Here is a 60,339-nt window from a genome sequence, read left to right as displayed (position 1 = left end):
GTTTAGAGTGTGTTTCCTATTTATGCTTTTATGCTTATTTCATGGACTAACCTGGATCTAATTAAGTTTTTGTTTGTGTTTGTGTCTTGTGGCTTTGCAATTGGTTCTCTGTTGTGTGACTGTTCTTGTGCAGATGTCTTGCCATTCCTCTCATGGAAAAGAACCAGTGATTGATGGTCCATCATCCCCTGTTTCAAAACGGACCAGTCATTCGTCCCATGATTCAAACAGTGAGAGATTCAAGACTCCCCTCGATTCTCAGACTTTTTCCAGCATTTTTGAAAAAGCTCCTACTGTGGTGGAACGGATTGTGAGATTTGATACCCTAGGAACAACCTTTATTCCTAGGATCTTTGAATAAAAAGATTGGGTTGATCTATTCGGGAACTTCAAGGATCTAATTGATGAACTAGTTAAGGAGTTCTACTTTAATGCTAGATTCACTAGAGTTGAACTAAAGTGTTGGGTACGAGGAAAGGAATTCATCATTACTCCAGATTACATTGCAAAGGTTCTTCGAATCACTCAACCAACAAATGCAGATCTCACTCCATATGATGATAGACTTCCTCCAGTGCCAGATATTCTTCAAATTCTTGGGCCAGATCATGACATTTCTTTTGAAGGCACATCTATTGGAACTGCAAAGTTTGCACCTGAATTGAAAACTCTTACTTTGATCATGTTCTTCAACCTTTATCCACTGTCCAACACTAGATTCATCAACCTTGGAAGAGCCTAGTTCTTATGTGATCTCATCATTGGAGTTCCAATTGATATTTGTGCTCACATCTTCCAAACAATAGGGAAAACAGCAGCACGAACATGTCTTCCTTTTTGTTGTCTTCTCATGAAGATCATGGTACTTGAAGATGTTTGCCCACCAAAAGATGGAAAAATACTGGTTCGTCTTTGCCCAATATCCATGGTGTCTCTTCAAGCGAGCAAAAGTCACTCTTCCAAAGGATCTAAAAGTGAATCTTTCCCTCATTCCACTCCATGCCACTCACACTAAAAGTCACTTTGATTGAGGGTTTGCATCAGTGTATTTCCAGATTTGAAACTGCTCTCTACTCCACCAACAATCAAGTTCAAATGCATCTCACGGCTATTGAGACACAGTTAGATGCTATTCAAAGCAAACTAGAGGAGAGCCTTTAGCTATTCGTGACAAAAAAGAGGAGAGCAACTCAATGTATAGATTGGATGATAGCATATAGTAAGGGGGAGAGCAACACAAGAAGGAAAATGTGCATATTGAAAGGGGGAGTTGTGTGAGCTCAAAAGGAGGAAGCTGATTCATACACACACACATACTTTTGGATAGTTTAACCATTGATTGGCTAGTCTAGTTTACAACTTATTTGTTTATAGTTCCTTTTATCTCTTGGATGGTTACATTGCTTCTGTTTAAAGCTTTTGGTACATTGGTTTAAATATTTCAATTAATATTTAGTACTTTTTTTTGTCCCTATGCTTTGTAGCTTAGTACTTTTAGTTAATGGTATGCATTTTCTTTAGTACATCACTCTTGTACCCTTGTTGGATTTTATATCCTTGATGCAATTACTTTCTGTTTTTGTATTGGTTGAGTGTTGGACATGCAAATGATACTTTGCATTGAGCTTATTAGCTTGCATGTTCGAATGTTCATTCCTTGTGTGAATGATCATTGTGATCACTATTTATAGTGATTGTTCTTGTTTGGTCAAGCCATGCTTTATTGCTTTAATCTTTACTACTTGATTGCATTGTGCTTGCTCCATATGCATTTCAAGATTTCTGCTTACAATGATCGTCATGTGTTGTTGTTGTTAGGAAATACTTGTTTGTATGGTTCAAGAGCTTCACAGTTTCTAGAATAAGGATGTGAGAGAGTTTTGGCAACTATTCCCAACTCACATGTTAAGTCTAGAGTCTGTTTTAGGGTTTTGTCACAGAATAGCCAAAGGGGGAGATTGTAAGGTTGAATTAATTCAATCATGTGTTGGCTTTATTCCGTGCCAAATTTGCTTGTAATTTAGCAATTAGATACCCTGTGTTTAGGTGGAAATTATGTAACGGTAGTGTGTGAGAGAGTGTGAAGAAATCTCAAGAAGTGTGCAATTCAAAGGAGTCTCGTGACTGGATCTCATGACTAGCTCGCGACTGGCAAGTCGCCAAAATGGCACACGTGTGAAGCATGCAGGGGGAGCTGAAGGGTCACGCTAGCTATAGCATTATAAGACAAAACTTCTAATCTGGCCAGGCAGTTAGCTCGCGACTCAAACTCGCAACTCGTTCCAGTCGCAAGGTCGAGTCACCGAAATGCCCTGTTTGATTGTAATTGACTCTTCACATTCCTCATACACCCTATTATAAATACCCTTATACCCACGAAATGTAGAGAGGTTCTAGAGAGAATTTTGAGAGAGAAACCCTAGAGAACAACAAGATTGACTCATCCACAATTTTCATCTTTTGATTCTCCAAATTTCTCTACTCTCACCCTCTCCATTGACATATCCTTGAGAGGTACATTAGTCAAATCCTTATCTCACCATACCCATATCAATGAAGGGGTATTTTGGTGCTTAGGAAGCAGTTCAGAAGGGACCAATTCATTTTGGTTGATGCAATGGACTATTGCAGGATCTGGTAAGTTAGAGAAGACAAGATTCAGTGTAACCCTATTGGAGCAAGAAGTTAGGAGGGCTTAGGTGCACTGGGTAGATTAGGCTTGGAGGGTCTTCTGCTGTTCATGTATCACAACTTCATTCTCTAGTGGATTATTGACCGTTTGGAGGGCGGCGGAGAGGTTTTTTGCCAAATACTTTGGTTTCCTCTTCGATAACATATTACCGTGTTATCTTTGTGTTTGCATCTTTCTTCTCTTTCTCTTTACCTTTTAATTACTATTGTGATTGTGATTAATTATGGTTTAGAGTGTGTTACCTATTTGGTTATAGCTTATATTTTATATTCCACACATATATTGTTTGATTATAAGCTTGTGTTGATAGTTTTATATTTGGGGGTCTAAACGTTCATAGGTATTTTACACTCTATTTGAACTTTCATAAACGAATGATCACAAATATATTTTAGGGCAACCTTGGCAATCATTGAAAGATTGAGTTTGATTCTAAAATAAATCTCCAATGACTTCCAATTTTCTTGCTTCCAATTGGCAACAACTTGACAATTGACAAAGAAAGAAATTTATGTCTCCATATCTTGTAAATTACAGGTTCACAACATTTAATATTTTCTGGAAGAGGAAAAGTTAGGTACAATACTTAGGTGTTATTCCTTAGATTATTCTCTTAAAAATTCTGCTATGTGGCTTTTTTTCTCATAGGATGAAAGTGTATTTTTAGTTAAATACAACTATATGGTTGAATCTTAAGAGAGAAACTTAAAAAACAATGCTTAAGTATCGTACGGTTGTACTTAAGTTTTGTCCTTTCTCGAAAATGCATGTTTAGAAGTATAAATGACGACTTGCATTATGCTATTAGCTATCCAATGATCCATTATTTATTTATTAGTGTATTATTTGTGTATATGCATGGTACAATTAAAAACAATTACAATTACACACATATATGAATTCAAATTATACTTGGTATAAGCATTAGCGGCTACAAGAATTTTTTCTAGGTAGTCAATATGAAAATACATCTTGGGTAAGAAATGAATCTTACTGTCTATATGGTTTCATGGTTTCCTTCATACAATGTAAACTATGAATTTTTAATTAGTCTATTTCAAATTTGTTAAGATCTGAATGACCCTTTTTTAGATTTATGATGAAAATATTTTACTTTTGTTGTTGAACTTACAATTTCCCTAGATTTTTTTATAAAATTGGCTTGTTGTTGGGGTTTTTTTTGTGTGTGATTAAAAAGACCAAAATATTGTTAAGAAAATCATATTTAAGCTTATTTCAAGTGGGTTAAAAAAATTTTAGGGTCAAGGTGTTCAAAAATTTATTTTAGGAGAGTCAAATAAAAAAATAAAAAAAGTATATATATAAAAATAAAATTGCCACCTCAGGGGGTTGAGTTTCTCTCTCTCTCTCTCTCTCTCTCTCTCTCTCTCTCTCTCTCTCTCTATTTTTTTATTTTAGTTTTATATATATATATATATATATATATACACACATGAGTTTACTCTTCTTCCTTTTTTTTGTTTATTGGGTTTTTTTTTTTTATATAGTTTATTTATATTAGACTTTTTGTCTTTTACACAGTATTAAGTATTAACTTACCTAGATCAAAAATTAAAAAAACTTAGATAGGACGTGGCTCAAAATAAGATAACAATTGGAATTCAATTTAAAATTTAATTGGATTTTCTCTCAGTTTTGACTTTAACCATATATATATATTTTTTTTATTATTATTATTTAAAAGGGAGTTGTTTTCCAGACCTAATGGATAAAATAATTCATCAATCTCTATTTGTGGAAAAGTCAGATTTAAGAAGCCAAATGCATATCATGGCTCGAAACTAATTTGTATTCTTTAAACACTGAAATCAACTATAAGTTATTCCCTTACAGGAATCTTTTACACGCTGGGAGAGGGGGGAGAGCTTACTAAAAGTATGTAATGCATTTATATAGTTTAACAAACAAACATACACAGATGGAATAAAATAACTTTTAAGGGATGATGAAACAAGTTGTACTATGCAATCCATTATCTTAAGCAATGTAGGACGATTACTATTTTTTTATGTTGAGAAACAAACAAACACACAAAGAGGAAAAATGGTTTTCTTACACAAATTAAGACACATCACAAACTCTACTCTAAAATTATGGTAACTTTTAAAGAAAAGTGGGTAAATTATTTTTTGGATTTAATTTTTTTATATATACATTTGGCTTGGCCCGAAATTTTTTTTTTCTTTCGTGGCTCTGCCTATCTTCATGAAATGCTAAATATTTAAATGCACTTATCTATATGAATTATAACGAGTCATTAGTTACTAATAACTATCCCAATGAAAAGGACAGTTTGCTTAACAACAAAGATTTTTATGTGCTGTCTTTAAATTATGTTCTAATGGCTAGATAAATGTAATAGCTAGATAATATAAGTTTCTGCAAACACAACACATTGCCAACTCAAATGCCTAGAAAAAAATCCATTGGATGATCGTGTATTTTAATAATAGACACACAGAACGCATGGAGATTGCTCACTCTCAAGAAATCCATGTTGTCTAATATAAATAGGAACTTCATATTCTTTCCCTCTTCATCCCTCTGTAGTCTTTTCTCTAATGATGATGGGTCGCTTTCAATTTTTGCTAGCATGCGCTTTAGCTCTACTAGCTTCTTCAATAACCTCCGCAGAAACAGTGGAGCATTTTTTCCTTGTAACTAGCTTATCCATTTGAATGTTTTTCCATTTATTGCTGTATTTTTCCTAGTAGTAAATGAGTGCAATGGGGTGGGGGAAAATGGTCTTTAGCTCCATTAGCATTACAATAAATTTAGGAACATATTATTTTCCACAACTAATTGTTGTAATTACTGCATGCTGAAAATGATGTCAATTTTGTATTGAAGTTGAAGTGATGTTTCTATAATCACAACAAATTATGTGGGAAGTTGACTATTAATTATCTCATGTGCCTATATTTGAGATGTAATTAACAGTACAGAATTTGAAGTACATCAAATTTTTGTTATTATAACAATTCTTAATTATTATTGTTGTTACAGGTGCAAAACCTAACTGTCCAACGGTTGTGCCATGAGCAAGTGATAACCACAGTAAATGGAACCCTGCCTGGTCCTGTAATAAGCGTTCGAGAGGGTGATAACCTTGTGATCCACGTAGTCAATCAGTCTCCCTATAACATTACCATCCACTGGTAAATCCTTATTATGCTATAAATCCTTATTATGCTATACAACTAAAAGTCTGCTTAGCCATCGTCATTCTTTTTTTTTTCTTTCTTTTTTTTTTTGGTATTTAATTATAAGGTAAAAAGAGGCTTCCATGCTTTCCTTGGAAAACAATAAGAAATTAAAGTTATTTATTCTTATAAAAATAATAATAATAAGTTATTTTTGCATGTGTACAACTTGTTAATAAAAAGAATGAAATTAATCTGTTGAGAATGCCCCAAAATTTAAGGCTAGGTCATGTAGTTGTTGTTGATACGTGTATACTACTTTTTAAAAGAAAGAACCAGCCGTTGACATATTAGTATATAATAAAATAAAGGGTTATTTCGGAAATAGCATAAGTTTATGAATGCATGAAGATATATTTTGTGAAACAATATAGGTAAATTATTATTGTGTCGCCATGGAAATTTTGATGCAGGCATGGAGTGTTTCAACTATTGAGTGGATGGGCAGACGGACCTTCATATGTAACTCAATGTCCCATACGTCCTTGCCAAACTTATGCTTACAGATTCAACATCACTAGACAAGAGGGGACTCTTTGGTGGCATGCTCATGCCTCGTGGCTCCGTGCAACTGTGTATGGAGCACTTATTATCAAACCAAGATTAGGAAAATCTTATCCATTTCTATCTCCTTACAAAGAATTTCCGATCTTATTGGGTATCAACTCCTAACACTCTTAGTTGTTTGAACATATAAATAATGGAAGAATAGAAATTTCTAACAAAGTAACAATGAAGTTTATCACCAAGACTATGGTAATGTTGAGGCAATGCATAGAAACACATACAACACTAGCTTAATTCCTAATGTAAATAAATAGCTAATGGTCCTTTAAATGTGATTGCAGGGGAGTATTGGGATGCTAATGTCGTTGATGTCGAGAACCAGGGTCTAGCAACAGGTGCCGCACCTAACATTTCTGATGCTTTCACAATCAATGGACAACCTGGTGATCTCTACCCTTGTTCTCAAACTGGTATGTAATAATCAATCACTGTGAATCTCTCTCTCACAAATCTCTTTTCTCTGTCCAACTATTGGTATCTCCGACTTTAAGAGTAAATAATAAGTGTTTGTAAATTGTAAGTGTATCTCATTTTTTATATTATAAATTTATATATTATTTGTGTGTGTGTGATACGGATTGTGTACATTATTTATTTATTTATTGTTATAATGTTATTTGTGTGAATGTGTGCGTGTATAGTATAAATATAATATCACTTTATATAATTTAATAATTAGGAAATATAATGGATTTGTGACATGTGTGTGTGTATTATTATCATGTTATAATAACATTTTGTTATAAAGTTAGTGATTAAAAAAAAATAGTAAAGTTAGCAATTTTTCAAACATTTGATTGGTTAAATAGACACATAATGTATTATTTATATATGTATGGATGGATGTGGCTCTTTGATTCTATAATTAGTAGAATGCACATGGATTGAGTTTTGTCATTCAGTTTAAAATATTTTTATAAAAACAATAAAAAATAGATAATGAAAATTGCATAAAAATACAAAATGTTATACAACTTTACAAAATAAAAAGGTTACACCTACCCACATTGACAATAAATAATGAAAACTCATAATGATGTCAAAATATGAAAACTTGTAGAAGGAAATAATAAAATGTCATGTATTTGTGTGATTTTTTTTTTTTTTTTGGTCGGTAACTTGATACATTCAAGTTCTTTTTTTATTAAATTTTGTTTAATTTAAGTTTTTTAATGACCTACCTGAAAAGAAATCCTGGATCCGCCTCTCACACACATTGAAGTTTAGCAAAAAAAAAAAAAAAAACAATTACACAAATCATCTTAATTTAAGTTTTATCCTTCCCCCATGACTTGTTGGTTAAATTTTCTTTAAGAAAGAGCAACTACACTTTTTGTCACAACTTGTTAAAACAGTTGAGTATATAAGACTTAAGAGTGGTGAACGGGAGCAATCATTTGGACATAAACATATCAATTTTTTTTCCTCCATTCATAGTCAACTACTTCAGTATTGATAATAGTTTATGGAACAAAAAATTGTGTTCACTTTCTCTTATTTTTAAGATGGTTCTTTTACAATTTTTTTCAGGCACATATAAGCTTGAGGTGATCCAAGGAAAAACCTATATGTTACGCATCATTAACGCTGCACTCAATAACCAACTGTTTTTCAAAATAGCCAATCATAAAATGAAAGTTGTAGCAATTGATGCTGCTTACACCGCACCTTATGTCACTGATGTTATTGTCCTTTCTCCCGGCCAAACCACTGATGTTCTTTTCACCGCTGATCAACCTTTGGGTTCTTACTACATGGCCGCAAGACCCTACATTTCTGCCCCTGCCCCTGCCCCTTCCCAACGCATACCGTTCGATGACACAACCACAAGTGGCATCATTGTCTATCAGGGTGCCAAGTCATCAGCAACTCCCATAATGCCAGCCCTACCAGCTTTCAATGACACACCCACAGCTTACAAGTTTTACTCCAATCTCACTGGCTCTCCACTTGGGCCCCATTGGGTCCCAGTGCCACGTCAGGTGGACGAGCACATGTTTATCACATTTGGGATAAATCTTGCACCATGTGGAGGAGGGAGTGCCAAGTGTGGAGGTATATTTGGGCAGCGATTTTCTGCGAGCATGAACAATGAATCATTTCAGCTCCCTAGTAAATTGTCAATGTTACAAGCATTCTATAGCAATAACAAGAAGGGGGTTTATACCACTGATTTTCCTGATAACCCACCATTGGTGTTTGATTACACTAACCTGAGCAACGCTCGCAATCAGTCCATAATATTTGCACCAAAGTCTACCAAAGTAAAGACACTGAAGTACGGTTCAACAGTGGAGATTGTTCTTCAGAACACAGCCTTACTAGGAACAGAGTCTCATCCTATCCACTTTCATGGTTTCAACTTCCATGTTTTAGCACAGGGTTTTGGAAATTACGACTCCGAAAATGATCCCCGAAAGTTCAATTTGGTCAATCCACAAATACGTAATACTATAGCCGTGCCAACTGGGGGTTGGGCTGTTATAAGATTCACAGCAAATAATCCAGGTTATATTTCTATCTTGCCTCTTATTTTTTTCTCTTATATTATTATTATTATTATTATTATGTTACACAAATTCAATGAATCTTTTTTTTTTTTTGAGAATCAAATTCAATGAATCTTAAATCTATAATTTCATCTTTAATAATATTATTAGATATGGAGAAGAAACTGTTATTCAAATTAGAAGTAACTGATATTTTTCTATAAACACTTCTTGCCGTGTAAGTTTGTAACTATCTGACTTTTCTATGTAGTACAAAAGTTCACATGAACTTAAGGTACATAAAGAATCTTAGATGAGAAGGAGTTTCATGATGCATATAAATATAGTATGCAATTTAACAACCTCATTAATTATTTTTATTAAGGAGAAATAGAGTTAACACCCATGATGTTTGGGTTAATGCTAACCAGTTTCAAAACATTTTAAAATTGACAAACTTAGTCTATAATCACCATGAGAAAAAGGGGAAATTATTGTGTACTCTCGGAGTACCATAAGTGCGTACTCTCTCCTCTCACATGAATGGTAAGTCCCACTAATTAAATTCATGGTGGGACCCACCATTCATGTGAGAGGAGGGAGTACGCATTTATGGTACTCCGGGAGTACCTAATAATTTTCCGAGAAAAAAAGGAGGAAAATGAGTAATGGTTTAGAGTTAAAGTTGAGCTTACTTTTTTTTTTTTTTTTGAGAGAGAAAATTGGGCTTACCGGTAAGTGACCAAGTTAGTTAGTTTTGAAAAGTTTTAGTCTTGAATCTACCTGGCATTAACTCAAACCTCAATTTAGCTGTATTTTATTCTATTTATTATGGCAGAAAAAGAAAAATTAAAGAACCCTGAAAATTGGAAAAACTACCACTAATGTTAACCGGAAAAAAAAATAAAAAAAATACACTTGGATTAGAAAATTAAGTCCATTCTTTGAAAACAAAAAAATAGTTATTCTATTTTTTTTTTTTTTTTTAAGCTCGGCAATATAATATCTAGTCATTTTGGTTAACAGTTTTGGTTCATTTTTTCACACGTTAATCATCGAGTTCTATAAGCGATTCTTTCAAATAAATACTCAAGAAAGTTGCAAATCTCATTTTCTGATAATAGATCTTTTATACAGTTTAGTATTATTACAATGTCATTTACTTATGATAATGTAGACTGGCGGATTATATTATCTAAATTGGTATGTCACTCATATTATTAAAAAAAATCCAAGTTTAAGATTGAAGAAACATGTGGATCAAACTTAAAAAATTAGCTGCAACAAGAAAAACTTAAAAATTTATAAAAATAAGATTTTTTTTTTTTGTAATTGCATAATTAAATTAAAACTTTTGGTGTATCCGTAAGTTAGTTTTTTTTTACCGAGATTTAAACCAATCTTCTTAATTAGTTTGTCACTTATGTTTGATGAAAAAATGAAACACGCAGGTGTTTGGATGGTACATTGCCATCTGGACGTGCACTTGTCATTGGGTTTGGGCATGGCTTTTGAAGTTGAGAATGGACCCTATTCTACGCTGCCTCCACCGCCAATTGATCTACCCAAATGTTAATATTTCTTTCACGGTGTCACCGTTGTTAATGTTTTCTTATATTCTTTCATTCTCTATTTGTAATTTGGTTTTTCAAATTTCTCATGATTGGTTTGCAACAAATTTGTCATAAATTTTCTTTTTGGTTGATACCTTAAATTAGGGGAAGGGGATCAAACCCGACCTCGCCGTTAAGGAGAATAAAAGGTGCCAACAATGACATTGGCATTTGTGATGAAGTTAATCATTAATCATTTCTTGTTCTATCCATTTATTTATTTATTAATTGCATTAAATAATTATAGTCATTTTCGATTTCCTTGTCTGCAATTTTTTTTTTTTTTAAAATTCGCCTTTTTATTTGTCTCCTCTCACTCAAATCTTGTGTTATAAAAGTCAAAGATCAAAATTCCCCTAAATCATATATATGGTAGTGCTTTTTCTCAAAAATATATATATGGTGGTGCTATGTGCACTACAATTTCACAACAAACTGTTAAGGTGACAAACTGCTATTAATTTTTATCTAGACATTACTTTTTTACTTATCATTAATAACTTGCCACATAGATTTTGTTGTAAAAATATTATTCTCGTAGTTTTATTCAATATATATTATATTAAAGTAGAAGCCCAAGCAAAATTCAAATTGAATTCAAATTAATTCTTAATTAATTGTTCTCTAATTTTGCGACATATATTTTATTTATTTTTCTTAATTTTGGTGCCAAGTAACACCATAATACACAATACGAAAGCCGAAATGAACACCTCACCCACCTTGGTAAAATCACCTTATCATCACTAATGTTGAAGCTTTCATGCTTAAAACGCAGCCTCCAACCTAGTATTACATTTAATTTTGAATCTTAATTGGGGTGGATCATGCAATTGTTAATTTATGGGGTGAGACTAGTTGGTAGTATTTTATAAATTGTCCACTAAATAACTTGGTATATTTGTTATGGGATCAATTCAAAATCTGTTGGAATTTGTTTCAATTCTTTTTAAGCTATTGGTTGGTATAGCTTCGTTTTTGCTAAAAAAAAAAGATTAAAAAAAAAAAAAAAACTGCCTACTTCAAATTCTTGAGGATCATATTGTGCATGGGGTAATATTGAGCAAATGGTTATTAAATTTGATGCCTATAATTTTGGTTTTGTTATTGCAGAACTACTGAATAATAGAATGAAGTTTTATTTGGGACGTGGCATTTCAGATAGTGTTTTTGCTTGTATGTTTTAAAAGTAGTTTTGTTTTTCCTATAGGGCAAAACAATTTTCTCCCAACGTATTATTATATATAGTATTAGGTTAGATTAGTTTATTATTTGTTTTTATTCTTTTTCTCTCATACCTTATTTGTAATTTGATTTTCAAACTTTAACATCACTGGTTTGCAACACATTTGTGAGAAGTTTTTTATTTTTTGGTTGCTACATTAAATTTTTGGGGGGGGGGGGGGGCGGAATCAATATAACCGACCTCCACTTTTGAGACTAGAAGTTACCAACTAATTCATTATCATTCAATGGGTTCTGGTTAGCTTAATTTGTAAAGTTTTTAATGGTTGAATAAGAGATTTGGTGTTCAATCCCCATTTACACCAAAAACCAATTAGTGTCTTGGTTTAATGATAATGAGCACAATCCTCAAAATCAAATGTCATAGGTTGAAACTCTAGAATAATAATTAAAACACCATTGGCATTTGTGATGAAGTTGATCATTAATCAACTCTTGTTTTGTCCATTTTATTAATTACATTCTTTGGATAAGATAATTAAAAATTTTAAAATTTTCTTGTCTTCAAAAAATATGTTTTCCTTAATTCACCTTATTTTTTCCCTCCTTTCTTTAAAAATCATGTGCTATATTGTATCTTACTAAATTAAGTCCAAGATCAAAATTCTCTAAAACCATATAATATTATAAGCTAAAATATAAAACTGACCCTTTAAGTTTTAGCTTTTGTCATTTCAATCCTCTATGTTTCAGTTTTGTCATTTTAGTCCTTGAAGTTTCAAATTTTGTCAATTTAGTCCTCTGTTACCCTTCAATTAAGTGCTGCCGTTAATTAAACCAAAACGAGGTTGGTTTTTTTTTTTTTTTATTTCTTAATTTTACTAAAATACTTTAATTACCAAAAAAAAAATCTAAAGAGAACGATGACGTTCTCCTACCTCTAAAAATCAAAAACATCACTGATACCCTATTCGACTATCCCTAACAATTCAACAAGCTAAGAAATTTAGGGGGGGGGGGGTGGGGGAGGGGGGGAGAAAAAGAGGGAGAGAGAGAGACTGCGAGATCTAGACCGAGAGAGAAGAGCGTGGGGATGGACGATTCAGCGAAAGAGATGAAGTTGCTCGATACAGAGGTGTTAAAAATCGGGGCTAGGGAGGACAATGCGGCGGGTTCTACTAGTGTTGTCCTTTTCAATCTCTGGACGAAGTCTACGGGGGATGTGGAAGCTCTGCGAATGGCAGAGGCAAAGGACGCCATGGTTTTGGTTTAATATCGGTGATTATGCAGTTTTGGTTTTGGTTGTTGGGATATCATTCAATGATTACTCTCCATGTGAGAATGTATCGGTGATATAAGTTCATGAGCCACTTCATTAGCTACCCAGGAGAAACTTCACAAATTAAGAAACTTAGCTAACTTTAACGAGACTCATACAATGGCAGAGATTTTCCTGCACATGTTGTTGGCCATTTAAAAGGATTGCATCCACATATTCTTTTGATCAACCTCCTTCATTTATCACCTTTATTATTATTAGTCAGTTTATGCATCAAAACCAAAATTAGAGTCTCCCCAATGCTTTCGCTTCGGCAATCTTGGGATCTACAAAGCTGTACTATGTCACCGCTGTGAGCTACAAAGAACCCCAATGGTCTCTTGCGACAGGTGCTAGGAAGTAGGACTTATGAATCGGTGATGCTTTTGGTTTTCAAAGGCAGGGGAACGACGTCGTTCCCATTAGATTCGTTTTTCTTTTTTTTTAATTAAAGTATTTAGTAAAATTAATAAGTTAAAAAAAATTTTAAAATTTAAAAAAAAAAAAAACACCAAAACAACGTCGTTTTGGTTTAGTTAACGGCAGCACTTAACTGAAGGGTAATAACGGATGACTGAATTGACAAAATTTGAAACTTAGAAGACTGAAATGACAAAACTGAAACTTAGAGGACTGAAATGACAAAAGCTGAAACTTAGAGGGTCAGTTTTGCAGTTTAGCCAATATTATATTAAAGAAGTTTAAGTACAATCAGAATCCAAATTGAATTTAGATTAGCTCTTTATTTATTGATGTCTAATTTTGTGCCATGTGTCTAATTTAATTTAATTAAATTTGGTATCAAGTGACCTATTTATAATATTTGAAGCCAAAACTGAAATAGAAACCCCACTCACTTTGATAATACCACTTGATCATCACCATTGTTAAGTGAGTTCCAAACTAGTATTACATTTAACTTTGAATCCATGGGTGGATCATGCAATTGTTAATTTGTGGGGGTAAGACTAGTTGTGATTATTTTTCTAATTAGAGGCCACTAAATAAAAAAAGGCGTTTTGATTATTGGATCAATTCTAAATCCTTTGAGATTTGTTTCATTCTTCTTGAGCTATTGGCCGGTTTCTTTTTTTCCGTTATATATAAAAGACAATTTCCCTACTTCAAATTATTTAGATCACAATCAATAAGGGTTATATGGAGCAACTATGGTTCTAGCCAAGGTTTTCAGATCCGGACCCGTTTATTGAACCGTAAAAGGGAGAGGTTCAAGATTTTTGAAGTCGAACCGAGGTCGAACCATGATAACGTCATAATTAATTTAATAATTAACTAAAGCCTAAATATAGATATTAAATTTATAGAACTAGAAAAATTGACAATATATCTATATATGTGAGGGAAATTTAATGATTTTCAAGCATATATTTAATAATTAAATAAGAAAGTTAATAAAATAAAATAATAACTATGAAAACATTAAAATTTATGAAGTAAAGTTGAATATTTTTGAAAGATTTTAATTATAATTTTTTTTAATTCCTTGTAAGAGATGGATAATTTAATTAAGTAAAATAAAATTGTGTTAAGTTGTTTTTATAAAATTAAAAAAAAAAAAAAAAAAATGCTAAGGGGTTCACGGTTCTTGCCAGAGGGTTCGTGCGGTCCAACCCCGATTTTAGGGGTTCACGGAATTAACAAAAACTCCAGTTCTTTATGCTTAAAAAACCGGTTTTCATCCCAATTCCTGGTTTTTACAGTCCGACCTCCCGGTTTGGTCCGGGTTTGAAAACCTTGGTTCTAGCCCCCATGTTTGTCTTGATCTTATTGGCTAAGATCAATTTCAAAATCCCAACACTTAATGACATTACCCAAAAAAGATAAAATACCCAAAAGCAAATCACACCATTTTTGGCCAAATCCTAGGTTAGATACTCTGAATTTCAACTCCCACTGATATTACCCAAAAGAGACAAACACTTATAAAGGAGCTCATACCATTTTCGGCCAAATTTTTTGATGGATACTCTCAAAATTCTCTTGCTAATCAGACTCAATGTTTTTCATCCTTTGATAATTGCTCCCTATGCTACACTATAAAAGGAAAGCATCATCTACTCATCAAAGGGAGACAAATTCCTCTAAAAATCTCCATTAATATTGCTATTTTCAGCCCTTAATTTAGAAATAGTTCCTTTTTAGTTCATAGATCAACTCACTTGGTCCATAAACAAGGACGAAGCTATTCTTGGACAAGAGGGAGACTCCCCCCCCCCCCCCCCCCCCCCCCCAACCCCCAGATTTTTGAAAAATGTAAAATTTATATGTATTTTCATAATATTTCAAAGTTTGGGCCAAAGAAAATTATCCCCCCCCCCCCAAAAAAAACATAATCCCTGGCCCTTAACATAGTCTAAATAACAACAAAATTTAGTCCAAATATCCATAAAAAATTAATATTAAAATTAACCACTGATACAATTTCCATCCCTTCAATGGGAGATCCCTAGAGTGGTTCTTGGATCGGTGGATTACAAACTCACTCTGTTACCCATCATAACACTTTTAAAATAGCTTGTTGTGAATACCATCCATTCTGCCAAGCTCTACTCGTGTGATCTGAGCATACCATTTTTTGTCCCCAGATGGTGTTCTCTTTTTTCTCCCGTGTTTCTCTCTCTTTCTTTAGTTTCCAACCCTTTTTTTTCTTAGCCTTCTCTCCTTATTTATACCCTTCTTTAAGTGGGCTCATGATGAGGGAATCTCCTACATGTCAATGGGTACCTCCACTTACGAGATGCAAGTGGCACCTTCAATCTGGGCCACTGTTCCCTGTATCAAATTTCATGTCAAAGGAATGACCCACCTTCTGTAGTTAAGGTGACCTTCTAGTAACTTGCGTCTAACGGCGGATTCTCCCAGTGCACTATCTCAACTCCCCCACGTATATGCACCTACAAATACGTAAGCCGAGGTGTTCTTTTCCCTAGGTCTCCCTTAACACTCGGCTAACATGAGTTGTTATTGGGTGGAGATCATCATGGGTAGGGGCCTATATTACTCGATAAATGGGCCCGCAATTCTCGACCCCTACAACCACCTACTATTTGTTTTAATGTTTCAATATGCTTTTCTTTATTAGAAGTAAAGTTAAATAGTTGAATTGATAATGGGACATGTGGTCAGCAATGTCAATGGGATATTAGAAAAAAAATGAATGAATTTTATGTATTCAAGCCTCAAAACCACTTACATCAGTCAAATTAAAAATTTGTAAAGTTGCTACAATAATTGTGTAAATTTACACTAATACTATTCACTTTGCATATAGTTTTTTATTCTTTCATTACATATTCCAATGATGAAGGAAGAGACAAGCCAAAAATGTGTAAATTTGCAAAATTACTACAATAACTATGTAAATTTACACTAAACAATTTACTTTGCATTGCAATATATTAAGAAACAACTCTTTTATGTATTTTCAGTTTTGTTGTTGTTCTTGCTAAGATGCAACCTATATCTCGAGCTAAGGATGAACCCATGCCATCATATGATACCAAAAGCCTTTTGACCATATCTTAAAGCCCAACATTGGGTCTCAGTTTTGGCCTCCCTAAGTATTTTATTAAGGGAACAATAATAATAGAGGAAATACATTATTTTTACTATGCAATACATTTATTAATTTTCCAGACATCTATCGTTGAACAGGATATTTACCACTAGACTATTATTAAAACACTTATTATGGTGGGCCTTCCTTTGTACTACCTTATCTTTGCAAGAGATATTTTTGGGGTCATTTTATAATCTTTGTTGGGTGCAATCTGGACCTTGAGCAAAAATGGATCTTTCTCACTACACCACACTACAAAAAACGCCGCCTATAGCCACGTTTTTTTTAACTGCATTTACAAAAAACACGACTATAGCCGCATTCGTAACAAATGCAACTACACCCATATACCTATAGTTGCGTTTTTGAAAATGCAACTATAGCCCATTTCTGTAGCCGCGTTGATAAAGTTTGCAGCCGCGTTTTATTGGGTAGGGCCTATGGTCGCATTTAAACAACGCGGCTATATGTCCAATCAATTTTTTTTTTTTTTTTAAGATGTCCTATAGCTGCGTTTAAGAAATGGATCTTTGAGGGTATGAGTATTGTGAGTTAATAATTTTATAGACATTTGATTGAGCTTAATGATTCACATATCCTCTTCGAGGGGGAGAGCTTGATATTGCTACTGCTTGGTTGTGGTTAATTGTGTATTCATTCTATGGTCTATCATTAAGATATACTCATTTTTAGGTACAATAAAAGGGGGTTGTTTCAGTTGGGTAGGTCTATGTTTTTATAATGCTCTGAAGCTTGGCCTCCAACTCTAAAATTTCCAATGCTTCAAGTTGTGCTGGTCTGTGTTTCATTTCTTTGTTTATTTGTGGTTCCCTTTAATTATTTGTGGTATTTCCTTTAATTATTTTGTGCTCGTTCTCAATTGGTGCTTTTCTTTGTTGGCTATCATATTTTGTGGGTGTAGTTGGTTGCCCATGGAGTCATAGGACCAAGATGAGAAGGTACTATTTCAGCATTAACATATTCTGCAACATTGACTTGTAGTAATTGTAACAACTTTCATGGGAGATAGAAAGTTAAAAAGAGACTGTGAAAAATTGGGTAATAGATCTGGACATTTTGAAGGATTTTATTTTGGTTTTCTACCTATGTTTATTTTGGCTTGCTACTTGCTACTTGTGTTTCAGGAGAGCAAACTCTTGAAGTTTTTGAAGTTAGTTGGGAAATGCTATTGCTGCTTGCTAGCTGTGGCTGTATTTCTTCATGCAATTAGAATGTAAAAAATCCTTATTCTATATTTTTTGTGATGTAAAAAATCTTTTGGCAATTTTTTGTTGGGAACTTGTTTGGTTTTGGCAATGAACTTCAGAAATTGAAGTACTTGTTTATGTAAATTATCTGTTTTGTATTTGATTTGAGTGCTTGCAGTATGGTTCAATTTAGGTAGAAATTTGTGATTTAAAGAAAAAAAAAAAACCCTATTGCCGCGTTTTTAAAACGCAGCTATAGACAAAGCCAATGTAGGAGGCTTTAGCCACGTTTCTAAATGCAACCCAAAGATAGTTTATAGCTGCGTTTTGAAAATTAAAAATTAAAAAAACTTACGTAGGACATGTGGCTCAAAATAAGATAATAATTGGAATTCAATTTAGAATTTAATTGGATTCTCTCTCAGTTTTGACTTTAACTCTCTCTTTCTCTATATATATATATATATATATATATTTAAAAGGGAGGTGTTTTCCAGACCTAATGGATAAAATAATTCGTCAATCTCTATTTGTGAAAAAGTCAGATTTAAGAAGCCAAATGCATATCATGGCTCGAAACTAATTTGTATTCTTTAAACACTGAAATCAACTATAAGTTATTCACTTACAGGAATCTTTTACTCGCTGGGAGAGGGGGAGAGCTTACTAAAAGTAGGTACGTAATGCATTTATATAGTTTAAGAAACAAACATACACAGATGGAATAAAATAACTTTTAAGGGATGAGGAAACAAGTTGTACTACACAATCTATTATCTTAAGCAAACAATTACTATTTTTTATATTGAGAAACAAACAAATCCACATAGAGGAAAAATAGTTTTCTTACACAAAGGCATATACAAACTCCACTCTAAAATTATGGTAACTTTTAAGGAAAAGTGGGCAAATTATTTTTTGGATTTAATTTTTATATATATACATTTGGCTTGGCCTGAAAATTTTTTTTTTTTCCTTTTGTGCCTCCGCCTATATTCATGAAATGCTAAATATTTAAATGCACTTATCTATATGAATTATAACGAGACATTAATTACTAATAACTATCCCAATGAAATGGACAGTTTGCTTAACAACGAAGATTTTTATGTGCTGTCTTTAAATTATGTTCTAATGGCTAGATAAATGTACTAGCTAGATAATATAAGTTTCTGCAAACACAACACATTGCGAACTCAAATGCCTAGAAAAAAATCCATTGGGTGATCGTGTATTTTAATAATAGACACACAGAACGCATGGAGATTGCTCACGCTCAAGAAATCCATGTTGTCTAATATAAATAGGAATTTCATATTCTTTCCCTCTTCATCCCTCTGTAGTCTTTTCTCTAATGATGATGGGTCGCTTTCAATTTTTGCTAGCATGCGCTTTAGCTCTTCTAGCTTCTTCAATAACCTCTGCAGAAACAGTGGAACATTTTTTCCATGTAACTAGCTTATCCATTTGAATGTTTTTCCATTTCTTGCTGTATTTTTCCTAGTAGTAAATGAGTGCAATGGGGTGGGGGAAAAAGGTCTTTAGCTCCATTAGCAATCAGTCTCCCAATAACATTACTATCCACTGGTAAATCCTTATTATGCTATACAACTAAAAGTCTGCTTAGCCATTGTCATTCTTTTTTCTTTTTTTTTTGGGGTATTTAATTATAAGGTAAAAAGAGGCTTCCATGCTTTCATTGGAAAACAATAAGATATCAAAGTTATTATTCTTACAAAAATAATAATACAAAGTTATTTATGCATGTGTACATCTTGTTAATAAAAAGAATGAAATTAATCTGTTGAGAATGCCCCAAAATTTAAGGCTAAGACATGTAGTTGTTGTTGTTGACACTTGTATACTACTTTTTAAAAGAAAGAACGTACCAACCGTTGACATATTAGTATATAATTAAATAAAGGGTATTTTTGGAAATAGCATAAGTTTATGAATGCATGAAGATATATTTTGTGAAACAATGTAGGTAAATTATTATTGTGTCGCCATGGAAATTTTGATGCAGGCACAGAGTGTTTCAACTATTGAGTGGATAGGCAGACGGACTTTCATATGTAACTCAATGTCCCATACGTCTTGACCAAACTTATGCTTACAGATTCAATATCACTGGACAAGAGGGGACTCTTTTTTGGCATGCTCATGTCTCGTGGCTCTGTGCAACTGTGTATGGAGCACTTATTATCAAACCAAGATTTGGAAACCGTTATCCACTTCCAGGGACGGAACTTGGACTTTGAGTTAAATGGGGCAACTCTAACCTCTAGTTCGGCGACTTCTTAGCCGCGGAGGTTTTTTTTTTTGAATTTTTGATGTGTGCGATTGCTGGGCAAAGACAAAATTATTTTGTTTAAAACTTTTTAAAGGGCTAGTTGTTTGTTTGAGTAAAATTGGTTAATTGGACTTAATTTTTTTTAGCTTTGCTATTGGTGATTTTTGTTGTTGCACAAATGTTTTTGGGCTAGTATATGTTGCTTTAGATTTTAGATCTATAGATTTTTTTAATGGCATTTAAAATGATGAAAGTGCTAGAAGTATATTGCTAATATAATGAGTGATTATTGATAAGTAAAAAAATGATGTAAGTAATAGACCCAAATGCGAACCAATATGAATTTGTACCTCAACAATTTATAAAAATATTGTAGATAAGTTTGTAATTATAACATTACTGTAAAAAGAATCAATGAAATTGTTAAGGGGGTAAAATATAATTTTATAGAACAAAATTACTAAAATTAATGCATATATATAATAATATATTTAAAAAAAAAAAAAAATAGATGGCGCCATTGCCTCCCCCGGGGGTCAATTAATGCCTCCATCTCTGTCCATTTCCATCTCCATACGAAGAATTTCCGATCTTATTAGGTATCAACTCCTAACATTCTTAAGTGTTAGATCATATGAATATTGGAAGAAAAGAAATTTTTAACAAAGAAACAATGAAGTTTATCTCCAAGATTATGCTGTTGTTGGGGCAATGCATAAAAACACATGCAACACTGGCCTAATTCGCTAATGGTCCTTTAGATGTGATTGCAGGGGAGTATTGGGATGCTAATGTCGTTGATATCGAGAACCAGGGTCTAGCAACAGGTGCCGCACCTACAATTTCCGACGCTTTCACAATCAACGGACAGCCCGTTGATCTCTACCCATGTTCTCAAACTGGTATGTAATAATCAGTCACACACAAATCCCCCTAATTTAAGTTTTATATTTTCCCTATGACTTGTTGACTAAATTTTCCTTAAGAAAGAGCAGCTGCACTTTTTGTCACAATCTGTTAAGGCGGTCGAGTATATATGAGTGGTGAATTTGAGCAATCATTTTCACATAAACTTATCAGATTTTCTTCTCCAATCATAGTCAACCACTTCAGAGCTGATAATAGTTATGGAACAAAAATTATGTACTCACTTTCTCTTATTATAAAGATGGTTCTTTTACAATTTTTTTCAGACACATATAAGCTTGAGGTGATCCAAGGAAAGAACTATATGTTACGCATCATTAACGCTGCACTCAATAATCAACTTTTCTTCAAAATTGCCAATCATAAAATGAAAGTTGTAGCAATTGATGCTGCTTACACTGAAACTTATATCACTGATGTTATTATCCTTTCTCCCGGCCAAACCACTGATGTTCTTTTCACTGCTGATCAACCTTTGGGTTCCTACTACATGGCCGCAAGACCCTACTTTAGTGCCCAAGGCTTACCGTTCGATAACACAAGTGGCATCATTGTCTATCAGGGTGCCAAATCAGCAACTCCCATAATGCCAGCCCTACCTGCTTTCAATGACACACCCACAGCTTACAAGTTCTACACCAATCTCACTGGGTTTCCAGGTGGGCCCCATTGGGTCCCAGTGCCACTTCAGGTGGACGAGCACATGTTTATCACATTTGGGAATAGTCTCGCACCATGTGGAGGAGGGAGTGCCAACTGTAGAGGTATATTTGGGCAGCGATTTTCTGCGAGCATGAACAATGAATCATTTCAGCTCCCTAGTAAATTGTCAATGTTACAAGCATTCTATAGCAATAACAAGATGGGGGTTTATACCACTGATTTTCCTGATAACCCTCCATTGGTGTTTGATTACACCAACCCGAGCAACGCTCTCAATCAGTCATAATATTTGCACCAAAGTCTACTAAAGTAAAGACACTGAAGTACAGTTCAACAGTGGAGATTGTTCTTCAGAACACAGCCTTAATAGCAACAGAGTCTCATCCTATCCACTTTCATGGTTTCAGCTTCCATGTGTTAGCACAGGGTTTTACATTGCTAAATATTTTTTTTCTTTGATTCAAATTTTGAAAACTCAACCATTAGAGTGGATTTTCTTCTTATAATCTACATGCTTATAAAATTTCAAGATGATCTGAGATCAATAAATATGTCATCAATTAAATATTTATATTTCAAGTTATTTATTTAAAATTGGGCATAAAAAATGGGTTTCTAGCTCAAATATAAATAGCACCTAAATAGCAAGAAACTTGATTTGCGTATTAAGAACGTAGAGAACATATAATCTAATGATGAAATTTTTGAAATATCAATTAAAGAAATAATTATTAGATGATGTAACATAGTTTAGAGTTACACATATCAATTAAAGAACCCTCATTTCCTCCACGACAGAGAAAAAAAATTAAAGAACCCTGAATATTCGCAAAACTCTGTACAACTATTTTTTAACTAAGAAAAATAATTTACAGTAAAAACAAGATACACTTGGATTAGAAAAATCTGTGGTCCAAAAAAACGATTGGTTATTTAATTTTATAGTAATTGCTTAATTAATTTAAAACTTTTGGTGTATCAGAAAGTTTGATTCCTTGACAGTGATTTAAACCAATTTTTTGTTAGTTTGTCATCATTAAATTTTACTTATGCTCGATTATAATACAGGTATCTGGTATGTACATTGCCACATAGAATTGCACTTGTCATGGGGTTTGGCCATGGCTTTTGAAGTTGAGAATGGACGTACATCCTCTTCTACGCTGCCTCCACCGCCAGTTGATCTACCCAAATGTTAAATATTTGTTCCAAGCTGTTTTCTGATATGCTTTCATTAATATTTATATTTATAATTTGATTTTCAAATTTCACATTACTGGTTTGCAAGGTGCCAACTGTGTCATTGGCATTTGTAATGAATTTTTTTTTTTTTTTACAATATAAAAATTATATTTTAGTTTATTCTAAGTATATATATGTGTGAAACTTCTAGAGACTTGAACTCCAGCCTTTACCCCCCACACCCCATAAATACTTATACTTATAGAGTGACTATTGCATCAAGGGTACACAATAATAGCATTTGTAATGAAGTTAATCTTAATCAGTTCTTATTCTATTCATTTTAGTATTTGCATTCTTTGAATGAAATAATTATATTCCTTTTCAATCTTGTCCGAAAAAAAGATCTTTTCCTTAATTCACCTTTTTTTCTTATCTCCTTTCATTCAAAATCATGTGCTACATTTTGTAGTGATCAAACGCCGTACATATTAGGGGCTTGGAAGTCCAAAGTTTTAGGAACTATAAACTTGTGCTTACAAGATTAGTTTGTCAATCAACCACTTGCACTTTTTGACTTACTCAACTTACTTTAACTAACACTTTTAGGAAAGAAGTGCTTTTAGTTCCTAATTGCTGTTTTAATTTTGTACCATGTTTCATAATTTTGGTGTCAATATCCATTCATAATACTCCATGATAAAATTGAGATGATCTCCTCACTCAACTTGGTAAGCAGGAGTGGAGCTAAAGTGGTGTGAGGGGTGGGGGAATTGCTCCCCTTACTCCTCCTAAAAAGTCTTAAGTAACTAAAGGTCTTTGGCCCCCTTTAACACAAGGAGAAAAGAGAGAGGAGAAAATCAAAGAATTCCCAAATCCCTAAAATAGAGAAAATGTGTAAATGCACTTTTAGCCCCTACATTTTGAGATCATTTCCATTTTGGTCATTACATTTTTATTTTACCACTTTTAATCCATAAAATGAAAAACGTATTCCGTTTTGGTCTTTATCATCACACATTTAATGGAAATATTTTATGTGGAAAACGGAGTGCACTATTAGCACAATAAATGCTGATGTGTCCATTAAAATAATATTTTAAATGCCACATCAACCTCTAATTTTTTTTAAAAAAAAATTATCAATTTTAAAAATTATAAAAAAAAGAAAAAAATAATTAAAAACAAAAAAAAAATAGTGGAATTTAGATTTGTGTATGTTTTTGTTTGTACTTGTTTTTTTTTCTTCTATCTTTTTCTTTTTCTTTTTCTTCCCCAGATCTCTCTCTTAGTTTCTCCGCCTCCATCAATCTCTAGTTCAAGATTTGGATCTTTGCAGCAACCTGGGATTGCATGTTAGGAACTTGATGTTGATGGCATGTGGTACTCTAACACCTACAACTCTTTTGGTTGCTGAGGTAATACCGTTTCGTTAATGAGCACCTCTAGAAAAACCTTAATGCTAAAATGATAATACTAGTTTCACCTTCTTTTTCTTCTTTCTCCCTCTATCTTGGTGCTTAGCCGATCAGTGGGTTTGTGTTGGTATGGTTGAGGGATTGAGCTGAGTTTGTTCAATTTTGTGGATATTTTGTTAATGATTGAATTGATTTAATTTTCGGATTTAAATCTATTTTTTCTTTTGGATAATTTGGTTTGTGTATATATATGAATTGATTTTGTTTTGTACAATATTCTTTTATGATTTTTCTGTGTTTGATTTCTGGTTTGTATGATTTATTTAGGTTTGTGCTCTTGTGTGTTCTTGATGAGTTTGTATGATTTTCTGGATTTGACATGGCATTTATTTTTAGAGTAAATAGTTTATGTTTGTTATTGTGTTCTTTGTGTTTGTGATCTTGTGTTAATGTTTAAATTTGAGTTTGTGTTTGGTTCTGGGTTTGTGCTCTTATATTCTTGTGTTGGTGTTTAAATATGTGATTGTGTTCCTGTTCAAAATGAATTAGATCTAAATTTATGTATTTTATTGTTTTTAATTCTGTTTTTTTCCTTTTTTATTATCTTAAAATTGATTAATAAATTTTTTTTATATTTAGAAGCGTTGACATGGCATTTTTTAAATGCCCATTTAAATTTTTTATTATTTTTTTAATGGCCACATCACCGGTTAATGTGCCAACAGTGCACTCAGTTTGCCACATAAGCAATTTCCATTAGTGGGCTAACGGCAAGGACCAAAATGGAACGCGTTTTTCATTTTAGGGACTAAAAATAGAAATGACCCCAAAATGTAGGAACTAAAAATGTATTTATGCCTAGAGAAAAAACAATATATTCCCCTTTGTTATTTAAAAAAAAAAAAAAAGAGGCATATCCCACTTTAAAGCAACTAACCTAACAATGAAATTGAGGCAAAAAAATACTACTTTAAAACAATAAACATTCCAAAAGTTTAAAGATATACTCTTGCACACACTTTACTACAATACACATTTCAAGTGATGATTGAACTAATTTTAACAAGTACTAATAGTAGTCCTCATGTTTGAGTGATGTAATATAATCACACAGTGATAAATGTGTAAGTTGTCTCAAAATGTGTCTATAGAAGAACTCAAAAATATCTTTCGTTTTGAAATTGAATGACCTACTACTAGCCTGACAACGGAAAAAAGCAACAAACTTTTTTTTTTATAACCAAATCAACAAATTTGCTGCATGTTTTCACCTTTATTCACAACACTTTTTTCCCTTATCCCAATGTTTTTCCTTTCTCATGGCAACTAATGCCGTAAATGAACCAAGCTGATCATGAATAACTCTGACTCAACTCGAAAAAAAGCTCGTTTATGTTTATTTTTTTATAAATAAACCAAGCTTGAGCCTTAGTTTTAGCTTGTTTAATAAACAAGCTGAGCCCAAGAAAAAAAAAAAATTGTTCACAAACAAGCTCATGAGCTATTAAGCTTGATACGAAACAATTCAAGTATAGACTCATTTATAAGTTTTATGTATTAGCTAAATATACTCATTACACATATCTTAATAATGACATGGCTAACATGGGACCACTACCCATTATCTTAATTTTTTCCTTCCCTCTAAACTGATCAAGGACCACTTTAAACTATAATTACATTTAAAAATAAATTAATTAAATAAGTATAGGTCTTATATAATCCTTTCCTATCAATTATCTAAAGTAAAGTTATGAAACATGTTAGTATTTTCTCATTCATAATAGTTACAAACAAATATTTTTCTAGTTCTTTACCATCTAACGTGAATGTAAAAATTGTATTTTGAGCAATTGTTGAAACTATGGACAAGAAATGATAAATGAATGAATTTAACTATGTAAATTTTCAATTTGAATAATAGCTAATCATAAATAGGACTAAATGCATGATTAAATGAGTATTCTATTTTCCTTTTTCTTAATTTTAGAGATTTAAGAATCTAATAATGTAATTTTTTTTAGATCTCAAGCTCAAAAGCTTGACCTGAATTCGAGTTTGAGCTTGATATTAAGTTTGAGCTTAGCTTGACTAATTAATCAAGCCAAGCCAAGTCAAGCTTAAGTTTTTTGGCTTTCTCATCAGCCCAAGCTCAAACGCTATTTTTAGACTTGTCACGAGCTCGAGCTAAGCTTGAGCTTTTGAATTATCCTAATGAGCCAAGTTTGAACATGTACTACTCGACAAAGCTCAACTTGTTTACAGCCCTAATGGCAACTCAATGGATCCTTTATTTTACACACAAAAAGGCAAAAATATAAATTATATAATTTGTTATTTGTATTTTTATCTTTCCATTTCTCATAATCTGTGACATCAAATTTTAATCATCTTTTCTTATTTGTATTAGTATATAACCTCTACATATGCAAAGGTGCAAAATGTATATATATAACATTTCTACCAAATAAGTAATAATTGACACACATTTATAGTATTATAAGTTAAAAATTACCCCAAGTACAATTTTCTGAAATCACAGCATGTATGATGATTTTGTGAAGAAATCATATACCTCTATGGTTTGATGATGAGCCCTCCATGGGAATCTTGAAAAAAGAACCCTTGATTTGTCAAGTGGCCGTGGCTGCAAGTCGAGAAGGGCATGCGTTTGTCTAGGATGAGAAAGAAACTACCCTCTACCTTAGAACAGCCAATGAAGACAGAGAGCATAACAATCAAATAATCTAATTGATATTTATTAAGGGTGAGGGTAGGAGCTTCCCCTTGCGTTCAAAATATTGGTTCATAAATTTATGGGCCCAAAAAAAGAAGATACATAATAAAGACTTAAATTCACATATGTAATGATTATGTAGGTCCACATAAAAATAGAGTTTTTTTTTTTTTTTTTTTTTTAGAGAGAAAGTTTCAATCTATGACGTCCGCTCTTAATAATAGTTTTTTATTATCAAATCAAAACACCAATTGGTTTTTAGTGTAGACAGAGACTTGAACTCCAAATCTCTTATTCAATCATTAACAACTTCACCAATTGAGTTAACTGAAACTCACACATAAAAATAAAAAGTAAATATATAAAAGCATAATAAATTTGAATTGAGTTTTTTTATAATATATATTCCAAAAACCCACTTTATCATTTTAACACATCATTTTACAACATACCATTTATTAGATGTTCTATACTTCAATTTTATACATTAAAATAATATTCACTACACATTAAAATAATATATTACCTCCTCCCTATCCCTATCACCATCATCATCATCATCACCAACGGCCACCACCGGCAACAACACCAACAGCCACCACCGGCACAAACTCACATCCACCAACGCCACCTCAAAAAAATAAATAAATAAACACAAGCAGAGAGATCGGCACAAACCCACATCCACCAAACCAAACAAACCCACATCCCAAACCCACCACTGGCACAAACCCACATCCATCACCGGCACAAACCCACACCACCACCGGACATCCACCACCGGCACAAACCCACATCCACCATCGACACAAACCCACATCCACCAAATCAAACAAACCCACATCCCAAATCCACCAAATCAATTATAAAATTCAACAAACCGCATCCCATCCACCAAATCAAACAAACCCACATCCCAAATCGCCTCCGTCGCCATCGCTGATGGAAGTTTTCACTTCCGGCCACCATGTCCTTCACACTGGAGTTCCTTTGCGTCGCAAAGCGGGTCAGTGATCAGTGGCGAGCCTAGGCGGTCTTTGTCTCTCGGAGTGGCAAGATTGGCATGGCAAGATCGGCGATGGCAAGATTGGCGTGGCGAGAAGGCATGGCGAGAATGCCAGACAGAGAGAGCGAGAGATGTAGACGGAGAGAGACATCTGATAGGAGGAGAGAGAAAAAACGAATTAAATAAGCCAAACAGTGTTTGGCATTGATGTTCGTACTATCTCATATTTGAGACGATACTGTAGCCATGTCTCAAATTTTTTGAGATTTGGAAGAATTGATGATGGATGGTTTTTGGTGTTTGGTATGCCAAATGCCAAATATTTGGCATTTGGCACACCTGATGAGAGTGCTCTAATTAAAATATAATTGGAAGAGCACTTAGCATGAAATTGGAATGTATTTAAAATATAGAGACATTTGGCATCATATTATAGCACCATTAGAGCATTCACGTCAAAGATCTTAAAATTTTTAGCATTTAACAACTCAAAACATTACTTTACTTATTTTAACAACTCACTTTACCGCTCATCCAACATCAAATGTTCTATTTTTTTTAACACTTCATTTAAATACTATTTTTTTATTCTCTCTATGTTTTTTCTCTCTCTTCCTATCTGGGTCTCTCTCCTCTGAAGTAGTCTAAACAATTCACATTCTTCTTAACCCTCAACAAAGCAAACCCTTAACCACACCCACCAGCCACCACCACCTAAAACAAAATAAAAAATAAAAAATAAAAAATAAAAAAAGCCACCAAAGCAAGGCAAACCCACACCAATCATGCAAACCCACACCGATCAACCAACCAAGCAAACCCGCACCCAAAAATATCCCACAAACGGAACAAACCCACACCGACCAAAGCGAAACCACACTAAAAATAAAAATAAAAATAAAAACCCACAAACGTAACAAACCCACACCGATCAGAACGCAACAAACCCACACAGAAAAAACAAAACCCACAAACCGGAATCACCAAGACCCACAAACCGAAACCACCATAACCCAGAGCACAACTGAGAGAATGAAAGAAGATTGAGAGAATAGAGAAAATATGAGAGTGAGAGTAGAGAGAAAATCTGAGAGTGAGAGATGGATTAGGTGCTTCATAGAGGCTTGGTTCGGTGGTTCAAGACAGGGGCAAGACGGCTAGGGTGAGAGGGCTGGCGGCGTGGGTGATCGGCGTGGGCGATAGAAGGGGAGAAGAAACAAAAGAGAAACAGAGGATACACGTGTGAAAAGAAAGAGAGAAAAACGGAGAGGAATGCACATGAGAGGGATTAAAAAATAGTATTTTGCTTATAACATTCAGCTACAGTGAGCTGGTAGTTGCTAGCTGCTGCCTGCTATCTCTAGTAGCTCACTATAGCTGAGTGTCAAATTTTTTTGCATTTAAGAGCTTTGATGTAGAGGATTATTTTGGGGTTTTAGTGCTAAAATAACAATATAGCACTTTTCACACTTTTGGTGTAAATGCTCTTAGAGCATCCGTATCAACTCTCTTAAATGTGTTAAATGCTATAATATTTGGCATTTGGCACACCAAACACAAAAAATGGAGCTTTATCAGATGTGTTAAATGTGTCAAACTTTTGCAACATGCTACAATACCGTCTCAAATATGAGACGGTACGGACAACAATTGCAAAATATATATTGCTATTTTATTCCCGTTTTCTCTCTCCTCATCATAGATATCTCTCTCTGTGTCTTCTCATCTTTGTCTTCTCTATTCATCTTCCACAACACGTTGATCACCAAAGGCCACCACTCGACGCCGTTGATCTCACTAAAAACCACCACTCGACGCCACCGACCATCTATCTTCTTTATTGTACTTCGGGTTCTTTTTTTTTTCCTTTTTTCTTTTTTCCATTCATGTTTTTTGGCTGTGGTTTGATGGGTGGGTTGGGCAATGGGTGGGTTCAAATGGGCAAATCTGTGGTGGGTGGGTTTGGGTTGTAGGTTATGGCGGTGGGTGGGTTGAGATGGTGATGGACGGATCAGTGGTGGTGGGTGGGTCGGCTGGTAATGGGCAAATCGGTGATGGCGAATCAATGGTGGTGCCGATCTCTGTTCTGATTTATTTTTGTTTTTGTCTTTCTGTTTTGGTGGTTGTGATTTGATGGTGGATTCAATGGCAGTTGTGGGTTGATTTTGGTGGTTATGTGTGTGTGTGTGTGTGTGTGTGTGTGTGTGTGTGTGTGTGTGTGTGTGTTTTTTTTTTTTTTCCTCTTCTGGTGATTGTGGCTGCAACAATTTTTCTGGTTGTTGTTGTAGTTGTTGTTGTTGATGATGATGATAGGGGAGGAATTTAATATATTATTTTAATATGTTGTAAATATTATTTTAATGTATAGAATTAAAGAATAAAACATCTAATAAATGGAATATTGTAAAATGATGTGGTAAAATAATAAAGTAGGTTTTTGGTGTGTCAAAATGGCATTTTTTATAAGATAGCTGCTACGGATGCTCTTAGAATGTAAAATGCAATTAAAATTAAATTTTGATTCTTATTTAAACTTTTTCTCAACTTGTACTTTAATATGTTTTTCCAAAAACAAAAAAATGCAACTTGTACTTTAATATAATATGTTTGATATGATTAGAGAATGTCTTTCTCTTTTTATATTGCTTTTCGAATTTTTTTTTTCCCCCTTTCTTTTGCTCTTCTTCTATTTTTAAGGCTACATTTATTTCAGCGTAAACTTTTTCTTTTTGAAAATACTTTTAACTAAAATATATTGAAACTAATTATTTTCAATGTTTAGTTGTATTCTTGAAAATAAATCATTTTCTTTTTCCTTTGTCAAGAGTTTAGCCCACAAACTATTCGTAAAATAAGCCCAACAACAAATAGTTTTTACAATTAGTTCCTTTGGGTCCCAGCCCACTTAATAAATCTCTTTCCATATGATGTCGGGCTTATATACGAGATGGGTGACTTATATGAGCCTGGTTGGAAGCTCATATTTGGATCAATATTTTGTGGAAGTTAGACTTCTTCTCATGTGATTTCGTGATGCATTTGAGTCAGATGTTTAGATTAATTTTCCTAGATTATTCATTTTGTAAATTCGTAATCTCTCTCTCTGTTCTGAAGTAAGGTACAAGAGGAAGAGAGGTAACCTTGGATATAGTATCTTTGTTGTATAATTGTATCCTATTCAATTCTAGCCTTTAATTACGAGACATTCATTCACTTATAATGAAGACACTGACGAAATCAATTTTGGGGAGGCTAACTTCCTTCTGTGAAAATTAACCATCGTGACTGCAGAATACCAAAAATCAACACAAATTTTGCCTTGTTGTAGGCTTTCTTTTTATTTTCAGCACTTTTACAATGCTTGAGCAATTTGTTTTAAATCGAATTTTCCTTACCATTTATGAAGATGTTGTACTCATTGCTTTCTTGATCTTCTATCCAATTTTTTTGATGTTTTGGCGCACTGAATTAGAGTTATTTGTTTACCCTATTTGCAAATTGCAATAACATACCATTGGGTTGAATACCATTAAGTCTCACAACCTGGGTGTTGACTAGAGCCAATTTATCTTACTCCCTAAAAAAGGAAAAAAAAAAATACTCCAATATAAATTTTTTCTCACGATATATTTGTATCTTTGATAAATAATTAAAAATCAATAAATGCTATAAAAGTTATGTATAACAGACAAACACAAATTTTCCCTAAATAAAGAGATCGCCAGAAGTCAACACGCATAAAATTCAAGAAGTAAAAAAATAATAGTGGAAATAATTTATGACAGTGATGGAATTGCGTGAAATTTGATGACATGAAGGGAAATAGCGCTGGGAGCCTGTGCCTTTTGGCCACAATTGAAGCCGCTTTTTGGGTGAATTCCATCATTTAGCCCCTAAAATCTATGGGTTTTTTTTTTTTTTTCATTTTTAGTATTATTGGTTTCCTTATAACTTTTAGTTTAAAACCCAGAATAAGGTTATATCTATTTTGAAACATTAGAGACAATAGTTTTAATTTCCGCAACTATCTCAATTTTGCTATTTTTAGTCAAATTTACCTTTTTGCCTCCTAGTTTCATGATTAGGCAAATTAGGGTTTTCTAAATGTTTTCCTAATCATACTAGGTTTTCTTTTACCATTAAATGCATTATAACATTCATGGCAATTCAATTATCAGATTAATAAAAATTCAGACTTTTGTCTATTGTTTTTCTCTAATGAATTTCAAGAACCTATCACCCTATAAATTTAAAGAAATCCTAATAGATTCAAGATTTTCATTCAAAAAATAAAGTGTTTAGTTTATTTTCATTCAAAAGGCAACATATTTGTTTTCTTGTAGCTTCGGCAATATCAAAAAAGTTTCCTCATTCTGAATCTCCTTACCCTGATCATATAGTTTGGATTAAAGACAACAAATGCACATTCTAAATGCAATCTACATATGGATTGAGACAGTCTAATGGGTTAAATCTGAGTAACAAAATATTGTGGAGCAAATAGACGTTAAAGATCCATGACAGATTTAAGATGCTACTTTGCAAAGTAGAGATAGAAATTTTTTCCAACAACGTCTAGGATAATGGAATTTTGGGAGCTTGAAGAAACGAATCTTCATCTCTTCAAAGATCGTATATTAGCAGGGTTGCCTGGTTTGAATGCCACGAATAGAGGTAGTTAATGCTAATAACATTTTTGAGTTCATTGAATTTGCAGTGGATCCGCCATCGAAACTTGATGAATTTTGGTGTACTTAAAAGGAGTGCTTGATAGCTATGCAATTAGATGCCAAGGTAGTTAAAAGGGTAGGATATATAGGCCACCAATTTGTGTGTTTTCAAGTTGACTTGTGATGCTTCTTTAAGGACCAAAGGCATATACTGTAATAATTCTTTGTGACTGGGATTGGAATTTGGTGAAAGGTTCAACAAAGAAAATCATAGTGTTACGAAATGGCTGCTAAAACTAAGCCCATTCTTTGGGTTGTCCAATTGGCAAAAGGTGTTGAACCTATTGAAGTTAGTCACTATGAGTAACTCAGAGCATCTCCAACAAATTAGGCAAATTTCTATACTATTTAGAGAATGAACAGTGACTTTTACCTTTTAACTATCCACTTTTTCAAATACACTTTTCAATAGATTCTCTATCCCATTCTCTATCTCATTTAAATATTATTTTTTCATTCATTATTTATTCTTTTTTTAACTACACATCTTCCAATATTTTTTTATTCAATACCTGATTATTATAATAGAAAAAAAAATATTTGAAGAATGAACAGTAACCCATTAGACTTGATGAGCTACTACTATTCATGAGCCAAAAAAAATTCGGGTATGGAGAGTCTATTGGAGACCTATTTTGTGGGTTTACTCTCTATAATAGAGAGGATTTTGTGTTTAGCTCTCCTGTTGGAGATGCTCAGTGTTACATTGAAGTTATGTAAAAGACCATAAACAGAATGTCGTGGGAGATTCCAATTTGTTGAATGAATCAAAGTCTATTTTGATATCCCTTTCCTTTCCCTTTCTCTTTCCCTTACCTTCCACTTTTCCTTGCTAAGCCCACCCCCAGCTACAACCAAACATAATGTTTGTTTTGATTTTGGAAAAAAAAAAAATTATCTTTCTTCATTAAAAAAAAAAAAAAAAAAAAAAAAATCTTACCCATTTAATACATTTAGTTGCAAAGAAAGACAAACTGAGAAGGAAGCTATGATTTCTTGCAACAAGGTAACCTCAAGCCTCAAAAATTAGAATCCATAACGCTGAAAGCTTTTGCCTTAATGAATACACTTAGATTTCAAATCTCCAATCATTTATACTTTCTAGAGTGGGAAGAGAAATATTGATAAAATCCATGGTTCAAGCTATTTTAACTCAAACGATGTCATGCTCAACCTACCAGAGACATGGTGTGATGAACTCAATTTGATGATGGCCAAATATTGAGGGGGGGGGGGGGAGGAGAGGAAAATTCATTGGAAAAGTCGGCACAAATTGTGTACCGCAAAGGATAATGGCAGGTTAAGATTTAGAGAATGTAGGCTTTTGCAGCAGCCACTTTCTCTATTTTTGGGATGTTTTTAAGGCTAAGTTTTTCCCTAATAACTTATTGCTTCAAGCAAAGTTAGGCAACAATCCTTCTTATGTGTGATGAAGTATAATTTCAGCACAACAATTGTTGCAACAAGGAATCATCGAGATAAAAATTTGGTAGGATGTGTGGCTTAATTAAGAGCTGGAATGGGGTGAGGAGGCACAACGAGTTCATTATGTGAGGGATTTTGATTGATGAGGAGCGACGGGGATGGAATGAAGGGTCAGTGTACATAGCTTATTTGATAGTTGATAGTTGATAACCGAGTAGGTTCAGTAATCAAGTCCCGAAACTATTATGCCTGTACTGTTGGTCATGACTATTCAGCTAAGTTTAGGTAACTGATCTGGTCATGATGTGCATTTGTGCTGTGAATTTGTTTGTAAAAGGTTACTTACACTGTTACACTTAAATAAAATTTTGAAGAAAAAGAAAAGTTCAACACAACAAGCCCAGTCAAACCAAACCCAACAACCCACCCTGACTAATAACTCAAGCCTAGTGAATTGAATGAGTCCAAAAGATCCAACCCATTAGCAATAAAATATAGACCTTTTGAAAGGATCATTCGGTCCTCCCCCCCCCCCCCCCCCCCCCCCCCCCCCCCCCCTTTTTTTTTTTAATTATTATTTATGTATCAAGAATTAAAGCCTCACCAGCAATGACTCTGTTGCAATGTTTCCACTGCCGTATATTTTGCTGCCAAGTTTAACGAAATGTAACATTAAAAGACTAATTTATTCCTCTTCAAAATAGATAATTAAGAGAGAAATTGGTCTTTTAATATTAAATTTTGTTAGAATTAATAACAAAATAAAAGATAGGGAGTTAAGTGTTATGTATTTTTAAAATTGGAGAATCAATCGTTTGTTTCAATGGTTCTGAAAGTTGTATATTAGGAATAATAGTTTAAAGTGGAAAAATGTAATTAGCCCAATATTTTGAGAGTAATGACCCTCTTTCAGCTAGGAAAGTAGCTTTCTGTAAATTTTGGCGAAAATTAACTCCTAAGAAATGTAAAAATGAAATAAGTATAAGGATATGATATTCATTGATCTCAGATTATAAAAATCTAGCAATTCATACTCCCGTTCATATATGTATAATAATAATAATAATTCTCACTGAACTCATCCCAAAAGAATGAACCCTCATTCCCTCATAGTATCTCTAATTTGTCAATTATTCTTGATTCAATTACACTAATTTCAAAGGCAAATGATCTCAAAAAAACATGAGATGATTACAGGGGAGCTGGAGCAGAGGCGGTCCTGTGGATTGAAGCCACTGATGGATTGCCAGAGGTTGGACCAGGGGCAAAACCGGAGCTCAAAAGCTCGCTCATGATGCGGTGAGGACTGCTGCGCTGTCTCTCACACAACTCCGGCAAAAATACTCCTGTGTGTGACAAAACAAATGATAAAAATACATTAATGGCATGTTTACAATTTACAATATAAGTTAAGTGTATGAATGAAGACCTTTAAAAAATATATATGATAATAGATCAACTGCTTTAAAAAATAAAAAATAAATGGAAAGGACCATTCTTTGATTGAAGGAGAAGTAACATACAACCAAAAAAAACAAAAACAAAAACAAAACAAGACCTAAAGTGAGGTATCACAAAACTTTCATGAGTAAAAGTAGAAAGCGAAAGAACAACAAGAACAGATGCATATGGTACAAGAAAGCTGGGGACATTCATCACATTGCAGGACTACTTTATGGTCATCTTGACTAATGTCAGAAGTAAGAATCTATTATGGTGGCAATCTAGCAAACATCAAATCATTGAGTATTCACTTCATATTCCTGAGTTTTATTCCGGGCATCTTGGTCGTAGGGGTACTCTCCAAATACAAAGTGTTTGGAGTTGTAACTTGTAACCATTCTTTAAAATAAGATTTTTTTTTTTAAAATAAAAATAAAAGATCCCTAATTTTATAAATTCCTACAATTATCTGCCAGAAATATATTTTTTTGGTATGTCTAAAATTTTATATTGTTTCTCCCTGAGAAATGTTCAGTTTCACCAAACAAAGTTTAACATTTAGATTTCTTTTCTTGTAAAAAAAAAAAGGTCTAAATAGGTTATAAGTCATGATCTTGCACGTTTTTAAAGGAGTCCAATAAATGGGGCTTAAAAGGCAACAATAAACACGCTATATTTGGGGAAATAAATGCCCTGTACTACGTACGTTGTTATATTGATGGCTATGTTATTACCAGTAGGAACGCGATCCATGAGGAATTAAAAGACTTTTCAGTGGACCATGTTAATTAGTTAGAGACTTAATAACCGGTCGAAAATCATTCCACAACCGATCTTATTATTTGCATTGTCTTTTTTTTTCTTTTGTTCTTTCTTCATTATTTCAAAGCTTGTCAATTTAAACAAACAAATGCAAATGGGTGCGGAATTGTTACCTTCACCGGCAGCCAAATTGAAATAAAGATCAACAATGTTGGGGCACTTCTGGTAACAAGCTGGGGAGCAAAGCTTTGCAGTGAATTGTGCCTCAAGAAGGGCATCTGATGAAATCCCAACCGAGTTCCTATCAACCCCACATGCTTGAACACATTGATCAGTCTCTATGTATTCAGCCATTCTCTCAACCACAACTTCTGATGTCCTACACTGATACTCAACACTTCCATCACCCGCCACCGACGTCTCGAGCAAACACCTTTTCCCGGAAGATGCTATTGAAAATGCACAAACACCCTTTGGCAAATCCTCACATACAAGCTCAGCTACACACAAACACACAAGTACACAAAATTATATCAACAACATAACATTCAATTATGTTTACAAATAACATTCATAATGTATCTTGATGACTAGGGAAACATGATATAAGAAATGATACCTAATGCTGCATGGAGGAAGAGAGAAGAGAGGAAGAGAACCAAAGACAATTTGGAGGAAAGAGCCATTTTTGAGATTACTTAGTTTGTGGATGCAACAAAATTTGAAAGAACAAGGAGAATGTGTTTTGTGCTTTGTGTTTTGTGAGAGAGAGTGAATGGTGCAGGTTATATTGTGTTTGAATATGTATACAGTATATATAGGGAAGAGATGTGAGCTAAGACTCTAAAAATGGTACATATGGCCTATATATAGGAAGACAGCCTCCATTGAGGCTCAATTGCTTGTGTATGCTGTGAATAGCCCCGTCAAAAATCAACGCGTCTCTAAAATTCTAAACTTAGAGACGCGTTTGGTAGGTATATGTCTTAAAAAAAATTAAAATTCTCTATTTGATTTCACTTTCTTTTTTCTTTGCCGTAAAAAACCTCTCTTAAATTTCGCTTTCCTTTTCTTGCACCGCTTGTAATTTATGATTCTTGATTTTGATTTGTAGCCAATTTTTTTATTCCGTAAAACAGTTGAACTTTCCTATTCATATTTTACTTTTGCTAGAAGCCTAGAAAGAGGCGTCTCTTGTTTGATACGTGATTTATTGGTAAAGACGTGTTTGAGCTTGAATCATTGGAATTGGATGTTATCATGTTGAAGTTTCCACCCTTCAAGAATAAGTTTAGTCCCTTGTCCATTTCTTTGTTTAATTTTGGCCATTCCGGCCGGCTTCGAAGGCCCGGAGCATTAATGAAATACATAAATTTCAAACACTGAATAATATTGGTCCCATAAAAAATCTGTTCTAAATCCTTTTTTTTTTTTAATTTATGGAATGAAAATAAACTAAACATGAGTTAATTTTCTAAGTTTCAAATTTATTCAATTCGGGCATTCTGTCCAATTTCATTAAAAAATTTTCATTAAAAAAATATTTTTCTCACACAAAAAAAAAAATCTATAAAATTAATAAAAATATTTTATTGATTTTGTATGTGAGAATTTTTTTTTTCATTAGTTAATTACATACTTAACGGCAATTTTTTTAACAAAATTAGATGAAATGTCTAAATTGAATAAATTTGAAACTTAGGTGACTCAATTGAACGAAAGTAAAGTTAGAGGATTAAAACGAATTTCATTCAAATTTAGAGGATGCAATTTGCATTTTAGCTAAATATAAATATCTATTAAAATTTACCATAATTATATATTTAATATTTTCCTTTAAAAACACAATCATAATAAATTCCTATTAATAACTACCATAATAATCAAACTCATATTTAACATTTTCCTTTAAAAAATAATAATAAATTTATATTAATAACTACCATAATAATCAAATTCATATTTAATAGTTTCCTTTAAAAACACAATCAAAATAAATGTGTATTAATTAATAATTATCATAATTTCTAAATTTCATATTCATAAACAAAATTAAAAAAGGAAACATCAGTTATAGTCTAATAAAGAATACTAAACTTTATATGCATTTATTTTGATTTATTTTATTTTTGGTAAATTACACAAAACTTACTTAGGCCTCGTTTAGGAGGAGAGAATGGAATGGAATGAAAATAAATGAAAAGAATAATTTTATAATATTATTCTCTTCCTTTGTTTGGGAGTTTTAATGGAGGAAATGGAAAGCTCATTCTCTTATTTGGGAGTTTAAATAGGAGGGAATGAAATGGGTAGGGGAGAACGCTCATTCCTCTCTATTCCCTTAAAATCTCAAATTTTCACTCCCCTCAAAATTGGAAGGATTGAGAGGGAATGGAATTAAATTTAATAATTTTTTTACTAAAAAGCCCAAAATACCCCTATATATTCAACTATTTATTTTAAAATAGGGGTCTAATAGTAATATTGTTATAAAATGATTTCATTCCATTCCCTCTATGTTACTCCCAAACAAGATTACTTACATTACATTCATTTCCATTCCTTTATTTTAAAACATCCAATCAAGATTACTTAATTTCATTCCATTCCATTCTTTTCCATTCCTTTCCCTTACTTAAATACATTCAATTCTATTCCATTCATTTCCATTCCCTTATGATCATTCCATTCTATTTCATTACATTCCCTTATGAACTCCCAAACGGAGCCTTAGGGTTTGTAGTAATAACACTCTACCCTAAACATAAACACTGTTTGGGAAAAGGGAAATGAATGGAATGAAATGAATTATTTTGAAATATTATTTCAATTATGTTGTTTGGGAGTTTTAATGGAGAGAAAGGTTCTTGTTTAGAAGTTTAAATGGAAGAGAATGAAATAAATACAGAAGGGAAACTCATTCCACTCTATTCTCTCAAAACCTAAAATTTTCATTTCCCTCGAAATTGGGATAAATCTAAGGGAATAAAATTATATTTAATAAAATTTTAACTAAAACTATTAAAATATTTTTATACATTCAGCCTTTCATTTTAAAATAAGGTTTAATAGTAATGTTGTCTTAAAATAATTCTATTCATTTCCCTCTATGTTACCCCCAAATAATATTATTTACCTTCCATTCATTTATTTTAAAACATCTCAACAAAATTATTTAATTCAATTTCATTTCTAAAAATAAAAAATAAATAAATAAAATCATTCCTTTATGATTTATTCATTTTGTTCCTTAAATTTCAAATGAGGGAAATATCATTTTTCTTTTTAATTTGAGGCGAAGTGTCATTCCCTCCAAATTTCAAGAAATGCTGGTATAATTTACCAAAACTTAAGAAATGGATAGAGATTCTAATCATTTCAAAACCAAAACTTAAGTACATCTCGTATCTAGAACCGAGCTCTTCAAAGAACAAAACTTAACACCTTTATTTTACAAATAACAGAGCCTCGGGATTATATCACATGATTTTTGTGCCTTCATTGGTACACAATTATCCTTCCAAACTAAATTATTGAGTTGAACTTAAATTTTTCTTTTTCTTTTTCTTTAGGGTCGAAAAACGTTTTATGTTCAAATTAAATAGTTGGATACTTAAAACTTACCAAATGAAAGAAATTAATTTTGAAAAATGGCTTTTTTTTGCTAAATATTTGGTTTTAGAATATTATTTTGTTACAAAGCCTCTATTGCAACTTATTTAATTATGTAGCATCTTTTTGGAACTTGATTTTGCCAAAGTTAAGTTTTATGCAATTTAGTAAATGTAAAACAAATTTTCTCAAACTTGAGTTTCACATCCATTGAATTGCATAGAACTCGACTTTGGCAAAATTAAGTTCTACATTGAACTCAATTTTGAGAAAATCAATTTCTAAAAAATGCTATATAACTAAATAAGTTGCAATATTCAGCCCCCAAAAAAAAAAAAAAAAAAAAAAAAAAAAAGCACCTTGAAATTTTGATTTTCTTACAAATAAAATATATATAACATCTATCAAAAAATTAATTAATGGGTTCTAGTTCGTTCAATTAGTAAAATATTTTATTATCAAATAAGAGATTTAGAGTTCAAACTCTGTTTACTCCAAAAACCAATTGGTACTTTAGCTTTATGATAAGAGTAATGATAAAGAACAACCATTATGAAGTTAAGTCAAATTTCTATCACATGTATCTATCAAAAAAAAATTTTGTGTTACGTTCTTACATCCACAACACTTTCACAACAAATTCTAAAATGTAAGTTATTGTTGATTCTAATTCGAATCCACCGCTGAAATTATTTTCTACCCATCAATAACAACCAGTAACAATCTGCTATTTAGAATTTGTTATGAATATGTCGTTGACATTGTATTTCTAAAAATTTTATTAAAAAAAAAAAAAACTATATTATACAAAACAGGGTAGCATTTATTACTGTTTCTAAAACGTTGGCTTTCAAACTAACAAATTTAATATACAACTTTGAACAAGGCAACCGTTTTTTCGGTAATCAAACACTTGGATATTTGGTACAAGGTCAGAGATATCGTGTGACTACATGCAGCTCACCGTGAAGGAAATAGGTAAGAAGCCAAACAGGAGTCTTTGACACGTTGATGGGTTCAACGCACTAATTATGACTTTTCAATTGTTAGTTCCAGTCAAGAAACTTATTGTAAATTGCTAATGTAAGATACTCGTTCACATCGAAGAACAACTCACAGAGCCACGTGTCAACCTCAAGATTGTGAGATATTATTCAGATATATAAAAGTCAAGGTCACATTAGAGGTGGAGAGACGACTGACACGGCAAGGGCTTTCATGCCATGGAAAGCAAAGAAACTTCCGAACAATTCTTATAACAAAGACCAAATACCAATCGCACGTTTTAAATCCCTTGTTTTATAACTAGTCACCCACATAATAGGTATTGATTAAATCAAATGTGGCCATCATGTTGGGGGGTGAGATTATTGACTTATGATCCATTGCTTGGCATAATAAAAAAGAATAATTTTTCAATTTGTTATTAAAAATTGAACCACTTTGTTTTTGCCCTTACACTCATTATATATACATTAAAAATTTCACTTTCTTTTCTTTTTTAGATGCGTTAATAATTTCACTTTGGGTCAACGGGAAAAATAGAAGTTCATTGTCTACTTTGTTGGTGATTCAAACTTTCAAAGTGATACTTTGTTGATCTCCTTGATAACTTAAACTATGCTAATAATGTTGTTTCTCCTTGGTTTGAATGAAGCACTGCTATCGAGAAGCCAATAAATATGCAAATGTGTTAGCAAGGATGGGAGCTAATCAAGCTAACGACTTCTTTTTGTTTAAATGTCCACCTGTGGACATTTTAGAAACTCTAAGCCCTGATGGTAATGGCTTGTATTTAACCAGATTTTGTTCTGAGGTTGTTTTGGCATTTTAGCCTCTTTTTTTAATATATTCCGATGATTACCCAAAAAAATGATAATTTAGTACATACAAAAAAATTCTTAATATTTTTCACAATAGTTGAGTTAACAAGTTTTTATTGGTTCTCTTCTAAACTCATTACTAACATCACATTTTTACCTACCACTAACAATTTGACATATCAACAATCAGTAGGTGTGAAATTTTTGTCAATTTTTTTGTTTATAGACTTTTTCATAATTTAGTGGAAATAACATCTTTTGTGGTGTCATTTTTTTTTAGAAATATATTTTGTGGTGTCACATGTATATGGTTTGAATCTCACCGCTTAATCCCATTATATCTACCTATCTCACCCAAAAAAAAAAAAAAATTGTTAATCATGCAAAATCTTGTTTATGATATCAAATATTCAAAATGGAAGTTACTATATTTAAGCACTTTAAAGGGTGACACCATTCTAGTTATTAAAATATATTAACTACAAACTCCAATAATAATGAAAAGTTACTATCTATAGGTCCAAATTTATATTAATAATTACTGTCCACTAATCAAGTTAAGGGGAGTACATGCATTAACATCATTAATAAAAACTAAAAGGAATTGTCTTTGATAAGAAGGTAAAATGTGTGAATGAAAACTACTTAACATATATAGAATTGAAAAGAGATCCAGAAATTTAGGGCGTATTTGGTTTAGGAATTTTCATCACTCAATTCTCAAATTTCATAGGCCTCATCTTAAGGATGCTTGTTTGGTTCAATTTTTGGCCTCAATTCTCATGACTCATTACTCAAAAAAGTGAGTTGGAGTCATTAAAATTGAAAACAACTTTTAAGAGTTTTCAAAAATGAAAAATTGAGTTATGCAATATGGGATGTGAGATATGGGTTATGGATGATGATTTATGAGTGATGGGTTAACAAACAAACTCTTAAAATCAAAGATCCTGAATGACACATTTAGGGATTGAGATTGATTCCTCATATCTTTCTTTTTGTAATCTAACTTTGCTTGCTTTTTTGTTTTTTTTTTTTTTTTTAATTTCTAACTTTGCTTCTTCTTTTTTTTTTCTTTTTTTTGGGAGAAGGAAGAAACTTTGCTTACTTGATTGGTCAATGACTGACCAATTTATATGCAGGTTTCAAATAAAGTCAAAAATCTTACAACCAATTAATGTGACATGTCTTTCTCAAAAAAATAAATAATAATAATTAACGTGACATGTAGTCACAACATCTAAAAGGCATATATGTTACATGGTCAAACATTAGTGAACATATTACACACAAGGACGTACTTAAGGTGTATATCAAGGAGCCAGTTAATTGATAGTTGCCCTAGCAATGTGACCTTTACCTTAATCTCTCTAAGACAAAGCCCTCATGGACGGAAAATTATTGTATACTCCCGAAGTACCATAAATGCGTACTCCCTCCTCTCACATGAATGGTGGGTCCCACTAATTAAATTTATGATGGGACCCATCATTCATGTAAGAGGGGGGACTACGCATTTATGGTACTCTGGAAGTACCTAATAATTTTTCTTCATAAACATTCCCCAAGTTACAAGTATATGAATCTGTGTCTCCTATCATTTATGTTTATGTTCAAGATTATATTGACATGCTAAATCGTGTCAAGGAACAATTTATGAGCTACCGATTTTTCACTAATTTCCTCAGTCCAATGTGTTATCTTGATCAATCAATCTTTGGTACGAGGGTGTTTAAAATATTAAAAAAAAAAAAAAAAAAAAATTCATTGCCAGTAACATATCTAATAAGCAAGGGTTTTATGGTGCCTAAGGATTCCGTGGTCCATGATTAAAGTTGGCCTAAAGGGTTGCCTTTACCTATCAAAAAAATAAATAAATAAGAGTTGCCTTCAATCCATGCTTACTTGCTTAGCCCTCATCGTTATGTTTGAATTACTTGCATTACGCATCGAAAAGTGAAGTAATTACTACTAAATTTCAAATGTAAGGTTACATAGCATAATCCCTAAAGTTGTCATTTAGGATCCTTAATCCAAAATTGATACTTTTTAAATCCTATGTTAAGTAAATTTCATCCATTCCTCAACAAAAAAAAAAAGGGTAAATTTCATCCACACATTTTACCTTCTTATCAAAGTCAATCCCTATTCCTTTTCATGATGGAAAGGCAAATTTCATCCACACATTATCTTGTTGAGATAGTAACTTTTCATTATTATTGGAGTTTATAGTAATTAAATTTTAATAACTAGAATGGCGTCAGCCCTTTAAGGTGCTTGAACATCATACAAGATAATACCTTCTTTTCTTTTTCTCAATCGATCCTTGACTCCCCTGTTTGCATTCTCTTGCTTGTTGTCTTGCATTTCTCTCAATTGGTTATTGTCTATTAATGTGTTTCTTAAGTCTTGGCAACCCATGTACAACAGTACGTTTATCCTCCAAATGCCCATAATGTTTACATCCATGTCTATTCTATGGCAATTTGGACTAAAATAACAATAGTTCAAAGTTAATAAATTATAATGATAATTTTTAAACTTAAAATATTCGCATCAACTCATGTAAAATTTTGTTTATTTTAATGTAAAAATCTTTTTTTTTCTATTTTATAAAATCACTTTTCAAAAGCACCCAAATCAAATTATCGATTATATACTTTATTTTATTTAAATCATCCTTTTTTATTATTATTATTATTATATTCATGTATTCTCTCTCTCTCTCTCTCTCAATTCTTTTAAAAATAATAATAAAATAAATATAAATAAAAAATATCTCGCATCTCATCGCTAGGGTGGCAAAATCCAACACGACCCACAAACCCGACATGACTAACCTATTTATAAACAAGTCATGGGTCAAGGCTAAATAGATTTGGATCATATTCGAATTGACACAACTGACCCGTTTAATAAACGGATCATGTCCGTGTACAACATGCAAACCCATTTGACCTATTTGACACGTTATCTTATAAATGTATTAGCTTTTTTTTTTTTTGTTATTATTGCTTAAATTATGGTTGTAATTATATGTTTATAACTATATTTATGATTGTATTTGTATTTTAATTTTAGATATATGAGAATTGATAACATGTTATTTAGATCAGATATGACCTATTAATCAAATATCTTATTAAACAAGTCATTTGTATTGACATTTACATGACTTGTTAATTAAATGGATTTTGCTAGGTTAACTTGTTTAATAAATAGTTCGTGTTAGGGTTGAAAATTCTTGACACGTTTACTAAACAAGTCAGGTTCGAGTCAACCCATATAGCCAAATACTCATACTTCAACAAGACACAAACCTGACACACAAACACAAATTGCCAAAGTTTATCCCAAGCTTTCCACCTTCTATTAGTCTCTAGTTCGCCCTAAAAACCAGTCAACCTCCATTCATTCTCCATATCTTTGTCTTTAGTAGCATCAATGTAATACCTGTATAAGCCTTCAATCTTCAAATTCACCGTTAACTTCCAGAATAAAACCAAACCCCCCCTCTGCCTTCTCTCGGTACCACCCATCTATGGTCAAAATCAATGTTTCGTTGAACTAGTTCTAGCCTTGCATCATCTGTCAGAGTTTCGACTAAAAAAACGACAGAAGCATCTTTTGCCCGTATAATATCAACAAGCTCTCTCCCTATACATAGGTTCCCAAGCCCACGACAGTTCCATACTCGGCAACCTATTGCTCTTGGCAGGGCTAATGATCAGCCTCCACCAATTTAAAAGAGTCGCCACCATCATCCTGAAAAACCTGTTGACGCTTGTAGGGTAAATCTAAATGAACCTCAATTGTGGCTGCAAATCGTTTTTTGCCAGAGGAATGCTCAAAGACTGTGGTTTCAATGGGTTGCACTGGTCTAGCATGGTGGCTCCATGTTGGGAGAACACATAGCTACCTAGGGTTAGCAAAAACCTTAGCTATCTCATGGGGTGCCCGTGCTTCACTAACTGAATTATTATGTGTCTCAAGAACCTGGTCAGTATTTTGGGCTAAGTGTGATACATAGTCAACAAGAATTGAATGAGAGGAATTGTTGACACCCCATTTTGCAATCCGCATTTAACCTCACGTGGAGAATAAAAGGGTAATTTCACCTTGAAAATAGGCATTTTAATTGTGGCCACTATATACTTCATTTCATAAAAATGATCTTGGTGTTGTAACGATCAAATTGACTGATCATAAGCCATAATCGAACCATTAGATTGAAAGTTATCATCAAATCAAGTTTTAATGGCCAAGATGCACTGTCACAAATTGAGTCCAACTATATGCGATTATGAACAATTGATTCCAATTGGTTATAATTATAATCAATTTAAAATTAATGTGTGTCATAATTTGATTAGCTAGGACTACATCTTATGGTAAAATTGCACACGCTTAATTAATTAGGTAATCAAATATTAATTATTCAATGAGTAATTTGTGTAATTATCTTATTAATTAGTGTAAATTTGGAACTGGTTATGTGATGCCCCAATTTGATTGATTGTGTGATGTATATGTAACGACCCAAGGAAAAGCGCTAGCCACATCTGTGCTATACCTCAAAAGGAATAGTCACAATTGAGGCTCCTTGTAGTTGTTAATAAAGCCCAGATCTACCCAGTAAATATCCGATGTGGGACTCATCACACACCCACACACATCACACAATCAATCAAATCGGGGCATCACAATCTCCCCCACTTAAATCTCTAACATCCTCATTAGAGCCCACTTTGTGGGGTAATGTCTCTGAGCCCACACGGGATTACCTGGCCGACTCTGATACCATATGTAACGACCCAAGGAAAAGCGCTAGCCACATCTACGCTATACCTCAAAAGGACTAGTCACAATTGAGGCTCCTTGTAATTGTTAATAAAGCCCAGTTCAACCCAGTAAATACCCGATGTGGGACTCATCATACACCCACACACATCACACAATCAATCAATCAAATCGGGGCATCACAATCTCCCCCACTTAAATCCCTAACGTCCTCATTAGAGCCCACTTTGTGGGGTAATGTCTCTGAGCCCACACGGGATTACCTAGCCGGCTCAGATACCATACGTAACGACCCAAGGAAAAGCGCTAGTCACATCTGCGCTATACCTCAAAAGGACTAGTCACAATTGAGACTCCTTGTAGTTGTTAATAAAACCCAGTTCAACCCAGTAAATACCCGATGTGGGACTCATCACACACCCACACACATCACACAATCAATCAATCAAATCGAGGCATCAAAGGTTAAGTCTAAAATGGAAGTGATTGGAGCCTATTAATGTTAATTAGAAACTAATTCGGGGCCTATTAATGCTAATTGTGCTGAAATTATTTTCCGACAAATGACCTCTGCTAACCATTCTATTGATATCTATCATAATATTTTGAATCTGTAAGTGAGGTTAATTTTTCCAGAAACTAGACATCCGGAACTTCAATTTGAGAATAAGAACGAGACAATTACAATCATAACTGAGTAAGATATGATTTTTTGAATTTGTCTCTACGGACTATTACAATAGTTACAGAAAAACCAAATTTTTCTTGCTCATCATTCCCACGAATCTCTACGTTTATTGCACTAGCTTTCCCTAAAGTCTAAAATAGGGTCTAGGTTCATGATTCTTTTTTATCCTTTGTCAACCCTCATTAAATGACCTTCCATTCATATTTTTTCCACTACTACTATATAAACCCCCTCCCCCCCCCCCTTCTCCTCCATTCCAAGGCACACAAAAACACCCTCTCTTCTCCTCTCTTAAGTTCTAATAAAGTTGAGTAGTCTTGTTATATCTTGATCTTCCTGAGACTGAAAGTATTAAGTGAGACTTACTCTCCCTCTCCTAGTTCTTCTTTTCTACTTCACCCTTAGGACTTCCAACAAGAGCCTCGTCCTCCACCATGTAGTTTTGCATGCTAGTATAATCTCTATCCTTAACTCATTTTTCATGTTTCTATAATGTTAATTTAAGATTAGAGCATTCTAGTGTTTATTTAAATTTCTTGAATATGTTTGAATATTCTTAAATGTTCTTATGTGTTTTTCACATGTTTTTGGTTGTTCATCACATATTCATGCATAACACTAACTTTGATCTTAAATCCACATAAAAAATATGAAAAAGATGTTTGTTTCATAATTCTTTCAAATCCTTGAATCTAAGATATCACCATCCACACACATTCACTAGAATTTATTTTTCAATCCAAATGCAATGCTTAGTAAATTGAATTAGAGTTTATCACATGCACACACATTAAATTCAACATGCAAATCGATTGACATATTGGATGATATGATATGAATGTTGACCACCATAGTCTAGAAGACCAATTTCACTAGGTAAGGTGGATGTCTAATACCTTCCCACCTTATAACATAACCTCCGAGTTTAGATCAAGGATTAATAGATCAATGTTTATCCATGTAATTTTCGATTTCTAGATTTTAACTAGGAAACAAAGCCATGTACTTTATCTTAGATTGTATTTAGGACCAAAGCCATTTAATTTCCTATAATCAATGTAAATTCAATTTCAAATTAATAAAATGATGAATTTTTCAGTTTTCTTTTTTTTTTTTTTTCTAATAATTAAATAAGTGGTGACTCCATTGTAAAATCCTTAATCTAAAGGGGAAAATATAATCAATCGAACCTCCATTTTGAGAGGCAATAATACGACTCCACCCATTTATGTGGGTTTGGCCCAAAACCTAAAAAACGAGCCAAGGGCGCGGTCTCTCAAAGGAATCCTAGGAGATAAACTTGGAAAGTTCTCTATCAATCTCCTTAAATTGCGAATCAATCTGATTTATTGCTTTATCCAAAACAGCAGGAGTAATTCTCATTGATAACACCATGATTTTTGCAATTATCTCCAATCGGCTAAGTAGGTAACGTATTTGCCCTAGGATTAAATTCGCCTTGAGTGTTACATCCTTGCTTTGGGCTATCAGACTTCTGAGGGACATTATTTTCACTGCTTTCCCAGCAATTGGAGGCTACCGGTGTAGCTAGGTTCACCGAAGATTGGAAGATGGATAAGCATGACCTTCCTTCTTTTTGGCTGAATATAACCCAGGGACATTGATCTATTTTTCCTCGATGGGACAAACACAGGAGCTCAAATGGCTAGCCCAAACTGTCTCTGCTCGGATTGAAGGATCCCTTCACTGTCAACCCACAACTCGTAGACCTTATCATCATGAGTAAGACAATCACACCAATAACATAAGTTTGAAAGTCTCTCATACTTGAAGCTAACCCAAAACTGCTTCTCATTTCCCAAAGAAACGAGTCATCCACGGCATAATGGAAGTGATAAATCAATTATGGCCTTAACATGTAAAAAATTTCCTCTGTCTGCTTCCTTGGAATCTGTGGGACGAGATACCTCTCCAATCACTTCACTTATCTTCATTGCCGCATCCATAGTCATATAATGTAATGGAATACCATGAATTTGACCCCAAAAGCTTGTTCTATCAAATTTGAGTTCTTGGATGGGTGTTTCTTGTTCATATCGCTAGGGGTGTGCAGAAAACCCACCGACCCGCCAAACCCGACCCAACCCGACCCGACCCACCGGGTTGGGTCGGTTTTTAAGGCTTGGTGGGTTGGGTTGGGTTACCAAAAAAATTATTATAGTGGGTCGGGTTGGGTTTGGGTCATAAAATTACAAACCCGCCAAACCTAACCCGACCCACCCATATTTAATATATATTTAAAATATATTTTATATTTAATAATTTTTTAAAAAAAAATCAATTGTAGGGCACTTTTATATTTATATATATATACATATATATATTTAAATATATATTATATATTTAATAATTTGCATTTCCTCAATTCCTTCTACTAATACTAATTTAATATATATATATATATATATATATATTATATAATTAATAAATTTTTTTAAATAACCAATTTTTCTTATCCTATATAAAAGCCAATTAGTTCACACAAATTCTAATAAATTACTATTATTGTTTAGTCATTAGTGTTGAGCCTTCAAGGAGTTACATCGATACTAATCTTTAGGTTTTTTTAATATATTAATATTTATATATTTTTTTCTACTCAATTTAATAATAAATAAAAAATTGTCAAACCCATGGGTTCAACCCGACCCAACCCGACCCACGTGGGTTGGGTTGGGTTGGGTTGAATTTATGTGATGGGTTGGGTTGGGTTGAATTTTTTTTGACCCACCATGGTGGGTTGGGTCAAAAAATTCCCTCAACCCGACCCAACCCGACCCATGCACACCCCTACATATCGCTACATTACCACTAAATGTTTGTCGAAGCTCCTTAGTTCGCTCCGAAGGATTCTGTCTACATATGATTGGTTGTCAAAAGTAAAAAGGATTTTGTGATCATCGAGAGTCTTGATCTTGAATCCATTACGTGCTCTCTATAAAGGATTAAAAGTTCTTGCAAAGAAGTCCACATTCAAAGCTCTCCTTGTTAGAAACTTGGCTGCTATACAGAAGTAGTTGGAGCTTTCCTTTTGTGTAAGGCAGCAACCGGGACCTTCCCTTTCAGACAAAGTTAGTCAACTTCAGTTTTGTGCATGGTCTTCCATTGATTGAAAGGAAAACAACACTTACTCTCCTGTTTCCCAAATCCCCAAAAAAATAAACCACTATCCAAGAAATAACTATGTTATTCCAAGGAGACTGACAACACCTTCGCCAAGAAGGGTCAAACTTTTCTACTACACCAAAGAAGTCAAGCTCCTTTGCCAAGAAAAACTTACCTCCTAATTGCATTTATATGGAGAAGACCCTTGAACAGTGCTGCCTTGGCTACCCTAACTCACAAGGGGCTTGGGAAGGTGTTTGATGAGACAAGCACTCAAGTAGTGGCCTGGACGATCAACAAATGGAGGGTCAATATTATCTAAAAAAAGCTATATAATGTAAGAGACCCTCCAGGGAGAGGGGAGAATAGGGGTATAATCAGTTCGGTTCAGTCGGTTTTTTTAGTTTTGGCCAACCGAAACCGAAATTTTCGGTTTGTAAAATTCCCAACCGAAACCGACTGAAATAATTGGAAACCGATCGATTTCGGTTGTATTTCGATTTCGGTCAGTTTTAGTCAACATCACAAATTCACAGTCACAAAAAAAAAAAAAAAAAAAAAAAAAAAAAAAAAAAAAAAAAAAAAAAAAAAAAAAAAAAAAAAAAAAAAAAAAAAAAAAAAAAAAAAAAAAAAAAAAAAAAAAAAAAACAACAACAACAACAACTCAACATCACATAGGGTTATCGATTTTTTAATAAGAAAATAACAACTCAAAATCACAATCATAGATTCACAGAAAATAGCAGTATTAAACAAAACCCAAAATACGAAAAAGAGAGAGGGTTATCGAGAAATGTCACCGTGAGAAACTAAGAATGAAAAGATCAAGCCGGCGTGGGGAGGCCGGCTTATAGAGGTGGCGACAGAGGCTGATTCGTGTGGAGGCGACGGCAAAGGTAGATCGAGGCGGCGGCAAAGGCAGATTCATGTGGAGGTCGGCATGTGAAGGCAGCGGCAATGGCAGAGGCAGATTGAGCCAGCAACAAAGACAGATTCGTGTGGAGGCCAACATGTGGAGGCGGCGCAGAGGCAGATTTGCGTGGAAGCCAGCTTGGAGTGGAGGCTGTGAGAGGAGATTGTGAGAGCTGAGAGGGACTGGAGTCTAAAAGTGAAGGTGAGAACTGAGAACGTATGGGTCTGTAGGGTTTTTTTTTTGTTTTTATAGTTTAATTAGGTTAAGTTTAATTAGATATCTAATTAGTAATTAGTTTAATTATAGTTACTTAATCTAATGATAAAATGAAAATTGAAAACAGAAATGTAAAGGCCGGATCATATTTTTTCAAAAAAAGGCCCAAATGTTTTTAAACAAAATGAAAAGCCCAAATATGTATAGGAAGCCCAAATATTTATAAAATTTATATTATATATAAAATATTATAATATGGTTCGGTCAGTTCGGTGCATTCAAACTGAAAACTGAAAACCAAACCGAATATTTTCGGTTTTAAAAATTCAAAATCGAAACCGAACCGAAAATTTGGCAACGGTTCGGTCGGGTTCGGCCGGTTTGTTCGATTCGTCGATTTTTTGCACACCCCTAGGGGAGAGGGAAATCTGTAGAGAACACACTGTAGTAACAAGAACTGAAATTGTATCCAAGTCCAAAGGAATTATATACAAGAATATTATCCACGAACCTTGCCAAGGAAGGATTTTCTTACTTTAAACTTGTCTTCTTTGCTTTCTTAATATCTTTGATCCATTGTGCGCATGGCCTGATCCATTGAGGCCTAACTTTTAAGCTCACTCTTTACAAATTTATTGTGTTTGGCTCTTTAGACCTGGATCCTTCTATCCTTTGGGCCCAGGAACCAAAAGCACGCCCTTATAGTAACTTTTCATCATTATTGGAGTTTATAGTAATTAAATTTTAATAACTAGAATGGCGTCTCCCCTTTAAAGTGCTTAAACATCATACAAGATAATACCTTCTTTTCTTTTTCTCAATCGATCCTTGACTCCCCTGTTTGCATTCTCTTGCTTGTTGTCTTGCATTTCTCTCAATTGGTTATTGTCTATTTATGTGTTTCTTAAGTCTTGGCAACCTATGTACAACCGTACGTTTATCCTCCAAATGCCCATGATGTTTACATCCATGTCTATTCTATGGCAATTTGGACTAAAATAACAATTGTTCAAATTTAATAAATTATAATGATAATTTTTAAACTTAGAACATTCGGCATCAACTCATGTAAAATTTTGTTTATTTTAACGTAAAAACCTTTTTTTTTTTTCTAATTTATACAATCACTTTTTAAAAACACTCAAATTAGATTATCTATTATACACTTTATTTTATTTAAATCATCCTTTTTTATTATTATTATATTCATTTAGTCTCTCTCTCTCTCTCTCTCTCTCTCTCTCTCTCTCTCTCTCTCTCTCTCTCTCTCTCTCTCTCTCTCTCTCTCTCTCTCTCTCTCTCTCGCAAACCCGACACGACTAACCTGTTTATAAATAGGTCATAGGTTGAGGCTAAACAGGTTCGGATCATATTCGAATTGACACAACTAACCCATTTAATAAACAAGTCATGTTCGTGTTCAACATGTAAACCCATTTGGCCTATTTGGCACATTTAGCTTATAAATGTATTAGCTTTTGTTTTTACTGCTTAATTTATGGTTGTACTTATATGTTTATAACTATATTTATGAATGTAATTGTATTTTAATTTTATATATATGAAAATTGATAACATGTTATTTAGATCAAATATGACCTATTAATCAAATATGTTATTAAACAAGTCATTTGTATTGACTTTTACATAACTTGTTAATTAAATGGATTTTGTCGGGTTGACCTGTTTAATAAACAGATCATGTTAGGGTTGAAAATTCTTGACACATTTACTAAACAGGTCGAGTTCAAGTCAACCTATATAGCCAAATACTCATAACTTAACAAGACATAAACTCGACACACGAACATGAATCGCCACTCTTACTTATCTCTAGGGCTCTCACCTCTCTTTCATCCCAAGCCCACAAACACTCACACATAAAGGCAAGACCATATTTGTTGGCAACGGCAGTAGCGAGTCTATACGAAGTTTGGGTTTTCCACATGGGTTTTTCATTAGGTTGGGTTTTTCGTTGATTTTGTGTTTGGATTATCAAGTCTTGTAATGGGTTGTGATGGTGGTGGTTAGGTGGTGTTGTGTAGGCAGTGATTTTAAGTTAATTTCTTTATTGCTACCGCTTCTGTTGTTGCTACTTCTTCTTTGCAATCTAGGTTCAATAATTCATATGGATTTGTATATGGATTTGATGAGTTTACAATATAGATTTCAGATGGATTTGAAGAATTTGATGACTTGTATGGATTTGATGAATTTTTTGAGCATGTTGCTAGGATTCAAGAGAAGATAGAGAATGGAGAGAGAGTCGGGGGAAGAGAGAGAGAGAGAGAGAATTTGATGGAGAGGTGAGAAAAAAAATATTTAAAAAAATAAAAGACAAAGTTACAGTAGTCGTGTATATTTACACATAGTAAAAATGTAAATAGACAAAGTTATAGATGGACTGATGTGAGCAGTTTTTACTTTTTAAGCAAAAATATGTAAATTTGACACCTTTTTTTATTATACACCCACTAATGTAAGTTATCATAGTGAACTAAAATGATAATTAATCAAAGTTAATTAACTAAAATGACTACTTTTAAACTTATTTGATTAAAAGGACAATTGATCAAAGTTATAAGAGGTAAAGTCGAGATATACCTTTTTTTTCTGGTAGTTGGATGTAATGGCTACGTTACACTTTAGATTTTGGATTGTCCATAAAATATTTAGATCAAATAATTAACTTGGCCCAACAATTTGATCCTCCAACTATTGGGCTTGAATTGGACACTGAGCCCAAACACTATCCCCAACTTGCAGCTCCTGCTCCACTTGTTATTTGTTAGTCCCTCGTCCTATTGGGAGTCCTAAGGAAACCATGGTCACAAAACAAGGAAATGCTGAAGCAAACGAGGATAAGTGGACCCGACTTAACAGTAATCGTTACCAACCTCACAATCCCCCCTCATTGCACAACACAATCCCAGCACTCCCTGCTACTAGGAGCAAAAGTAGAAGAAGAAGAAGAAAATACAGAAAATCTAGAAAGCAAAAATAGCCATGGTTTCTGTAGCAGCAGCAGCAGCAACAACAACAGCACAATCCAATCTCCTATTCTCAAGTTCTCGTTCCATCTCTCGTCTATCTCCTTTCCAACTATGCGTCTTTGACTCCAACACACTTCTTTCATGCCCCAACAACAGTAATAGTAGCAAGAAGAAACACGTTGGTGCTGGGGTTCGATGCATGGCTGTGGGCACAGCAGAGGCGGCGACAAAGAAGAGTACGTTTGAGATTCAGACACTGACGGGCTGGTTGTTGAAGCAGGAACAGGCAGGTGTGATTGATGCAGAGCTCACTATTGTGCTGTCGAGCATTTCAATGGCGTGCAAGCAGATTGCTTCGCTGGTGCAGAGAGCTAGCGTTTCCAACTTGACTGGAGTACAGGGTGCTGTTAACATTCAAGGGGAGGACCAGAAAAAACTGGACGTTGTCTCAAATGAGGTTTGTGCTTTGTGGACCCTGTTCTTTTAATGCAACTATGTATGGTAGAGAAAATTGCATTTCAGTTTCAAATAAACAATATGTTTTGCAAACCAGCACAATTGAATAGGACATTAACAAATAACAATCATAAAAATATATATATATACATTTTGGTAAACTGGACAATCATAAAAATTTAATGTCATCGTGTTGGTAGTTTTGCGTAACCAATTGTGAGTAAACTAGTCAAGTCTCTTATAATTCAATTAAGACAATTATATTAACAAAAATGTTTAAGATTCAAATTATTTCTCCAACCGAATTATGAAAATTAGAATAAATAATAAGTAAATAAAAAGGCATGGATAAACTAATAAACATGCCAGATAATTTGGTTTTGTAGTTCATTAAATCATTGAAGAAATCAAACGGCTTGGTTTGGTAACAGCCTATGAGATAATAGGATAAACACAACCAAAATAAAAAAAATAAAAATTTTTCCGTTGCCGGGACTTGAACCCGGGTCACTCGGGTGAGAGCCGAGCATCCTAACCAACTAGACTACAACGGATTGGCATTGTGATGGCTTATTTGTTGATTTTTAACCGTTAAATACGTTTAATAATTCTATATAAAAATACCTTTAATTATTTTGCATTAATAGGTTTTCTCCAATTGCTTGAGATCAAGTGGACGAACAGGGATCATAGCATCAGAGGAAGAGGATGTGCCCGTGGCAGTGGAAGAGAGTTACTCTGGCAACTACATTGTTGTATTTGACCCTCTTGATGGGTCATCAAACATTGATGCAGCTGTGTCCACTGGCTCTATCTTTGGTATATACAGCCCAAATGATGAGTGCCTCGCTGATGTTGATGACGACGACTCCACTGTATGTCCACCTCTCTCCCTCATTCATTCCAAGATAAATAGTTTTTTTTCCTTTTCTTTTTTTGCATGTTTCATTTAAGAAAAATTGTTCTTACACATTTGTTGATATATACTCCGTACATTGATTTCAGTGATACAACATCTATAATTTCACATATGATGTCCACGTGAAAAGTGCTATCTAATATCTATGATGAAATAAAATCTTAATTGTTTGTACATGGCAATTTGGCAGCTTGACAAAGTGGAACAGAGGTGTGTTGTGAGCGTGTGCCAACCAGGAAGCAACCTTCTTGCTTCTGGTTATTGCATGTACTCAAGCTCTGTGATCTTTGTTCTCACAATTGGAAATGGTGTATTTGCATTCTCCTTGGACCCTATGTATGGGGAATTCTTGTTGACTCAAGAAAAGATCCAGATACCGAAAACTGGAAAAATCTACTCATTCAATGAAGGGAACTATCAGCTTTGGGATGACAAGTTGAAGAAGTACATTGATGATCTCAAGGACCCAGGTCCCAGTGGCAAGCCCTATTCTTCTCGGTATATTGGTAGTTTGGTTGGTGATTTCCATCGGACACTGCTCTATGGTGGCATTTATGGGTACCCTAGAGACAAGAAGAGCAAGAATGGGAAGCTGAGGCTCTTGTATGAGTGTGCTCCAATGAGCTTTATAGTGGAACAAGCTGGTGGGAAAGGATCAGATGGCCAGAACAGAATACTTGACATTACACCAGTTGAGGTGAGTAAATTTATATAAAATTATAGTCTGCTTAGCTTTTTGTTGATAATAATAATAACTAGGATTGTGCTTTTGATCCCATTTCTTGGACAGATCCATCAACGTGTTCCACTTTACATTGGTAGCCAGGAGGAAGTCGAGAAATTGGAGAAGTATTTAGCTTGATGAACATGTTATAACCAAGAAAGTAATTTTGTTAGCAAATACAATTGTTTCTTCATGCAAGAAATACTCTAAATTGGAATTAAGAAAGAAAAAATTTGTTTGTGTTATATACTTTGTGCCAAATCTTTTGTTGCTGGACAGAAACATACTGAGGTCCTTCGGGGATTTTAACACAAGGCTGCTGTGCAAGGTCAAATTAAGAGACTTTCAAAGCAGAGCTTGCACCTAGCTTGTTAAGGAAGTGACAGTGACATGAGTACTGCATATATCTCTAATTTGGGCACATAGAAATTTTTAGAACATAAATTTTCCACTAATATACTGTAAAAAGATCATTTTTATTTTAAATAAATTCATTACAAGCATGGTTCAAATGAAACATTACAAATTTAAAAGTGTACAACTAAAAACTCTCACATTATTTACTAACGTGATTCAAATAAAAAATACAAATAAGTATTGGTTGCAATGAATGCTATCGCATGCGATAGATGCAAGTTTTTTGTTGTACCAGAGTCACCAATTTTTGTCATATAATATAATACTCCAAAAAAATTATTAAATACTCCCAAAGTATAGTTACATTCTACTTTGTCCCCTCACATAAATGGTAAATCCTATTTATTTTAATTAGTTAAAAAACGTACTAAGATGTAAGAGGGAGGGAGTACCATGTACTTTAACATATAAAATGTCATTAACCACTTGATTGGCCATGTTGCATAAAAAATACATGTCATACTAGATTGACCTCGACCTCGACCATCAAAAGATAGGGTAAGAATCATAGGTTTTATAATCCATTTAGAACGATTCATTTCTAACACAAATCTAATCAGATCAAACCTAAACCCAATTGACCCAAATTGTTTGTTAGGTCTACCCAAAACCCATTCCAAAAGGATTTTTTTTTTTTTTTTTTTTTTTGGCATGACATAGAAACACTACGAGGATTAAAAAAAAAATTACAAGTACTACAGTTGCCAAGTTTTGACAAAGCAATTTCCTAAATGTATGTTCAATCCACACGTTGGGTAAGGTTTTCAAGAGGTTCCTACTATTAGAGAGAAGATGTTTCGAGATAGGTTAGCTAAGTTGCAAGGCCGACTCTATGTTATTGGCGAATGAGGTGATTAAGGCTCCCAAGTAGAAAAAATGCCCCAAATTTTAACCAATATGATTGTTTCTTTCATTGTAATAGTATTAATTAAAGTCAAATATTAGCCTATAAATAAAATAATATTTGTTTATCAAAAGAAAAAAAAATAAAAATAAAAAATGCTACATCCATAACATTTTTTTTTAATAAATCATAAATGTCAAGTTGTTATTGACTGTTATTGGTGAGGCAAAAAAGTAATTTCAATGGTGGGTTTAAATTAGAATTAGTAACAACTTAACACCTAGGATTTGTTGTGAAAATGTTGTAAATGTAACACTTCTAAAAAATTTTATTTAAAAAAAAAAAAATCACAACATTTTTCACAACAGTTGAGTTAACAAATTTTTAATATGGCAAACTTTTAATAATTTTCATCTAGGTCCACTACTAACATCATCTTTTTACTTACCACCATCAAGCTACCACATCAATTGGTGTGAAATATTTGTCAAATTTTTTAGGTCTATAGATTTTCTCAACAACAAAAAAAAATATACATAATTAATTAGTAATTTTGCATCTAAAACAAGAAAATGGAGCTTAAATAATATTTATAAAAAAGATTTAACTTCATATTTAAGTATATATAATGGCTCAATTTAGTTTTGGCTGCCTAAATGCATCAAGCCGGCCTGCTGAGTTGCTATTCATTACGTGGAAAACTCCCTAGAAATATCAACACTTTGCTAAAAATAGCATACCATCACATAGAGCCCACATCTTGACCGTGATGGTGGTAAGTATATTAAAGTTACGAATGAAGCCTTTAATCGAACCCGCTTCACTCTCGCAAAAGATCTACTTGGATTCCCAATCAAAGAACCATCCCTTCCCAATTCAGTTTCACCATTCACCCATCCAAATTAATCTAATTTATTCGTGTGTATTTGGTTTTAAATTAAAAAAATAAGTTTATTTTACTATTCAATTTATTTTTGTTATTATATAGGTTTCACTGTACTTTTTAGTACTACTCATAGATCCCACTACTATTTTAGCTAATTTTTATTTTTATCCACAATATTTTTAACAAAAAAAAATTAATTTCAATAAAATAAATGAATTTCAAACAGACTCTTAATATCCTTTTTAAGACAAAAAAAAATTAAATTAAATTAAATCCTTAATACCCCATTAATAAAGCCACCTTCACGTGTTTGAAAGTTGTTTTTCTTTTTTTCTTTTTCTTTTTTTGCCTTCAGTTATTTTTGTTTTGATAAACTTTTTGCCTTTAGTTATGTCAGTCACTTGGAGTTTTCACCCTAGGGAATCACAATCACACAATTGTCGAAGGCAGCAAGATAAGCAGGCCCTGTAATAGCGAACTGAGAGAGAATGGTTGCAGCAACTGCAACTTCGTCTTACCAAAACCACACCTTCTTCTCCAACTTTCTTTCTTCTTCTCCTAATTCTAACCTCTTTCCTCTCCATCTCCGCTGCCTCAAGAGACAGTCACTCACAAGTGATGTCACTGCGGCCAGGATCCGATGCAAAGCAGCTCTGGGATCCACAGAGACCAAACTGCAAAAGAAGAGCCAGTATGATATTGAGAACCTAACAATATGGCTGCTAAAGCAAGAACAAGCAGGTAATATTGACGCCGAGCTCACGATTGTCCTCTCAAGCATCTCGTTGGCTTGCAAGCAAATCGCTTCGCTGCTTCAGAGGTCAAGCATTATTAATCTCACTGGGGCTCATGGAACTATCAATATCCAAGGTGAAGATCAGAAGAAACTTGACGTTATCTCCAATGAGGTTGGTTTTGCGTTGAACTTTTTATTAAACCATACAAAATTACGGACCATGTTTTCACTCGTTATAGAAAGTAAATCAATGGCACCAATCAATTTATAAGCTTTTTTTGGTTTTTATATTATATTGGTAGAAAGTAACATCCTCTTAACTTTGATCGATCAATTTAGTTCTTTAAATTATTATTTTTTTCATTTAATTCTTTCACTTCAATCTGTTTTTAATTTAGTCCTTACTTCTAGTTTCATCCAATTAATTTTAATGTTGATTTCAATCATTTTCATTTTCCAAAATGATAGTATATTGGTGGACATGGAAATTAGGATTGAAATGAAACAATAAAACATAAAACATAAAAGTTCTGAATATAAAAAAAAAAAAAACGACGAAGTTTATGTAATTTGTATTTTAACCTCCTTAATAATAATAATAGCAGTACTGAGTTAACCATAAACATTTTAGAACATAGTGAGGCACATATGGATACTCCATTGCAATTTATGATTTAAGATTTCAAATTATCCAAATGCAATTTTAGCACAGTAGCCAATGAGG

General features: G+C 33.3%; 4 protein-coding genes, 1 non-coding gene and 1 pseudogene across 5 annotated transcripts in view; 4 read left to right on the top strand and 2 right to left on the bottom strand.

The window, feature by feature from the left end:
* The first annotated feature begins 5,280 nt into the window (after positions 1-5,280).
* Positions 5,281-10,774, top strand: LOC115953586 (laccase-7-like). Its single transcript, XM_031071322.1, has 6 exons — positions 5,281-5,370; positions 5,720-5,871; positions 6,330-6,574; positions 6,765-6,893; positions 8,014-8,991; positions 10,424-10,774. Exons 1-6 carry the CDS (start codon positions 5,281-5,283, stop codon positions 10,546-10,548), a joined length of 1,719 nt encoding a protein of 572 aa, XP_030927182.1. The 3' UTR covers positions 10,549-10,774.
* Positions 10,775-19,395: 8,621 nt separating this feature from the next.
* Positions 19,396-22,218, top strand: LOC115951831 (annotated as a pseudogene).
* A 13,032-nt stretch (positions 22,219-35,250) lies between these two features.
* LOC115952863 lies at positions 35,251-37,323 on the bottom strand. Its single transcript, XM_031070195.1, has 3 exons — positions 37,082-37,323; positions 36,636-36,962; positions 35,251-35,603 (listed from the first exon to the last, which is right to left on the bottom strand). The coding sequence occupies exons 1-3, from the start codon at positions 37,146-37,148 to the stop codon at positions 35,449-35,451; spliced, it is 549 nt and encodes a 182-aa protein (XP_030926055.1). The 5' UTR covers positions 37,149-37,323; the 3' UTR covers positions 35,251-35,448.
* A 17,164-nt stretch (positions 37,324-54,487) lies between these two features.
* Positions 54,488-56,977, top strand: LOC115952862 (fructose-1,6-bisphosphatase, chloroplastic-like). Its single transcript, XM_031070194.1, has 4 exons — positions 54,488-55,090; positions 55,737-55,964; positions 56,199-56,705; positions 56,799-56,977. The coding sequence occupies exons 1-4, from the start codon at positions 54,647-54,649 to the stop codon at positions 56,868-56,870; spliced, it is 1,251 nt and encodes a 416-aa protein (XP_030926054.1). The 5' UTR covers positions 54,488-54,646; the 3' UTR covers positions 56,871-56,977.
* On the bottom strand, positions 55,571-55,643 carry TRNAE-CUC. Its single transcript has one exon. It is a non-coding gene; the product is annotated as a tRNA-Glu (tRNA).
* Positions 56,978-59,278: 2,301 nt separating the features above from the next.
* The window catches only part of LOC115953076 (fructose-1,6-bisphosphatase, chloroplastic-like), a 2,854-nt gene continuing 1,793 nt past the window's right edge, over positions 59,279-60,339 (top strand). The window contains exon 1 of the mRNA XM_031070555.1: positions 59,279-59,787. Coding sequence (XP_030926415.1) covers positions 59,368-59,787 — 420 coding nt within the window. The 5' untranslated portion in view covers positions 59,279-59,367. The remainder of the gene's footprint in view (positions 59,788-60,339) is intronic.

The sequence above is a fragment of the Quercus lobata genome, chromosome 7, assembly GCF_001633185.2.
Source record: "Quercus lobata isolate SW786 chromosome 7, ValleyOak3.0 Primary Assembly, whole genome shotgun sequence".
Lineage (NCBI taxonomy): Eukaryota > Viridiplantae > Streptophyta > Magnoliopsida > Fagales > Fagaceae > Quercus > Quercus lobata.
The sequence above is the reverse complement of the archived record's forward strand: the minus strand, read 5'-3'. Positions and strand labels throughout refer to the sequence as shown.

Coding starts and splice junctions, on each gene's coding strand:
- LOC115953586 (XM_031071322.1), top strand. CDS start 5,281: ATGGGTCGCTTTCAATTTTTGCTAGCATGCGCTTTAGCTCTACTAGCT. Junction 6,894..8,013: donor CTACCCTTGTTCTCAAACTG/GTATGTAATAAT, acceptor AATTTTTTTCAG/GCACATATAAGCTTGAGGTG. Junction 8,992..10,423: donor ATTCACAGCAAATAATCCAG/GTTATATTTCTA, acceptor TGAAACACGCAG/GTGTTTGGATGGTACATTGC.
- LOC115952863 (XM_031070195.1), bottom strand. CDS start 37,148: ATGGCTCTTTCCTCCAAATTGTCTTTGGTTCTCTTCCTCTCTTCTCTC. Junction 36,963..37,081: donor CTTCCTCCATGCAGCATTAG/GTATCATTTCTT, acceptor GTTTGTGTGTAG/CTGAGCTTGTATGTGAGGAT. Junction 35,604..36,635: donor CAATTTGGCTGCCGGTGAAG/GTAACAATTCCG, acceptor TGTCACACACAG/GAGTATTTTTGCCGGAGTTG.
- LOC115952862 (XM_031070194.1), top strand. CDS start 54,647: ATGGTTTCTGTAGCAGCAGCAGCAGCAACAACAACAGCACAATCCAAT. Junction 55,091..55,736: donor TGGACGTTGTCTCAAATGAG/GTTTGTGCTTTG, acceptor TTGCATTAATAG/GTTTTCTCCAATTGCTTGAG. Junction 55,965..56,198: donor TTGATGACGACGACTCCACT/GTATGTCCACCT, acceptor GCAATTTGGCAG/CTTGACAAAGTGGAACAGAG.